Raw genomic sequence first — 72,089 nt, 5'->3', positions numbered from 1 at the left:
CATCAGCTTCAGGGCAGGATTTGGCAAAAAGTTCTGGGACTACCCAACTCATTCCCAAATTCTATTTTGAGGCATGAACTTGGATTAAGTTTCCTTTCATCTAAATATCAATGGAGAATGATGACTAATTATTCGAAAATGATAATCCACCTCGCAATTCATTGTATGTAGATTTATCCCAGATGCTTACCAATGCCCATCCTGCATCACTTGCACGGTTTGATGTGAATATGAAAACACTTCTGAACCAAATAGACGTAAACATCCAAGACCTTTGTACAGGGCCAGCATGTGTTAAGAACAAATTTATGAATACGATTGAGCGTGCACGATTAAGGTCATTAGTAGTTATAGCTCATACAAGGAATACACATGTTTTATGAAAATAGAGAAAGCCTTGTTCTTTGTATTTACTTCGCTTTTCTTGTGAGAAACCGCGAGCTATGTTTATTAGATTCAAACGCAACCAATTTCCTACTAACGAGCTAATTCAACACTTGCATTCTAAAAATGGTATCAAGTCTTCTAGTACGTGTCGCTTTTCTTTCTGTTGTAACTAACCCGAAACCTTAAAGCATCTTGTGATTTACTGTTCGCACTTTGAAAGTTCTAGAATGTTAGCATTTGGTAAACCAAACATTGGGGAAACCGTCTTTTCGAGGGATTTTTTGTGGATAAGATGCATGTGAGGTGAGAACGCTTCTTTGGTTCTATCACTTACTCATCTCTTGAGTACAATTAACAATCGATTGACCACTTTGTTGAGTGTGTAGCGCTTGAAATAGTGTCTGGATTTTAAATTGATTGTTCTTTTTCCTCTTTCTTTGTTTTTTGGGAACTTTTTACTTTTATGGAAGTTATGTTTTTCTTTCTTTTTCTTTTCTAAATTGTTATTATGTTGTACCTTTTTTCTTGTTCTTTCGTTTCTTTTTGTACTTATGTTGTGTAAGGTTTCTTGTAAACTGAAAATGCAACAAGAAAAAAAAGGAAAAAAAAGTGGCTTCAATAATTTTGCTTGTATGAGTACAGAGCTTTTGAATTGAACGTATAGTCATGTCAGTCGGCAGGGTTTTAACTCCTTTCAACATTGTGATTACAAATGTTATTTTCGGAGGGATGTGTGTCCATCAAAATCCATTTTTTAACATGTTTTATATCTGTCTATACTGAATGTACACATTATTTGCTATTTTGCACAAACGGATTGGAGCAATAGTAATCTGACTTACTTGTTTGTTTTTAGTAGTTTTAAATTTTATTATCAATTGTATGAAGATTATGTAATGAAGAATTGTGTAAATACAATGTTTGTAAAGGTTTGCATACAAACCGTATACAAATAAAAAAAAATAAAAAAAGAAGGGACTCTATAGACAAATCTACAGTGAAGAGTGGAGAGCAGCACGGTTGAGGGGTTCACCCATATCCTATATATATCATTCTCAAATTATGTTTCTGCCTTCCAGACTGGGCATGTGCACAGCCCCACGATCTTACATGTACTTTGATATTAGGGGCAGTGCTGGGTAAAAAATAAAATGAGCACAAACCCAAGTGTGCATTTTTGTACATAGTGATTCAAGCACACAATCCTGGTATTACTGACATATTTGTCAAATAGAAAGATCTGAGCTGATTCTTATGTTCACAAAATGCTCTTGGACTTTATTCAGTGCATCCAGAAACCCTCGTTGATGCCATTTACACCCATCCCTTTTCTCATAGGGCCTTTTGAAAGAGCAAAATAGGAGCATATAAGCCTATCCATGGAATGGTACTCAGCAGCCAGGGGTGGATAGCTAGATAAGGACAGCATTTATCAGCATTCCATCCATGGAATGGTAGCCAGTAGCCAGTGGTGGATGGCAAGATAAGGACAGCATTGATCAGCCTATCCATGGAATGGTAGTCTGTAACCAATGGTGGATAGCTAGATAATGACAGCATTTATAAGCCTTTCCATGGAATGGTAGTCAGTAGCCAGTGGTGGATGGCTAGATAAGGGCAGCATTTATCAGCCTATCCATGGAATGGTAGTCAGTAGCCTATTGGTGGATAGCTAGATAAGGACAGCATTTATAAGCCTTTCCATGGAATGGTAGTCAGTAGCCAGTGGTGGATAGCTAGATAATGACAGCATTTATAAGTCTATCCATGGAATGGTAGTCAGTAGCCAGTGGTGGATAGCTCGATAAGGACAGCATTTATAAGCCTATCCATGAAATGGTAGTCAGTAGCCAGTGGTGGATAGCTAGATAATGACAGCATTTATAAGCCTTTCCATGGAATGGTAGTCAGTAGCCAGTGGTGGATGGCTAGATAAGGGCAGCATTTATCAGCCTATCCATGGAATGGTAGTCAGTAGCCTATTGGTGGATAGCTAGATAAGGACAGCATTTATAAGCCTTTCCAGGGAATGGTAGTCAGTAGCCAGTGGTGGATAGCTAGATAATGACAGCATTTATAAGCCTATCCATGGAATGGTAGTCAGTAGCCAGTGGTGGATGGCTAGATACGGGCAGCATTTATCAGCCTATCGATGTAATGGTAGCCAGTAGCCAGTGGTGGATGGCAAGATAAGGACAGCACTGATCAGCCTATCCATGGAATGGTAGTCTGTAACCAATGGTGGATAGCTAGATAATGACAGCATTTATAAGCCTTTCCATGGAATGGTAGTCTGTAACCAATGGTGGATGGCTAGATAAGGGCAGCATTTATCAGCCTATCCATGGAATGGTAGTCAGAAGCCAGTGGTGGATAGCTAGATAAGGACAGCATTTATAAGCCTATCCATGAAATGGTAGTCAGTAGCCAGTGGTGGATATCTAGATAAGGATAGCATTAATAAGCCTTTCCATGGAATGGTAGTCAGTAGCCAGTGGTGGATAGCTAGATAAGGACAGCATTTATCAGCCTATCCATGGAATGGTAGTCTGTAACCAATGGTGGATAGCTAGATAATGACAGCATTTATAAGCCTTTCCATGGAATGGTAGTCAGTAGCCAGTGGTGGATAGCTAGATAAGGACAGCATTTACCAGCCTATCCGTGGAATGGTAGTCAGCAGCCAGTGGTGGATAGCTAGATAAGGGCAGCATTTATCAGCCTATCCATGGAATGGTCGTCAGTAGCCAGTGGTGGATAGCTAGATAATGACAGCATTTATAAGCCTATCCGTGGAATGGTAGTCAGTAGCCAGTGGTGGATATCTAGATAAGGACAGCATTCATAAGCCTATCCGTGGAATGGTAGTCAGCAGCCAGTGGTGGATAGCTAGATAGGGGCAGCATTTAAAAGCCTACCCATGGAATGGTAGTCAGTAGCCTATTGGTGGATAGCTAGATAAGCGCAGCATTTATAAGCCTATCCATGGAATGGTACTCAGCAGCCAGTGGTGGATAGCTAGATAAGGACAGCATTTATAAGCCTGTCCATGGAATGGTAGTCAGCAGGCAGTGGTGGATAGCTAAATAAGGGCAGCATTTATAAGCCTTTCCATGGAATGGTACTCAGCAGCCAGTGGTGGATAGCTAGATAAGGACAGCATTTATAAGCCTATCCGTGGAATGGTAGTCAGCAGCCAGTGGTGGATAGCTAGATAAGGACAGCATTTATAAGCCTATCCATGGAATGGTAGTCAGCAGCCAGTGGTGGATAGCTAGATAAGGACAGCATTTATAAGCCTATCCATGGAATGGTAGTCAGTAGCCAGTGGTGGATAGCTAGATAATGACAGAATTTATAAGCCTCTCCGTGGAATGGTAGTCAGTAGCCAGTGGTGGATAGCTAGATAAGGACAGCATTTATAAGCCTATCCGTGGAATGGTAGTCAGTAGCCAGTGGTGGACGGCTAGATAAGCGCAGCATTTATAAGCCTATCCATGGAATGGTACTCAGCAGCCAGTGGTGGACAGCTAAATAAGGGCAGCATTTATCAGCCTATCCATGGAATGGTAGTCAGTAGCCAGTGGTGGATAGCTAGATAAGGGCAGCATTTATAAGCCTATCCATGGAATGGTAGTCTGTAACCAGTGGTGGATAGCTAGATAGCTAGATAAGGACAGCATTTATAAGCCTATCTGTGGAATGGTAGTCAGTAGCCAGTGGTGGATAGCTAGATAAGGACAGCATTTATAAGCCTATCCATGGAATGGTAGTCTGTAACCAGTGGTGGATAGCTAGATAAGGACAGCATTTATCAGCCTATCCATGGAATGGTAGTCTGTAGCCAGTGGTGGATAGCTAGATAATGACAGCATTTATAAGCCTTTCCATGGAATGGTAGTCAGTAGCCATTGGTGGATAGCTAGATAAGGGCAGCATTCATAAGCCTATCCATGGAATGGTAGTCAGCAGCCTGTGGTGGATAGCTAGATAAGGGCAGCATTCATAAGCCTATCCATGGAATGGTAGTCAGCAGCCTGTGGTGGATAGCTAGATAAGGACAGCATTCATAAGCCTATCCATGGAATGGTACTCAGTAGCCAGTGGTGGATAGCTAGATAAGGACAGCATTCATAAGCAGTAGCCAGTGGTGGATAGCTAGGAAAGGACAGCATTGGCTTTGATATGCACTTCAGAAGTTTGTATCCTGTGGCTTGGCAGACTTAACCTTTCATTCTTCTAAGGTTCATAAATCAAGCACCATTAACAAATGGGGCCATCATAACACCTGCTGTTACAGCGCTGAGAAGCTAGTGGAATCTGGCATGAGGCTGTACACAAGAACAAAATATGATAACTGATCAGGAAATGTATATGTCGATGGTTGTAATCAGGTGCTTTGCACATTAAGCCACGCGTAACCTTCTTATTATCCCTACTGTGCCCAGTGCATGTGATCTTTAGAAATGGGCATTGTATCATTTTAAAAAGGGCTAGCGTATACTAATATTAAAAATAAATGATGTATTTTTTTCCACTAGCTTCTTTTGCCAGTAATACCCACCTTTTGGCCTCTTAAAATGCCCTTTCTTATTGGATAGGGTCGCATTCAGATGAAAGCCAATGATCTGTTTCTTAAGTGCACACCAAGACGATGTTTAATGTGTGCATGCTGACCACTGACCGTGCTGGGTGCTGATGCTGACCACTGACCGTGCTGGGTCCTGCTGCTGACCACTGACCGTGCTGGGTCCTGCTGCTGACCACTGACCGTGCTGGGTCCTGCTGCTGACCACTGACCGTGCTGGGTCTTGCTGCTGACCACTGACCGTGCTGGGTGCTGATGCTGACCACTGACCGTGCTGGGTCCTGCTGCTGACCACTGACCGTGCTGGATCCTGCTGCTGACCACTGACCGTGCTGGGTCGTGCTGCTGACCACTGACCGTGCTGGGTCGTGCTGCTGACCACTGACCGTGCTGGGTGGTGATGCTGACCACTGACCATGCTGGGTGGTGATGCTGACCACTGACCGTGCTGGGTCGTGCTGCTGACCACTGACCGTGCTGGGTCCTGCTGCTGACCACTGACTGTGCTGGGTCCTGCTGCTGACCACTGACCGTGCTGGGCGCTGATGCTGACCACTGACCGTGCTGGGTGCTGATGCTGACCACTGACCGTGCTGGGTCCCGCTGCTGACCACTGACCGTGCTGGGTCCTGCTGCTGACCACTGACCATGCTGGGTGCTGATGCTGACCACTGACCGTGCTGGGTCCTGCTGCTGACCACTGACTGTGATGGGTCCTGCTGCTGACCACTGACCGTGCTGGGTCCTGCTGCTGACCACTGACCGTGCTGGGTGGTGATGCTGACCACTGACCGTGCTGGGTGGTGATGCTGACCACTGACCGTTCTGGGTCGTGCTGCTGACCACTGACCGTGCTGGGTCCTGCTGCTGGCCACTGACCATGCTGGGTCCTGCTGCTGACCACTGACCGTGCTGGGTGGTGATGCTGACCACTGACCGTGCTGGGTCCTGCTGCTGACCACTGACTGTGCTGGGTGGTGATGCTGACCACTGACCGTGCTGGGTCCTGCTGCTGACCACTGACCGTGCTGGGTGGTGATGCTGACCACTGACCGTGCTGGGTGGTGATGCTGACCACTGACCGTGCTGGGTCCTGCTGCTGACCACTGACCGTGCTGGGTCCTGCTGCTGACTACTGACCGTGCTGGGTGGTGATGCTGGCCACTGACCGTGCTGGGTCCTGCTGCTGACCACTGACCGTGCTGGGTCGTGCTGCTGACCACTGACCGTGCTGGGTCCTGCTGCTGACCACTGACTGTGCTGGGTGGTGATGCTGACCACTGACCATGCTGGGTCGTGCTGCTGACCACTGACCGTGCTGGGTCGTGCTGCTGACCTCTAACCGTGCTGGGTCGTGCTGCTGACCACTGACCATGCTGGGTCGTGCTGCTGAACCCACACATTTCTTTCAATATGTACAAACACCTATAATTAACACATCATAAAATAAGGCACAGCTGTAGACCCTGTAGCCTGATCCTATTGTCCTCTAGAAGGTCTGTCAGAACCCCAGCACCCTCCCAAAGAGCCTATGCACGTCCTGCTCACCTCCCCATACGGACAATGTGTCCTCAGTGAGGTGGTGAGATTCTGGCAGGACTAATAATAATAATAATAATAATGTATTTCTTATATAGCGCTACACACCCATAGGTCTCAGAGTGCTCAAATAACAGAAGACAAGGTATGTCTTAAAATACCAGGCCGGTCCCCACCTTAGGGGATGCCTCTGTCACTGTTGCTGTCATTCTAGTTTTTAACCGTAAACACACAGCACCTCCCATTTAGAAGATCTGGGTTTCTTCTCTGGTCACACTGCTGTCCAACGTGGCTGATGTGGCCCTAGAAAAAATGCACTGGACAACAGAACCAACACAATAGTTAATTTTTCACGATGGCCACTGACTGATTGGTAGTGCTGCTGAATTCACACATTTTTTACAGTATTGTCAAAGACTAATAATTAACAAAACCTACAAAATAAAAACAACTGTCGAAACAAATACTGTTTGCTGTGTTTGCCGTGATTCTCTATCGGAACTCTGCAGCTCTATTCAAGCTTCCTTTCAACACTTCAAGGCTGTGTGAATGTTCGCCGTCCAGAGGACGTCTTAAGCTGTAACACCGTCATTTGCCTGGCCTCACAGGAAGAAGGTGACTTTTGCTTGTAAATTCTCGCACAGCCACTGTGTGCGCCTAAACCCCGAACTGATAGGGGTGGACTTTATTGTGAGTGTGCCCAATATGCATAGTGTGCCTATTACCCTCAGTGTGCCCAACATCTCGATGATAGAGGTGATAGAGGAAGACTCCAATTAGTGGAGATTTGTATTGTTGTTACGTGACTACTGTCACACTGAAAAGTTAAACACACTTTCTTGTGTTTTGTTTAGGGCACTTAACAGGCTCCGCCTTGTGTTTTGGTTACGCCTCTTCCTGGGTCTTCATATTCCCAACTACCAGCGCACCGCGCGCGCACCGTCAAGTACGAAACAAGTACTGTTTGCTGTTCACGGTGCGCGGTAAGTGGTGGGCCACTGACCTACGGGGATTTGGCGCTTGCGTGTCCAATGCTTCTTTTGGGACATACTGTCACGATTGTCGGTTATGTCTTCTTCTTCTGATGAGATGACAAGTTCTCCCCCTTCCCCCAACTCCTCACCTTCCTCTTTCTGCTTAATCCTTCCGTCCTTATGTCGTGGAGGCTTCTCTTTTTTCTTGTGAAGATAAGGACGCCCTCGATAGGATGCCACCGTGCCACTAAGATAGGGGCAACGGGGGTTATCCTACCGAGAACGCCTCACAGGGGGAAAAAAGCCGGAAGGCACAAAAAACCCCTAGACGTAGTAGTGCAGGTGGAGGATCCCAGAAGATGAGTTAGCTGAAGAGAGTGCAATCCGATGAGCAGGCACCGAATCTGGAATAAGGTAGATCCAACGGACTCAGGGGATAATCACAGGCAGTCCAGTAGGCAGGCAAAAGGTCTGGCAACAGGTAAGTTCAATGAGATACTAAGGATAATCACAGGCAGTCCAGTAGGCAGGCAAAAGGTCTGGCAACAGGTAAGTTCAATGAGATACTAACGATAATCACAGGCAGTCCAGTAGGCAGGCAAAAGGTCTGGCAACAGGTAGAATCAAGTAGATACCGGGGAAAATCACAGGCAGTCCGGTAGGCAGGCAGGGGTCTGGCAACCGGTAGATTCAATTTGAAAAAAGGGGAAAAAATTAGCAAGGATAAAAGGAAGGAAAAGGAAAATAAGGAGAAAAAGGCTAGACAAGGACGAGACCAAGCACTGGGCAGGGTGGAAAACAGCTGAGTGGAAAACAGCGAAACTAAATGCAGAAAGTCAAGAATATCACCGGGAGATGGAGCGGCAGCAACACAGGAGGAAACCCGGAAACGTTGCAACGCGTATGCGACCCGGAAGTGAGGATTTTTATACTTCCGGGTCACGGACGCGTACAACGACTAGAGCGGTAAACGGAAGACGAGGAGCGGAATGCTACGGCGGACAGAACCGCCAGCGATTCCACTTCCGCCAACCCTGCCGCGGCATGACAGTATGCCCCCTCCTATGGAGACCTCCCCCCGGTTTCCCCGGATGAGAGCGAAAAAACTTGCGGACCAACAGTGGGGCATGTACCTGAGAGGCTGGTTCCCAAGAGTTTTCCGACCAGTGATACCCCTTCCACCGTATAAGGAATTCCAATCTTCCCCGGCGATACCGGGAGTCACAGATTTGGGCTACCTCAAATTCCTCCTGGGTCGAAGTAGCAGGCAAGGGGGTTTTCTTCTTTTTGCGAGACCAGATGTCTGCAAGAAAAGGTTTGAGTTGTGAGGCATGAAACACCGGGTGGACTCTTTGAAGGCTTTTGGGTAATTTTAGACGAAAGGCCACCGGGTTGATGACTTGTGTGACTTCGTATGGGCCCAGAAATTTAGGGGAGAGTTTGGAAGGGTGTGCCCATCGTGGTAGATACTTTGTGGACAACATGACCTGAGATCCTACCCCCCAGTCAGGCACCGCTTTTCAATGTTTGTCGGCCTGGTCCTTATATCTCATTTGAGCCTTGCTAAGATTGTGTTTAGCCTGTAGGTGGACGTCTTTCAACAAGGCGAGAGTGGAGTCAACTGTGGGTAAAGAGGTGGAGACATTAGAGACGGGTAGTATAGCCCGGGGATGGTAGCCATAGTTACAGAAAAAAGGGGTGAAACCGAGAGTAGATTGGAAAGAGTTATTGTAGGAGAACTCTGCCAGGGGTAATAGAGAAAACCAGTTGTCCTGTTGAAGGTTCACATAACATCGTAGGTACTGTTCTAGGGTGGCATTTAAACGTTCCGTCTGTCCGTTTGACTGAGGGTGTAAACCTGATGTTAGAGCTCTCTCTATACTCAAACGGTTGCAGAGATGTTTCCAGAAACGAGAAGTGTACTGGCTACCTCGATCTGAGATGATCTTCTTTGGTATTCCATGGAGACGAAAGACATCTTTGATGAATGTCTCGGTCATGGCTGCTGCTGTTGGTACCCCTGGTAATGGGGAGAAGTGAGCCATTTTTGTGAAGTAATCGATCACCACCATGATGCATGTGCTTCCTTCAGAAGGAGGTAAGTCCACGATGAAATCAGTAGATACAACTTCCCAAGGACCGTCGGGAACAGGATTAGGCCTCAAAAGGCCCAAAGGTCTTAGACGAGAACTCTTGCTGCGAAGACAGGTCACACAGGATTGTACGTAACTGGCCACCTCTTGGCGCATCACTGGCCAATAATAGTGCCTCTGTAGAAATTCCAATGTGCCCTTAATACCTCGATGACCTGCCCACTTGGAGTCGTGACACCATTTTAATGCCAATCTCCGAAATTCTGAAGTGGGTAAATATAATTTTCCTTTCACAAAGTAGAGTCCTTCCTTGACTTCATAGACGAGGTCTTGTGGGTGACTCTCCGACTCAAAACCCCCCTTTGAAGCTTCTTTCACTTGTCTCAAGAAAGTGGACAGAACACCTATTCTCCTCGTCAAGGGGAACATAAGATCCGGCGTCCTGTCGGATTCGGTCACATAGTCTCCTCTGCGAGTCAAAGCATCCGCGACTATATTCTGTGGCCCTGGGATGTAGGTAATGTTGAAATCGAACTGGGCAAAGAAGTGAGCCCAGCGGGCCTGTCTTGTGTTGTAGCACTCGAACTGTCGCAGAACTTGTAGATTTCTGTGATCTGTTCTGATGGAGAATGGGTGTTTACCTCCTTGTAGGAGATGACGCCACTCTAAACAGGCTGACTTCATGGCCAATAATTCACGCTCTATGACTGAGTAGTTCCTTTGGCTGTCATTTGGTGTCTTGGAGAAATAGGAGACTGGATGTTCCTCACCTTGATGTTCCTGCAAAAGAACTGCCCCCAAAGCTGATGAAGATGCATCTGTCTCGACGATGAAAGGCCGGTCTTGATCTGGCTGCTGAAGGATGGGGGCGGTACAGAAGGCTTCCTTGAGATTGTGAAAGCTATCCTCAGCTTCGCTGGACCAAAAGAATGGTTTGGAGCTCTTCTTAAGTAGCGTGGTAATAGGTACAATCCGGTGGGAAAAGTTGGATATAAATTTCCGGTAAAAGTTTGCCAGACCTAAAAATCTTTGTACCTCCTTGATGGATTTAGGTGAAGGCCATTCCAAAATGGCAGAAACCTTGCGGGGATCCATGGCGACACCCTGACTTGATAATATGAAACCCAAATATGGGATAGATGTTGCAGAAAAAACACACTTGTCTATTTTGACTGAGAGGTGATTTTCTCTTAGTCTCTGGAAGACCTCTTTGACATGGACAACATGTTCCTCCGGAGTTCTTGAATAAACCAGTATGTCATCGAGATAGACAATCGTGGTCTGACACAGCAGGTCCGAAAAAAGCCGGTCCATAAAGCGCTGGAACACAGATGGGGCATTCACAAGCCCAAAGGGCATCACTTGGTATTCGTACAACCCATAAGGGGTCCTAAACGCGGTCTTCCATTCATCCCCTTGGTGGATCCGGAGGAGATGGTATGCATTCCGAAGATCCAATTTTGTGAAGATTGTGGCGCCTTGAACAGCTTGAATAATTTCGGTGATAAGAGGCATGGGATATCTGTCCTTTATGGTCACCTTGTTTAGACCCCTGTAGTCAATACATGGTCTCAGTTCTTGTGTGTCCTTCTTCGGGATGAAAAACAGTGAAGCTCCAGCTGGTGACTTTGAAGGTCTTATAAGTCCGTTGGCCAGGTTGTTATCCAAATATTCCCGGAGGAAGTGTTTTTCTCTGAGGGATAAAGGGAACATCCTACCAAACGGTACCAGTGCATCAGGAACAAGATCCAGACAACAGTCTTCTGGTCTGTGTGGAGGAAGATCACTAGGCGTCTTTTCTGTTACTACCTCTGTATATTCTTGTAGATGGCGTGGAAGACAATGGATGAGTCTGGAGTCGTAAACATTGGTAGTTTGTACTGTCTCAAACTTTGGTTCAGGCAGACATTCGGATCTACAAAAGGTGGACTGAAAACAGAGTACGTTCTTTGCCCAATCAATGTGAGGGTTGTGCTTTCGTAGCCAGCTTATCCCTAGTATGATAGGAAAATGGGCTGCTCGGATTATGTCAAACGAGATCCTTTCGGTATGTTGCTGGATACATAGTTGTAATTCCTCAGTGGTATGCGTGATCATGCCGGAAATCAAAGGTTCCCCATCCACTCCTTCGACTTTCTGATCCTCCTGTTTGGCCAGACGAGTTATACCTTTTTGCTTAGCCCACAAGGTATCTATGAAGTTGCCGGCTGCACCACAGTCTAGTAAAGCCTGAGTTGGGACTTCGGTCCTGCCTACAGTAAGAGTGACTGATAGAACCATCAACCTAGAATCCTCTAGTAAACCAGAAGAGGCTATTGACAAAGTTGCATAAGGACTAGGAATGGCCCCTCGGGAGTGCGTCCCCATACTCACCGAGGGCGCTCGTTTCCCGAACGCCTCGGAGGAACGTTAGGACAGTTCCGTAACAGATGGTCAGAGGCTCCACAATACATGCACATGTTGCCATCCCGTCGTCTCTTCCGTTCTTCCGGGGTGAGTGGTGCACGAGCAGTACCGATCTGCATCGGTTCTTCTTTGCCTTGGCGTGAAGGTGGTTGAGAAGATGGTATCTGGGCTTCTAAGGGAGGGAGACTGTAGAGTTTGTTCTTCTTTCTTTCTGACCGTCGTTCCGAGAGTCGGAAATCGATCCGAAGAGTGGCCGTGATGAGATCTGAAAAGGAGGATGGACGGTCGATACGAGCTAGTTCGTCCTTGAGTTCCTCTCTCAACCCTCGACGGAAGATGGCATATTGGGCTTGTTCCTGCCAGCCAGCTTCGGCAGCTATCTGTTTGAACGTAGTGATATAGGAGAGAAGATCTGTGTTTCCCTGGCGGATATCTAAGAGGTCCTCCGAGGCCATAAAAGTACTTTCTGTGCGTAGAAATGTTTGCTGCAGCAGGGTCTTGAAATCATTGTAGTTCTGCAGCACAGGATCTGGCTGATTAACCAAAGGGGTGGCCCACGCCAGGGCATTACCCGTCATATGGGTAATCATGAATCCTACTTTGGCATGATCTGATGTGAAGGTCTGCGGACGGAAGGAAAAGTGAAGATTGCAGGCATCTAAGAACTCCTTGACTCGTTTTGGTGATCCATCAAACTTGCCTGAAACCAAAGGGTATGAAGGTAGGTCTGCAGAGGGTCGCTCCCGTTCATTCATTCTTAGTTGCAATGCTGCGTTGGTTGTCTTAAGATTCTGGACCTCCAAATTAAGGTTTTGGACTGCGGCTACTAGTTCCTGAACTTGTTGGGGGGTAGCCATCTCAGTTTCTTGTTGGCGTTGCAAACTGTCACGATTGTCGGTTATGTCTTCTTCTTCTGATGAGATGACAAGTTCTCCCCCTTCCCCCAACTCCTCACCTTCCTCTTTCTGCTTAATCCTTCCATCCTTATGTCGTGGAGGCTTCTCTTTTTTCTTGTGAAGATAAGGACGCCCTCGATAGGATGCCACCGTGCCACTAAGATAGGGGCAACGGGGGTTATCCTACCGAGAACGCCTCACAGGGGGAAAAAAGCCGGAAGGCACAAAAAACCCCTAGACGTAGTAGTGCAGGTGGAGGATCCCAGAAGATGAGTTACCTGAAGAGAGTGCAATCCGATGAGCAGGCACCGAATCTGGAATAAGGTAGATCCAACGGACTCAGGGGATAATCACAGGCAGTCCAGTAGGCAGGCAAAAGGTCTGGCAACAGGTAAGTTCAATGAGATACTAAGGATAATCACAGGCAGTCCAGTAGGCAGGCAAAAGGTCTGGCAACAGGTAAGTTCAATGAGATACTAAGGATAATCACAGGCAGTCCAGTAGGCAGGCAAAAGGTCTGGCAACAGGTAGAATCAAGTAGATACCGGGGAAAATCACAGGCAGTCCGGTAGGCAGGCAGGGGTCTGGCAACCGGTAGATTCAATTTGAAAGAAGGGGAAAAAATTAGCAAGGATAAAAGGAAGGAAAAGGAAAATAAGGAGAAAAAGGCTAGACAAGGACGAGACCAAGCACTGGGCAGGGTGGAAAACAGCTGAGTGGAAAACAGCGAAACTAAATGCAGAAAGTCAAGAATATCACCGGGAGATGGAGCGGCAGCAACACAGGAGGAAACCCGGAAACGTTGCAACGCGTATGCGACCCGGAAGTGAGGATTTTTATACTTCCGGGTCACGGACGCGTACAACGACTAGAGCGGTAAACGGAAGACGAGGAGCGGAATGCTACGGCGGACAGAACCGCCAGCGATTCCACTTCCGCCAACCCTGCCGCGGCATGACACATACTTTGGTGAAGACACTGAGTTGGATGAAATAAGCTTCTGATAAATGAATTTATTAATAGAAGTGCTACAAGGAATGGCTCGGTGGTGGGTAAACAGGTTATGCGAGATTACTTTGCTAAGACTTTGCTTGTCAAGGTGTGATATTTAGCAATAATTTTGATCTAACAAGCATTGCTTGCTAACAGTCGGACTGGTTGCTTAATACCTGGATAATACATGAGTCAAGCTTTTGTGACCGTATTTCTGAACACTCAAAACTTAAAGTTTTGTATTTTGGATTAAATAACATGTCCTCAAGGCTACGCAGTGGCCTTAAGGAGACAATAATGATTCCAAAAAAACACAATATTGACGCTACAATGGGCAAACTAAATTCAATGTATGGACCTTCTAAAGGTATGGCCAACGAGCATGTAAATACACCGAGCTTGACTGAAATTGTCCATCACAAGCAGGCTATACATTCTAATATGAGGAGAAGCTTCCTAAGTGTACCAGATCCTGAGATTAATCATGACCTAGGTAGTATTGAAGACATCTTATACAGGTCCACCCTCGGATATCTCGATCTTGGCACCAGCAGTACTAATGGAGCTAGAAAAACGTATAATCCTCTCTGATGGTCCATCAACCCCAGTCACAGTGCGTCCATTTGGCAAACACAAAGTACATATTCATTGTGATGTTCCACGTATTCCAACACTAGAAACTATCGCACCTTATGTTGACCCAGAAACCTTACCCAACAAACATGTGATAGTTGACTCTTACAATGAAGATTCTGCCCAAATCAAAGAGGGGGTAGTATGTTCATCTCCTGAATCTCAACATTTTATTTTACCTAATTCAATGAATGTTGAGACCAATTCGAACTTTCAACCAAAGCCAACCTCTGAGGTTGAGGATCTCCAAATCTTTGAATCATCATATCCTGTAATGTCGAGGATTCTTAATCTTCTTGACAAGGGGCATGATTACACACACTATGAACTTCGTGACATAAAAACAGCACTTCTTGATATTTCCTCAAAACTCAATAAATTGGAGGGTTATATATTTGCTGATAATTACAAAAAGCAAAAAGGCTGTCACTCTCCAAATATTCCTCTCACGATCACTTTGACAACTGCTTCACAAACAGAGAGTGAACCAATTGAGATTCAGGATATCCCAAAAAGAATGTGAATGGTTCAATTTATGGATTTCCCTCCACTTTCGCTCAGACTGTCAATGCACCAAGAAACGTAGAATGTATCCAAATCTATACGCATGCACAGTTATGCCAAATGGTATCCGATCCTGCAGAGAAAATAGATCAGATACTTTTTTTAATCAGTTAAATGATCTGGAAACCTCAACGAAAGATTTGAACAAAGAGCTCCATCAGAACAAACATTGTGGTGCAACTCCTGACAGTCCATCTGAATTAATTGAAATAATAAACAAAGAGAGTACAAGTGCAGGCGTAAAATTGGTCCCCTTGCAATTAAAGGAATCCTCTGATCTTGGAGGACAAAAACAACTAAAGGAATCCTCTGATCTTGGAGGACAAAAAACAATTTTTATCACGAAAACAAAAAAGATTGCACACCCGTGCAATGAACAGACTAAACTTACGCAATGTGAAATCAATGGAAATACAAGAAAAAAATCAAAAACAAAAAAAATAAATCAAAAACAAAATACCAATGCTGAGCAAAAAGTTAATAGTAAAATACTACCAAATGAGGCAAAAACTAACATCTCCCCCGCTGAGACAAACAGCGACCTAGGGATTAATGTGGAGGAGCTTTCACTTGAAAGTCGTTTAGCCTTGCAGCTTCAATCGAAATTGGCCAGTGCCAATGAAAAAAAGCAAATGGCAGCGATTGAAAAATCCATTATGGATAAACAAAAAGAATTTTCAGCTTCATTATCCTCTTCACAACAATCTCTGCTTTCAGCATTTTACAAACCAATTCCCAATAAAAAAAACACTGAACGAGCACATTTAGACAACAAAGTTCCATTGGAGCCCGGGAATCGGGCTGTGAAACTCCAAGAGAAATCTCACTCAATTCAATTAGTCGTAGAGTCAGAGTCCAAAGCAAACACACTGGACTCGACTGATCAGCGACATGACTCACTACAAAAATTGCCTCGTGTGCAGCCTGAAAACAACGAGATTTCAGAGAGCATGGAGTTTCAAGCTCTTCCCTCAAATGACATGAAACATCAGAGAAATTAGTCCATCAAAAATTTTCAAGATGAACCCATGAACAAAAACTCTCATATAAAGGTTGAATCTATGGATCAATCTATGCACGATATACCTACATCGAGTATTCTGGGTTGGATTAGTTCAACGGAAATAAATGGAGATCAAGATCTAAATAGATCATTCATGTTGCAGACCTTTAAAAAGATTCCATCTCTGGTATCTAGTGATATTGTTTGGATTACGCTTCCATCTATAAAAAATCACAGGGTGGTATTTGAACTGCAATCCCCAATGGTTGTGGAACTAATATGGAACCATAGAAGAGAGCTAAAAACGTTAGGACTGTCTATTATCCAAATCCAGACGATTGAAGAAGCAAAAATCTTCAACGAAACTGCTCCGCTCATCGCAGTCAATCCGAATATAATCAATTAGTACCACCCACTATTCCACAGCCTTCCGGAAGCTGCAGTCCTGACACAGTTGGTTGCAATTTCTGCTGTTTCCAAAGATTGGACCTGGTTATCAGCACTACTGGGGTCCCAAAAGGATTCAATAAAAAACAAGCACTCATAGTAGCAAAGAGCTCCTACGAGTAATGTCATGGAAGTCATGCGGAGTAAAAAATCTAAAAATGTGGGCATCTATGTATGCCCCGCAGGAAATTGTGGCCATAGTGCTATGTCAAGAAACAATGGCTGTTAAGCAACTTGAAATTAACGGATTTGTTGCGTATTCCACTCATGCTACGCGACTGTCGGAAGGCAGACCATCGGGTGGAATTACCATCTTGGTAAACGCTGTGCTTGCTTTTACCGTGGTACTGACACGTACAACGTATTCTTTCATTGCAATTTTAATTGAATTAGGAATGTGTAAAACAAATTATGTACTAATAGTTTCATTGTATTACAATCCTCTGGTTACCGCAATAACTATTTTGTTTAATGAACTTGATGTTCTGTTTGATGAGATCTTTTGTCAATGGCCTAATACAAAAGTAATTCTAGGGGGCGACTTTAATTCTAACTGTCTCCAAGCTCCCCTTACTGAATTAAAAACTTTGCTCCAAAATCAAACATTGAAACAGAAAAAGAGGTATACTCTTTCAGCTCTTTTTTGAGCGTTGGAATGTGGTCTTGCTTCCCTTTCTCTCAAAAGATAATGTATATACATGGTCTCGCAGTAACAGAAAATCATGCATATATTGCGGTATCTGGGGAATTAGCTTCAAGCTGTACGGGAGTAGAAACTGCTAAGATTGAATTGAGTGATCATTGTATTTTATACTCAGAAATGCAATTAACTATCCCAACCTTGGTACAAGATCCATTTAGCACATATATCTTGGAAGACCGACCAGGTGCATCATTAAGATGGAATGAGAAAACGTGCAGAAAGCTAAATGCTATTATTAAAATGCTAACACTGAATTGTATGAACTGTAGTGACCCAACCACTGAAGGGTCGACAAAAACACTACAAAATTCAATCATCACTACAACAGCACTTATTTACCTGGTCTGGCTTAAATCCAAGGAACAAGTTTAGCCCCCAGTTGTTGATTTACTTGCTGTGAGAATTAAAATTCTAATAAAACAAAAAAAACTGATTATTTTGCATTTAACCAAAATGGGATTATCTAATTCTGAATACCAAATTACAAAAAGAAAAGTAATTAACAAATATTACAATAACATAAAAAATTACAGAATCTATCTCCATCACTCAACAAATCAAAAAATGATAGCATCATTTTGCTCCAATGATGGGCGATCCACATGGGCGCTTCTAAGAGGTAACAAATACTCAAGAAACATCCAGCAATCCTCTAATATCAGTGCAGAAACATGGACTCACTTCTACAAGGATATATTTGCACTACCCGAAAGATTCTTGGAATCTTTGGTCAAATTTAACCACTATTCAGCAAAGGAATTTAAGGGATGGTCTCTAGAGGATATCACATGGGCCCTTGGTAAGCTAAATAAATCAAGTGCTCCTGGCCCGGACTGTATTCCTCCATGTGTTCTTAAAGAAAATGTGCAATTATGGGCCCCGGTGCTGAAACTTCAATTTGATTATATCATCCGATCATCCCGTATTCCACCATCATGGTTAGAATCTGTCATAGTTCCCATTCATAAGAAAGGTGTTAGAACAAACCCCGCCAATTTTCGTCCTTCGCTGTTTTACTATTACATCAATTAAAAGAGACTGTAAATCGCCTTGCTATTCTCTCACCATTTCAGATCGGCTTTCGTTCGTTCCAGAATGGGAACTGCACTGAATGCAACCGTTTTAGCACACTTAATTGCCCAAATGAAAATTCCAACTGCGGGTGCCCTATACATGGCATCCGTTGATTTATCCGCAGCCTTTGACTGCGTGATTAGGAATTTACTTTGGGAAAAACTTGATGCAAAGGGGATACCCCATGCCCTAATTGCGATGTTGGCCAAATTACATCAAGGCACTTCATATTTGGTGCGTATCAATAAATCGGGTTCAACAACAACTCCTATTACAACTGAGGTTGGGGTTAAACAGGGTTACAACTTGGGGACCACTTTGTTTAATCTCTACCTCTCTGATATCGAGCAAATATGGAAAACTGAGATCACCGATCCTGCAAGATTGTGCCACTTGCGGATTCAAAGGATTGCATTTGCGGATGATGTGCTAATCTTTGATCGTACACCATATGGCCTACAAAAAAAGCTTGCAATATTTGCAGAATATTTGTACAAACACAATTTAACATGCAATGTGGAGAAATCAAGTATGTTCATTTTAAAAAGCATGAAAAAGAGAATCTCTATAATGAAATGGTCCATAAATTCTATTCCAATGTCTATCAATTTGAATATGAGATATTTGGGATATGATGTGATAGATTCTCCCTCAATAAAAAACTGGCTGCTAAACTTAAATGCGAAAAAAGCTGTTCTGATGACACAGATGCGGATTGTATTCATGAAATATTGTAAATATTCAATAGTACCACTCTTGCAATTTTACATCCAAAAAGTGGAAGCCATTTTATTATATGGGCTTGGTTTATGTTTGTGTAATATTGATGCAATCCTTGACCAAATCCAGGGCCAGTTATGGAAATCTACACTGAGACTATCAAGCTCCCTACCAAATTGTATATTGCGACAGGAGCTAGGTATCTCAGCTCTATCAGCCAGATTCCATTGGCGACAGCTAACGAATTATGGAAAAATGTTATTTCCCCCTCACCAATCGCTCTACGAGGGATTCTTAATTTTGATCAAGAATCAAGTGCCTATTTCGTTGGTCACCTTGTCAAATCTCATGATCAATAAACTCGATGAATGTGGCTTAAAACCAATGGATCTTGAATATCGATCGTCTTATGTGAAAAAACGATTATATGAGCATGATTGGCTAGTCACACTGAATGGGATGCATTCAAAAAAATTGTATTCTGAAGCAGCAAAATTTGCCACTCTTAGAATGCCTCGTAGAGCTTATTTGTTAAAATTCCCAGCTAAATCCTATCGCAATTTATATTTGAGATTTAAGCTTAACCAACTACATACCCTTGAAAAAACAATTACTTGGAACAAGCAATATCCAATGAGTCAGATCGCATGGTGTAGATTTTGTGAGGGAAATATCTGTGTGGAAAATTTAAAACATCTTACCATGTATTGCGCTCATTTTGAAGCTCTGAGATATTCTCTCATTGGTCCTAATGTCTTAGGTATGACACAAGAAGCCAGAGAATGGTGCTGGATGAAATTTATGTGGGGATATTTATTCAAAATAATTGTTTCACTGTGCATGTTTCTTGAGAGATTGGCTGTGGTATTGGCTAAGAAGGAAGTAGGCATTTTCCTATAACTATGAATGAAGTATCTAACAAACATAGTATGAACAAATGCATTTCTTCTTCAAATAATATTTTAACTTTTATATGAATTCAAATTATGAATGTAACTAATTTTTTATTTTTATGCTATGTATAATGAATTGTTTAATGATTGCGAATTTTCTTATGATGTTGTAAAAAGTTTGTTAATCAAACTAATAAAACAACTTTTTAATTAAAAAAATTAAAAAAAACAACTGTTGACCCTGTAGCCTGGTCCTATGGTCCCTTACAAGGTTGGTAAGCACCTCAGAGCCCCAAAAAGAGCCTATCTGCATATCCCACTCCCCTCCCCCATACGTAGAGACAATAGACCCTTAGTGTGATGGTGATATTCCTGCAGGACACGTGATGAGAATGCACATCTCCATTTAACCATAGAAATCACAGCACCCCACCCTATGCCACCATTAAAGAGATCCGTGTTTTTTCTCAGGTCCGGCTGCTGTCAGAGACAGCTGAGGTGGCCCTAGAAAACACGCACCGAACAAGCCACCGAACAAGGCTACTCTTGATCCAGGAAGAGAGAGCTTGAGGCACAGACAGGCATAGATGGTGAGAGCAAGAGAGGGAATCGAAGAGAGAGAGAGAGAACGTTGGAGATGGATATAGAGAGACAGAGTGAGAGAGACAGAGCGAGAGAGAGGGAGCCCTAGATCGGCATAGGATACACCCGGTACAGCTAGTAGTCATTCTTACCCATAAACATCAACGTTCCAAGTCTTCCCCTTCATGAGGATTGGTTGTGCCTTTCCCTGCATTGATAAGGATAGGCTGTGAGCTGCTCTGGCTGTTGGTTTTCATTGTTATAATTCTCCCTCTTTTCTTCTTTGGCAGATCCCACGCAGTCTCACCTGGATCCCATTGGTCCTCCTCAAAGGGATGCTTCCCTGGTGGATTGTCTACACTGTTCCACAGATAGAGGACAGCGTTTCCTGAGATCAGCTCATCTGGATAAGCCACCATTGGTTGCTGGGCGTGGTCTGTCTCGTGGCTTTGAACCTCAATGAGCAGTTGCTGCCGCTCCCTCAACCTGGACAGACTCATTCTCCGCACGGATTGGTGGATTTTAATCATGGATTGATTTCATAGGCGTTAATAGATTAATGGCCATGGTTGAGAGGACCAAGGTGGCTTTGCAGATGACCTGGAAGAGGTGCCTGAAAGCCAACAGGAACTTCATATAAGGAACCTCCTTCTGCTTCTTCCTCTCAGTTGGTCCATGGTCACGACAGGTACCCTCTACCCTACGTCTTCTTAGCCATGGGTTGTGCAATATGTGCTCCCCTAGTGGAAGCCTGCACTGCTGCACCAAAGCGTCCTCAGACTGTTTACATGGAGCTCACAGTGCTACGCCATCACCGCCGGCATAACATCAACTCTACACCCTCCGGCACCGATACCGAGGAGAACTGTTCTGAGGATGGTGAGGTTGGGGCCCACGTGCACCTGTCCCCACCCGACCGTGTAGTGCTGGTGCATGGGAACGGGCAGGTCTAGAACACTCTCAACCCTCTATGTCCCAGAAGGCGATTTGCAGTGTGGCTTAGGAATCCCCTTCAGAGCCGTCTCATATCATGGGTTTGAGAACACATGACCACTCAGTCCAGGAAAGTGACAAGGACGCTCTGTGGGTCGGCAGAGAAATGACATGTTTGCCTTTCTGATCAGTTACTTGTGTAGACGCGTGTGGATCTGAGCCCCCACGCGTAGAGACGCGTGTGGATCCCAGCTCCCACGCATAGAGACGCATGTGGTTCCAAGCCCCCACGCGTAGAGACTGTCCAAATCTGTAGGGCAGATTTGTCCACAGGAAATGCAGGTTTCTTACGAGCACAAACTTTAAAAATTCTCCACAGACTTTAGAAATCTCCTGCAGATTTTTAAATGTTTGGACAGTTCAAGCAATTTTCCTCTCTGCAACTATGGAATTTCTGTTTCCGCAGAAGTGTGAAACATAATTCTGAAGATTTTCACAGTTTTCCACAGATTTGGACTGCTTCTACTCTTAAAGTGTTTGCATTCTGCAAAGTCTACAGGCGATGGCGCCCTCAGAGGCAGGCTGGTCTGTGGGCAGTGCCTGTGGAATTTCGAGGCACGTAAGGGCCAACCTTTGCAGAACCATGGGTCGACATTTAGCAAAACATGCACAAATATAACGACACTCTGACAGCGGGTCGGCGCCATTGCAGTAGCTTAACTGTGAACGTTTGTGTTGCTTCATGTATTTCGGTGTCGGCTTCACCCATTGCCTCACACACACGTGCAGCCAGAGGTGTTGCTGCTCCCCTTACAATAAATGAAATATCTGGCGGGCTCTGTAAATGTAGAGTGTGTAAGGGTTTATAGTGATAATTTCTAATTACATTATGTCGAAAGTCATAATGTCGAAAAAAAGGTCGAAATTATTTTTTCTCGAATGTCTATTTTTGTTTGTTTTGTGTTCGAAATGGCAGTCCCCCCAACCCGCCTTTTTTGTAACTTTTTTTTGTTGTACCCCTTTTTTTTTACTTGCGGAACCCCAAAAAAACTGTAAATAAAAAATAAAACATTCGAAAAAAAAAACCATTCGACATTTTTTTTTTTTTTAGACATTATGACTTTCGACATAATGTTTTCGACTTTTTCACTGCAGACCGTGTGTAAGTCCGCTTTTTATGACGTCTCCCGGTTCAGTTGCTCCCGGCCTATGCCTGCATTTCCACTGCTCTCTGTCCTGGCTTCAGTTTCTCTGGTGTGCTGTTGGCAGTCTGAACAGTGTTCAACAGTGGAGGACTCTTATGAAAGTAATGAACTAAAGTCCATCTGTGATTATGTTTGGCACGCGGACAGCACTGAGCTAGGAACACAAAGCAAAGCTGTTTAGCCGTATGTTATGACCCACACTCCAGCAGATGTGGAAACCCTCTCTGCTATTTTTTTCAATGGGAAAATCACAGCTCCCATTGAATCCTATGTGAGGAGAGTGGAGGCAGGGCACTAGCTGGGGAGATGGATGTAGCTATGTGCCCTGGACATGCATGCAGAATTAAGCAATGAGCACGGGGGTGGGGTAGGGGGGTGGTAGCGTTTGCACACTATTATATTAAGCAGGCATAGTAAATAGACTTCTGTTCATCGCAATAAACTGAAGTCTTTCTACTATGTCCATACTTAAAGTAATCGTGTGCAAATCCTAACCTGTGAACGTTTCGAAGCATTCAAAGTATTTGATAGGCATATGAGCATTATTTAACCACTCTTTCTCAAATTACAATGCGTTTTGAGATGCTGATATCACATCTCAGAAAGCACCACAACCAGCCTAATCTTTGTCTCGAAGAGAGGCTAAGGTAATGTAAGGCACTTCTATTGTGCAAATCTAGTGAGGTAGCAGTGGAGCGCTTTACAATGATGGTTATGGGGGGAGGGGAGTCAAGCACGGCTTACTGCCACATGGGCGAGAGATGATAGGTCTGACTGGTTCCCGTGGTTGTTATATCCGCCCTACGTCCCACAGCGTGGTGACGTAGGGCAGCTCAATAAAAGCCCCGCCCCCTGGAGTGGGAGGCAGTTCCGGGCGAATGCAGACCAGCGTGTGCGTGTGTTTTGTTCAGCGCTCCTGCGCACGCCACGCACAAGGCCGCGCGGCCTCCTGGACCGGAGCCAGCCCCTCGCGCTAGGCCTCCGGGGGAACAGCATTTAACAATGGCGACGAGGAAGTGAGCGAGCATCCACGCGCTCCACCACCACTTCACACGCGGATGCCACACGGACTCTCCGTGTAAATTTTTGGACACCCGGTGGGGGCCCCCACGATCACGTGACCCCCACCCCAAAAAAAAAAAAAAAAAAAATTTTTTTTTCGTCACTCCCCTCCCACACCTCATCCTCAGGGGGTGAAATTTTTTTTTCTCTTCTCGCTTGCCCCGGTCATCACCTGCACAACATCCCCTGCATGGCACAAGCGCCAATCAATCGGAGCACAGGTGCCGGTAGGAACTGTTACCACGCGGGACACGGCCTCACCACAGGGTGCGCACGAACCCGGAGGGCGGAGAATCGGTGACCAAGCGCACGCAACACCATGGCGACTGGGTCATCTACCCCTGGACCCTCAACACCGTCCAGGATGGCGGCAAACCTGTCAATGGCGTCACCACCGCCTCGCACGCAGGGGAACTCGTCGACGTTGATCCAGCCATCCAACCCCTTCACAGACCCATCATCCAGTGGGCCCAGATGGCAGCTATGGCTACAAAAGTTCGAGATGGCCATGGAATGTAAAGACATCACGTCATCCAGAAAGATGAAGGCTCATCTACTCCTCAGCGTGGGCGACGAGGTGCTGCGCATCTTCAACTCCCTGGATGTGGATGACGGCCAGGACGCATACCGGAGTGCAAAGGACGCTCTAACAGCACATTTTCTCCCGCAACTCAATCCAGACTATGAAACTTTTATCTTTTGCACGACCATCCAGGCCACCGATGAGACTCTCGACGCCTACCACACAAGGCTGAGGAAGCTGGCCATGTCGTGTGAGTTTACGAACACTGAAAGGGAGATTAGGAGGCAAATCATAAATGGAATTCACTCGGAGAAGCTGAGGCGCCTCGTGCTCAGTGAAAAGGGCATCCCTCTACAACGCATCCTGGAACTGGGTCGGCAGAGGGAGCTTGCCCACTCTAGGGCCGCCAACATGGAAGCGACCCTACAAAAACTCCAGCTGTCACCCTCCACAGCGATGGTCGCCCAAATCTCGGACAGACAATCAACAAGAAGCGAAAGTGGCAGCGGCTACACCCAGAACAGGTGGCAGCCTCGAGCACCAGGACCGACAGAATGTGGATGGTGTGGGGGTCAAAGGCACGGAAGGCGAAACTGCCCGGCGCAAGGCACCACGTGCGGAGCATGTGGCAGGAAGGATCACTACGCGAGGGTGTGTAGATCAGTGAACACGCCACTACAGCCTCCGCAGGAAAAAGGGCCATCGAAAAAAAAGAAACAAGCCAGCGCGAGGAGGGTTGCGGTAGTCAACTCCTCGACGGAAGAGGAAGGGGATGACCTCTCAGCCCTACGACAAACAGCAGGCACGGAGAACGAAGGAAAGGGCCGAAAGATATTCCTAGTATCGACACTGAACCAAGGGCCAGCATCGGTGAAAAGAACCGCCAGGCGACGAAAATGCGTGGTCAACATACAAGGCCAGGACATACAGATGACCATTGACACGGGGGCCTCGGTAAACGTCATGCCAACCACCGTTTTCCAAACCCTCGTGCCACCACCCGAGCTAAAAGCCACAGACACTCGGCTATTTGCCTACGGCAGTCGGAGACCCTTACCAGTCATCGGGAGGTTCCGCACCACTCTTGAGCATGGCAAACAGAAGGTGTGGTCGAAGATCTACGTTGTCAAGGCGGGAATTGAAAGCCTGCTGAGCGGAGATGCGGCTGAAGACCTGGGCATGGTCAAATTCATATGCCACATTGATGACACGTCCGAGGTCGAGAACTTCCTCAGGCAACACCCCAAGTTACAGAAGGGGATAGGCTGTCTCAAGGGAAAGACCATCAAACTACATATTGATCAGTCAGTGCAACCACGTGCGGTAAGACACCGACGGACACCGTTCCACATGAGGGAACAGGTTGAGAAGGAGCTAAGGTCACTCGAAGCTGCTGGCATTATCGAAGAAGCCACGGGACCAACACCGTGGGTCTCCCCGATGGTGGTCACCAGGAAGCCAAAACAGCCTGGAAAAGTTTGGATCTGCATTGACATGCGCTTGCCCAATGCAGCCATAAAAAGAGAACGACACATAACACCCACAATTGATGAGATCATCACCGCCTCACTGGATCGTGTGTGTTCTCGAAGGTAGACCTAAAGGCGGGGTACCACCAGCTTAAGCTCCACAAAGAGTCGCGCTATATCACCACCTTCTCAACCCACCTAGGTCTGAGGAGATACAAGCGCCTGAGCTTCGGCATATCATCGGCCGCGGAGGTTTTTCAACAGACCATCCAGGAGGTCATCAGAGGCATACCAGGGGTATTGAACGTGAGCGATGACATCCTAATACATGCACCGGACACCAAGGAACACATCACGAGGCTCAAGACACTACTGGGCAGGTTGGAAAACGCCGGACTCACAATCCATCGAGAGAAGTACAAGTTCCTAAAACCAGAAATAACCTTTTTTGGATACAGGTTCGACCGCACCGGCATATCACCAGACCCCCAGAAAGTGGCAGACATCCAAGCTGCCAGTCCCCCAAAGACTCCCACTGAGGTGCGCAGTTTTCTGGGAATGGCCACCTACTGTGGCAGATTCATTCGGAACCTAGCGACCCTATCTGAACCGCTGCGGGAGCTAACAAAGGCCAGCACCAAGTGGGACTGGGGCCCCGAATGCCAGAAAGCATTTGAGAGCATAAAAGACTCTCTATCAACTGACACCAAGATGGCCTACTATGACACGGACCTCCCGACAGAACTCTTTGTGGATGCCAGCCCAGTGGGACTTGGAGCGATCCTGATGCAGGTCACGAAAGACGGCACGAAAAGGTCGATTGCATATGCATCCAGGGCGCTCACAGCAACGGAACAAAGGTACTCCCACATAGAAAAGGAGGCAATCGCCGTTCTATGGGGGTGTCGACACTTCCACATGTACCTATATGGGCGTAAGTTCACGGCGATCACCGACCACAAGCCCCTACTACCAATCTTCATTGGGTCCTCGGCGCACCCACCAGCCAGAATCACCAAGTGGCTGCTACATCTCCAGCAATATGACTTCGAACTTGTATACCAACCGGGCAGTGGCAACCCCGCGGACTTCCTGTCGAGACACCCACGACCAGCCACCCAGCAGGAAGTGTTAGTCGCTGAGGAAACGGAGGAACACATTTGTCAAGTAATCCACACCATGAGGCCCAAAGCGATAAACATTGAGGACATTGCAACAGAAACCCAAAATGACCCCTGTTGCGATCTGGTAAAAGATGCCATCCTGTCAGGCAACTGGAAAGAATTCATGTCGCACACACGCAACAGAACCGAGGGGGCCAAGGAGTTCCTAGCAGGCATGTTCACGGTTCGACAAGACCTCTCAATCACTGAAGGAGGGCTCCTGCTAAGGGGTGACCGCATCATCATACCCCCAGGACTGCAAGACAGAATAGTTGCCCTAGCGCATGAAGGACACCAAGGGCTCGCAAGAACAAAGGCCCGGGTCAGACACAGGGTATGGTTCCCTCACATCGATGATCGTGTCGAGGACCTAGTGAACACATGTCTACCCTGCCAAATAACGAGTGGGCCGCCAGACCCAGAACCAATCCTGTTGGCCGAGCGTGGCCGGGCACGATGGGAAGCCATCAGCATCGACTTTTGCAAAATCAGAGAGGGTCTACATCTACTGGTGGCAATCGATGATCACTCACGCTATCCAGAGGTCGAGATACTGGAGTCCACCGCCGCGGACGTGGTTATCCCGGTGATAGAAAAGATGTCTGCCCACGACCATTAAGAGTGACAATGGACCCCCGTTCACAGGGGAGGAATTCAGGTCATACCTACAGGAACTGGGCATTAAATACCACCACATCATGCCAAGGTGGCCACAAGCTAATGGGGACGTCGAGCGATTCATGAGGACCATCAACAAGGTACTCAGAGTATCAAAGGCAAACGCCAGCCCGTGGAGGATCGACCTATTCCGGTTCCTAAGGAACTATCGGGTCACCCCCCACAGCACCACGGGCATACCACCGGCCGACCTTATGTTTGGAACTATCATAAACTCATCGATCCCCCATCATCCAAGCAGGACCCCTGACGACGTCGACAATGCACGCGTGGAAGCGAGGAGAACACGTGCCAACGCTCACATGAGCGTCAAGAGAAGAGCAAGGCCCTCAAACCACAGAGTGGGTGACCAGGTCATCATGTTGCGAAATCCCACGAAATCCAAGCTAGACACCATGTACGAGGAGCTGCCATGGACCATCAGCAACCGGCGCGGGACCATGATAACTGTCACCCGGGGAGGTCGGAAAGTAACAAGGAACGCCTCCTGGTTCAAGCCCGTGCCTCAGCATCTCTGGACGGACTGTGAGGGGCCTCACTACGACAACGAGCAACAAAGCAGCGACGTGCCGGCGCCAGACCCCGAGGAAGAATCCGCAGGGGATCGCAGCTGGCACTCACCGAGACTGCCCAGCAGTGAGGACACATGCAGCGAAGGTGAGCAGATTTACGAACCGAGCGGGGACAGCCCCCAAGCGAAGTGGTACAGTCTGAGAAAGACCACGAGACCGCCTGCGAGGCTGAATGACTATGTATGCTAAGCCAAGAACAGTGGCTGGAGTTTATAGTTGATAATGTTTGTTCATGGTGTTTGTTAGGTTGATTTGAAATAAAGGAGGAATGTTATATCCGCCCTACGTCCCGCAGCGCGGTGACGTAGGGCAGCTCAATAAAAGCCCCGCCCCCTGGAGTGGGAGGCAGTTCCGGGCGAATGCAGACCAGCGTGTGCGTGTGTTTTGTTCAGCGCTCATGCGCACGCCGCGCTCAAGGCCGCGCGGCCTCCTGGACCGGAGCCAGCCCCTCGCGCTAGGCCTCCGGGGGAACAGCATTTAACAGTGGTGCACAGAGCTATTAGGGAAACTCCTTGAACAGTGGGTGGAACCGAGGTTGAGCCCGCAGCAGAGACAGCACCTCCTTCTTCAAGATGGGCACCCTCTCCCCTTTTTCCACTCCATAAGCATAACAATGCTATGAAGGATTTACAGGTGTGTTTGTATATATGTATATGTCTGAGATTTATGAAGCACAAACATAGCTGGGAAGCCACAGAGTGTTGTACAAAGGGGACGCGCCCAGGAAGTTCCAAGTAGGGTGCAAGGTATTAGAGGAGCTTGGGTTCAGGTCCCCCCTGAAGTGTGGGCTGGGGGTGGGGCACATGCTGTACTTTGTCACCTGCAGTGATTCAAGGACAGGATAATCCCAGTGCCTAAGGATTCAGGAAAGAGGCTAGGACTGGAATTTGAGATGTCTTTCCATATTCAGGAGAAGGCCATGGCAGGGGTCTCTCCCCACGAATGAGGCAGGAGAGTTCATTTCATAACATACCTGCTTCCCACGACCTCAAGAGAACCTCACCTGATAATAGCCCTGAAGGGGGTGAACACATACAGCCACCCCTCCCGTCAAGGCGGAGACCTGTCTGGGAGATGGGGTTCCCTCCTCATTAAGGACTGTGACAAGGAAGACTTGGACTTGGTGTAATGAAGAGTACTAATAAGTAAGGCAGGCAGTACCATTTCACTACTTTGCATGGTTGGGTGGGGAGCTCTGGATATGAACAGTGCCCCTGGTGAGGCACTGTGCCCTATATCTGCCACTGGTTTCTACTGGACGAAAAGTGCTTGTTGCCATCAGTACCTACACCCCAATGCCCAGAAGGTTTCCTTCAAAATGATGGGGGTGCGGGGGACCGTGCAGTGGAGGAGATGCAAATGGAATAAGGATATTTTTCAACCGTTGAAACTACCAGAGATATTTCGTCCTGACCTTTTCCTCTTATCAATTAGTTATTTCTTCCCTAAAAATGCAAGGGTTTCCCTAATTCCCTGCAGAATGGGATTGGGAGTTAAGGATCAGGATTCTTCCATTCTTTATAGTCCTTTCTCTGCATGAGACACTTGGTTCTACTTTTCCTGGATTTGCCAGTAATCTATCCGCCAGTGGATGGTGGGGTTTGGTTTTGACATCAAGCTTGCGCACAGAGGGGAAGTCAGCATTGAGGTGCCCGGGTCGCTGGTTGGGAACTCTCCTGGAAGAACATAGGATTCGTGGAAGCACAAAAGGTTCACGAGAAGTTAAAGGAGAGGCCTTCTTCAGATCCCAGCAGTTGCATTTTCCTACAGTCTGTTCAGAACCCATGAAATTCAGGACGCAATGGCCAGACCCAGAAGCTGCTGCCATTACTTTAGTTGCTGACTTCTTTGTGCGCAAGCAGCCAGTTGTGGCATGCTTGCTTGCACCATGCTGTGTTTGTGGATGCTGATGGCTTGGGCTATTCTCTTACCTTCCACTCTCCAGGAGAACCCTTTAATGTAAGGTAGATTTGTTCCGGAGAGAAGCTTGACCAGTAAGCTTCTCTACACAACTCCGTCTATTCGCTGAAGTGTCTTGATTGCTGGAACCTATATCCTAATGTGATTACCCAACTCTTTTATATATTTATTTATTTTTTTACATTTGTTAAGCGCACTAAACCCACAGGCATGAAGGCGCTGCCTTCGTAGGGCACATAGGCTTTCAATAAGGCTTAAGACAGCATAAGGCTGCTGGTTACAGGTGGTCCTATCGGAGGAATACATACACAAAGGTACAGCATATATACAGATAGAACATGGGGCAGAGGGCTGCCTGAAGACAGCAAGTCTGAGGCGAAGAGTAGAGTCTTGAGATGTTTTCTGAATGCCCAGTAAGATTGTTCAGATCTTAATGACGAAGGTAAGGCATTCCAGTTCTTGGAGGTGAAGAGCGGAAAGCTAGCCCACCTGTTCGCATCCGCCTGAATCTAGGGATGGTGAGTTGGTGAGAGTAGGAGGAGCCGGTGGGTCTGGTGAACCGAGGTTTGGAGAATTTTTGCAAGAGATATCTCGGTGCCGAGTTAGAGAGGCATTTATGCGTGATTGCTAAGATTTTAAAAGCGAGGCGCTCCCAGGTGGGGAGCCAGTGAGCACTTCTTCGAGCGTCTGAGATGTGCTCCCACTTTGGAATGTTCAGTGTTGCTCTGAGTGCATTATTTTGAATAACTTGAAGTTTATTAATGTTTCAGACAGAGGTCCCTGCAAATAAGGCATTACAGTAGTCCAGTCGTGAGCCTATGAGGGCTCTAGCAATGGTGAGACAGCTTTCGGGGGTTATGAAGGGTCTGCACGTGTTAATTAGTTTGGAGGTGTGGGCTGCAGACGAGGCAATCACATTGACCTGCCTTGAGAGATGGCATCCTGGTAGACGCCCGAGGTCTTGACATTGCTGAAGACATGGACGGTGATGCCATCAATGATAAAAGCTTTGTATGCTTGGTCCATGCAGACCCACCAATAAGATTTCTGACTTTCCGTCGTTGAGTCAGAGAAGGTGGGAGGCCATCAAGCCTTGGAACGTATGGCAGACTAAGTGTAAGTTGTTAGTGTCAGTTACGAAGTTTCCAGTTAGTGAGAGACGTATCTGCGTGTCATCTGCATAGTTCGTGTAAGATATTCCTTTGATATCGAGCAAGTCGAATAGAGGTTTTGTGAATATGTTGTATAGGATTGGGGAGACACAAGATCCTTGGGGTATCCCACAGGTGACCGGGTCTGGGGTGGCTGCAGCCCTGGAGGAGAACACTATCATAGTTCTTTCTGATAGGAAGGAGGAGACCTGGGAAATGGCGTCTGAGGAGAAGCGGGCTGCTGAGGTCAGGCGCATGCACAGGATTTGGTGGTCCACAAGGTCAAAGGCTGTCGACAGATCTAGGAGCCAGAGAAGGGCTGAGTTGCAGGCATTTTATGAAGGTTTTCTATGCGTGGGGGAGTTAAATGTTGGTTAAGGGGAAATCTAAAAAACAGTATTCTGCCAACTTACTATGTTTCTCTCTTCATGGCCAGTCATGCCATCTCCATGTTGCTACATCAGTGCCCTATAGGTGAGAAAGTGCAGTGAGCGTGGAAGTGAGTAGGGGGAATTAAGCGAACAGTGGGGTTATCCCTCATGCAAGCAGAGCCCCCTAAAAAATCCACAGAAAGGCAAAGAGAGGAGAAGGAGTGACGGCTGTGAAATAACGCCAAGGATTTTGAGGCAAAGACAAAAGGACAGCTGTTTTGTGAACTCAATGCAGTGAGGTAAATATTGTCCACAGGGAACCTATCTGCGTTAAGATGATCATAATCCCAGAAAACCCTTGAGAAGTGGACCTCTTGACGAGCGCGCATCACACATCACAGTCAGACTATGTATGTAAGTCCATGATTACTGGGGCTGTATGGGTGGAGGACAACAACTTTCTCCAAGAAATCTAAAAATGTGGACGGTAGTTCACATTCTGGGTACAACTATATTGCTTCAAGATAGAAGCGTAAGAAAACTGACCCTTCCCCTCCCCCCTAAGCTCTTTGAGCAAGCGCATGCTGCACAGCACACTACCTGGCTCTCCACGGATGCACACACGGAACGTGCTGCTACAGGGGCATGCCATGCTAGGAAAAGATGTACGTTTTCTTAATCAAAGCATACATCTTTCATCTAGCACAGCAAAAAGCGAGTGTCATCTGGCCCTTTGTACTCCCACAGACCAGCATGCAGCGTTTACTTTTAATTGTGATTGCCGCTTGCCATGCTTGCATGGGAAGCAGTGTTAACAATTACAGGCAGCGTGTACAATGGATCCCTGTGGCGTCCGCATGCTTTATGCTGGTGTATAAAACAGACCCCATAGGGATCTCCAGCATTTGCACCGGCATGTACATCCATGCCGGTGCAAATGCTGGAGCATTTGCATGACAGAGAGGAAGGAGGTGGCGGAAACGCAAGTTGTGTTTTGGCCCTCCTCTCTGCCATACAAATGAATGAAAATGTGGCGTGGTGTGAATGAAAGGCGTTAAAGCCTGACTCAAGGGGTTTATGCCTTTCAATCACGTTACGCCACTGACGAACATGAGCCCCTATCTGCCAGCATTATGCCTGTGTAAAAAACACATTTTAACGGTGGCTGTGCACATGCATGTCCCTGCTCTCTGCACCAACACATGCCAGCATTTCCACATAATGACATACTCATGTTTGCTTTGCACATATTTTTTTTGTTGTTTTTTTTGTTTTATTGGTTAAATACAAATTTCAACCTTTCACAACTCAGTCAGTGACCTTTCCCATTCCCCACCCTTCTTACAGGACATCTCCCCGCTCCCCGATTTCGTTGTTGCCCTCTTTTAGTCCCTTTAGAATCGATTCTATGAATCTTAAGGCTTCCAGGGTGGATCCAATTTTTTGAACCGTCAAAATTCTTTCCCAGTATTCCTCGTCCGTTGACGTATTTATATTCACCACCCACTCTCCTAGATATAGGTTCCTTTGGGTGTTTAATGCAGGACAAGAAAGCATCCAATGTTTTATTGATTAGAGCATCTCTGGGTCATTGCAGAATCAACAGCTATCCTCTTCCACTGGGATTTGTTTCCTTACGTATTGAACCACCCTGGTTGGCAAGATGTTTAGCCTACATCTCATCAGGAGGTCCCTGTATTTCCAGATGATGTTATGACAGTTTGTATTTTGCCTCTTTAGAGTGTCTGTTAGTTCCCAGTCTTTTTACCGTAGTTTATTCTTTGCTTTGTCCGGGTTTTCTTTGAGCGTATCAGTTTTGATATTGTAGTGCTCTAGAATTTCAAAGCAATTCTGTTTCCAAGTGTTGAAGTTGGGATCTGCATTTCTTACCTCCTTATTCGCCAACAATTCAAATGAAATAGGGGGTTTGTCTAGGATACACTTCAGAAATAACGTGAGTGTCTTCCACCACACTATTGACTCCATCGACTGCAGCCTCAGTTCATGCCTTATTGTAGATATGGAGAGACAGTTTGGAAGCCTAAGTACCTTTCTCCAGAAAAATGCCTCAAGTACCCCCACGTCTTCCAATGGAGATTTAGCAAGGATTCAGCTCCGTAGGTCAAAATCGCCACAACCTTTTGTTTATAAAATTAGTGGCATCATTGAAAAGGATCTGTAGCGTCAATGAAGGGCGCGGGCTTGGTTTGATAGTTTAGTGAGTTTTCCTTTGATACAATTCAGTTGTGCCTGCTCATTGATATTTTTGTTGATTTGGACTCCGAGGTAAACTGTTGAGTCGACTATTTCGAGTCGACTATTTCCAATGACCAAGTAAATCCTTTTTTTTAAATGGTTTTGGATCCTCGAGCCGACTGCATTATTAGGACCATAGATTTTTTCACGTTGACCTTCAAGTGATTTTTACTTAAATAGGTCTTGAATTCCACCATTCTCTTTGTAGACCTAATGGGGTTTGGTCTATAAATACGACATCATCCGCATATAAGATCCATGAGAGGTCCATGAGAGGTCCTCATCCTGGAATACTGGGGGAAATGCTCGAATTTGTTCCTGGGATTCCTTCATGTCTGCTAAATACAGAACAAACAGAAAATGTGCTTTATGCCTTTGGACGTCAAGATCTTTTCTGTCAGTTCACCACCTTTAGAGACCAGTATTTGAACTGAGGTGTTTGTATAGAGTTCTTGGATGGCCTCAAGCAAATCCTCCAGACATTTCCATTTTCTTAGTTTAGCCCAGAGCAGTTCTCTACAGATCCCATCAAAGGCCTGTTCGAAGTCAATGAAGCCCAGGTATATGTCCTTTTTTTGCTTTAGTGCCCGTAAGTTTAGCATATTCAGGATGAATAAATTCAAAGATGTTCTGACACCACTCATGAATGCTGTTTGTCATTTGTCTAGGATTCCCGTCCTTATTGCCCAGCTCTTTAGATCTCTCAACAAGATGGAACAGAACAGTTTTCCTCTGGAATCTAGGAGGGCAATTGACCTGTAATTCCTCGGGTTATTACGGTCCCCTTTGTTATATATCGGCACGATTAGAGCCTCTTTCCAGGACTGAGGGATTGTTCATGCTTTTAGTATCTGATGAAATAATACTAAAATAAATTCTGCCCACTCTTCCTTGTTTTCCTTCAACATACAGTTCGAGATGCCGTCCGGGCTGGCCGCTCTTGATGAGCTTGGCTTTTGTTTCCTTAATAATATGTCTTCCTTGTCAATGTCAATATGCCACTCTTTTCCAGGTCTTTGTTTTGTCTTTGTTGCCTCCTTCTCCTGGAAGAGGTCCGTGTAGAATTTTACCCATTGCACCGACACATTACTAGATGTTAGGGCTGTCTGGAAGTCGTCACCTTTGTTAATTATCTCCCATAAGGACCTTGAATTAGATGTACTTATTTCTTCCATCATTTTTTCTGCATCTGCTTGCGTTCTCCACACCCTAGAGGATTTTAACCAGTTTTTGTAAGACTGCTTACAGTGTCTTATGTATTCTTCTTTATTAGGGTGGGTACTTTTCTGAAGGCGTCTCAGTGCTAAACGATATTCCCTTCGCTTTTCCACCAGGGCTTTACTATATGCTTGTTTCCTTACAGTGACATTGTTTTTGTTTGTTCCTCTCTTGATTTCGAACTCCTTCAGTAACCAGCCATATTCTACTGTTTCATGGTTCTCTTTAAAGTTGTGAGTCAGTCGCTCTGCCAGTTCGGGAATTGCCTGTGCTTTTATTTTTAGCCTATTTCTTCCCCATGATACTTCCATTTCGGGGATATTGCGATACGTCAGCTCATCTGTCTTCCAAAGGAGTTCTATTTCTAGTAGAGCATGCTCGCTAGCTTTCTGAGGAATTACTTTAAGGGAATCGATCCATGGCAGAGTATTTCTAGCAATAAAACAGTAATCCAGGCAGGCACTTCTTAAGTTCGCAGACCAAGTGTCACAATTGATGCCGCCCCCAATTCATATCCCTTTGAATTAGAGGCGATGATTGACCATCATGACAAATATGACACTTCAGACCACCATATTTAGTAACAGGTTGCAATCTCCATTTTTACAGACACCATTCTTTGTTTGCAAGAACACATCGTTTCTGTTTTTCATAGGCAAGCTGCATGTAGGAGACTGGCACATACCAGGCCTCTCTATCTCTAAGTTTCGTTTCTCGCTCTAGAAGTCAGCCCGCTCTCCGGGGCCTCACTGGGCTCAGAAAGGGGGGCTGTAAAGAAGATCATAATTCAACTCTTTAAATGCTAGTTTCGTACATTGCTATTCTTTCTTTCAGGAGACTCGCTGGCATTCGTGTATTGATTATATGCCTTTCTCCCTGTCTTCAAGGATACGTGAGGGAGGGAATCGGGCATTCCTGTCTGGCTCTCTAGTGTAATGTTTCAACATGTTTCTTAGCCTTGGACCATTGAAGCGAAATAATATCTACAGCAAAGCAGTTTTACATGAGGCAAAGTGGCAACGTTAGAGAGAGCAGAGAGAGAAAACAAAATGGCGATTCTGGTCATCTTAAAATGGCTTCACTCTAGTTAAACTAATAGCTACGTAATAACTAATGACTAATGAATATATATTCTTACACTGTAAATGAGGCGGTTGGTCTTCGGCCAACCAATTATCATTCATTTCCGGACCCTCAGGGGGTGCTTAGTTTTTCTGGACTGACAAACCCTCCTCTTGGCCGTAAGCCAAACGTCTCATCCATACATTGCACCCTCCTCCGACCAAGTATTTGGATTATATTCGGAATCTGATTCAACTTCGGACTCATGTACACTTGTTGTCTTCTCGTTATTATTAATAATATCAATTGCCATGAATTCTTTAATGGTTTCAGATTCGTTACTATGGCGAGTGCTTAGTTTTGTAATATTCTTTTGTTTCATCATTTGTACACACTCTTCGCTAATTTCAGTACATATCATGGGGAGACAATGTATGCAACAACAACATGTCACAATTATTCCTAGGATTGCTACTAGGATTGCAAATAGTTTCCATCCCCAGAATCGCAACACTTCCCAGAACCAGGAGCTTATGTTCAATTGCCAACCGCCTTCAGGGGGATGAAGATCGGAACTTAACACATGCAATTTTCATATCGCCTCAAAAATTGTGGGGGAGGAGTCACTTACAAATACGCAGCACGCTGATCCCACGATTTTGCAAACACCGCCGCGATCAACTAAGATTATATCAAGGGCCATTCTATTTTGTAGTGTCATTAATCTAATTCCTTTTTCTTCAAGAGTCATATTATATAATATATCAGTGGTTGCATTTATTGTTTCTTCCAATATCCTAGACAGTCGTTTTATGTTATAAGAGTTTATCGTCTGGCCCCAAAACGGTATGAATTATTTTGCTATGTCCTCTACAATCAACCCGTCTTCAATATTTCGGCAAGGTCGTGACCTAGTCAATTTGGTTATGTCTGATGTTTTTAAAAGAAACACCCCAGGGAACAGAAATCCCAAATAACACGTACCTCCCCAGTTCCTAGGTAACCAAGTATATGCTTTTTCTCCACATATGAAATACACAGGATCTCCCACATATATTGGTTCCACTTCTTTATCAAGGAATGCTATGTTCCTGCATCTGGTAAATGTTCCTACCTGGAAAGAACCCTTTTTCTTTAGACAGAATGGGACAGAATGAGGGTTATGATTCACTCTATATGAAGGGGGTTCCGCATCCTTATTCCCATGTGGGTTCATGTGGAACGTGATCACAGATGTTTTATAAGGTACAGACAATCTATCCTGTGGCATTATTGCTGGTGCAATTAATCATCTTTTTTGGGAACACAGAGCAACCCACCGGTTTCATAATTGCTTCCTCAAATTCATTCATATTTGTTTTATCTAGTTGACCAGTTTCACTTTCGTTCCATCTCCCATAATATACGGCACTCAGAGAAGCATAACATGCAGAAGTTAAGGGCAGGGGCTGTACATACCATCCTATTTCCTGACCACCATGCTGCGGCAGGTGGGCACAAACCCACCAATTATTTTTTCTTAGGATTGAGTGTGTCATATTCATTATTAACAGCAATGTGTTGTTCCCATATCCTTCCCTATGTTTCTCTTCCATTGGGGACAAGGTATAGGAAATCACATGGACTGGGCTTTCCGTTGTGGAAATGTTCATCATGGACAGAAGTACTTCAAGAGGGTGCATTTCCTCTAGGTACCATAACACTGTTATGGTCAATACTGGGGCTAATATACTCATTATGCACATTAGTATGGTTAGACCCAACATACAATTCTTTCGACCATGTCCTTTTTTTGTACTACGTTTAACTCGCTATCAGCATTGGTGCAAGAGGAGGCATTTGCAGGTTCCAACGTTCTTCTCTCGTCCTTCTTCTTTCGCTGTGCTCGTCGTGAATATTGTTTGCTCTTGTGCTTCTCCGGATGTTGAACTAGTTCAATCAATGTCTACAATCTTTTTATGCCAGTTTTCGGTCTGCCTGGATTGCCTATTTGTCTGGCAAGGCCTCCGTGCATTTTGCACATTGCTCTAGAATTTCAGAGCAGCTTCCTTTGTACCACGTGCGCCCTGCTTGTTCACTTGGGTTTCTGACACATGGATTTAGTACCAAGGAGTTGCGTTTCGTGAGCTGTCTAATTTGCACAACTCTTACGCCACCCTCCTCTAGGCCTCCGGTTCCCACTTCTTCCGAAAATAGAAAACAGGCAAGAAATTCACCAAGAGAAGAAAAATGTGATCACTCCTTCTTTCTGCTCCGCGGGTTGTACCGATTTGCTCCTGGTACTGTGTGATCAACAAATAGTGCGGGTGCACTTCCGGTCTCGAGCTTGGAGTTAGCCTGGGGCACAATGGCAGATGATGATGGGTGCCCAGGCGACAATGCAGGCTGTGGCGCAACAGAAGATGGTGGGCGCCACAGAGGTATGCGTTTGAAGTCGGCCAGCAGTGATGCAGAATCTGCTGGACAACGTTGAGGCACTCTTTTCTCTTCCGTTTTTATGGCAATCTCATCAGGCTCTGTTCCAGGAGCAGGTAACTTCCGTGGCAAAGGACTGGTAATGGCATTTTCCATTTCTGGAACCGTTGTTGTCTCTTTCTGGTCTTTGTCCCGATCAGTTGACGTGTCGAATGGCGATGAGACTTTCTTTGCATGCGTGGCATGAATCCACGCCTTGCGTCCATCCACGCATAGTGCTGTCTGCGTGGCTAATAGTACCTGAAACGGCCCACGCCACCTAGGTGCTAGCAATGTTTTCCGTTCGAAGTTCCTTATCAGCACCCAGGTGCCTGGCTCCAATGCATGTCCTGGGCCAGTATACCGCACCGGTAATGCCTCCGGCACCTGCTGATGAATCAAACGCAGTTTTTTTACTAACAAATTACAGTAAATACTGAGTACGGGGTATTCGAGCTCACTCATTTTCCTCGGCTGAGGTGCACACCACACATTCGCTAGTCTCCACCTTTATGATCTCATAAGGGGAGAGCCCCGTTCTGGCCTGCACTGACGTTCGCATGCATAGTAACGCTATTGCCAATGCATCTGCCCACTCAATTTGCTGCCCGCACAGATCTTACTGATCTTGGACTTTAGAATTCCGTTATGGCGTTCAATAAGACTGGCAGAACTCGGATGTCTTGAACTGTGGAATCTCTTATCGATCTGTAATCCTGCACAAATCTGTAATATCACTGCATCCACAAAGTGCAGACCATTGTCCGACCATATGACACGGGGAAGACCAAAGCAAGAGAAATACTCTTTTAGCATTACTTTCGCCGTGCTCATTGCTGTGCAATCTTTCAAAGGATACGCTTCCACCCATTTGCTAAACGCACATATGATCACTAGAACGTACTTCAGATTTTGGCACCTTTCCATTTCCATAAAGTCAAAGTGAATTACTTCGAATGGCATAGAGGAAGGTCCAAAACTTCCCGCTGGAGTCACTGTTCCTTTTCCCACATTGTGCTGTAAGCACGTAATGCAGTTTTGGACCAACCTCTCGGCATTCTTTTTTATAAGGGGATTTTCCCAAACTGTGGCTAAATGTTGGACTATTTTGTTCGCACAGATGTGTGTGGGACTGTGAGCCATTGTAACCATTGCATTTACGTAAGCATTTGGTAACATCCAATTCCCGCTTTTCTTGTCCACCCAACATCCCTCCAAATCCAATTCTGCAGAGCCCTTGGCCCATCCCTGTATTTCGTCGGCGGTAGCTTCCGCCTGCATTTCTCTAAAAGTTACAATTCCATTTTTGATCATGCAGGGCACTTCCTCCGATTGTACTGTCAACATTTTTGTATTCAAGTCAGTCGCAGTCTGTTTTGCAATTTTGTCTGCAAATGCGTTTCCTTTTCCCACGTTACATGTCACTTTTTAATACGCCTCGCATTTCATTATTGCCAGGTGCTTTGGACACGTAAGTGCAGACAGTAATCGCACAATCAGAGGGCCATCTTGTATTCTAGCCCCATGGGATGTTAGGAAACCTCTCTCGGCCCATAATCGGCCAAAGTTATGGACTACGCCAAAGGCGTACTGGCTATCAGTATAGATATTTACACTCAAGTTCTCTGAAATTTCACAAGCTCTTGTTAAGGCAAATTTCTCTGCTGCTTGGGCGGAGTTGTAAGGAATTCTATTACTCTCCACAACGCTTTTTAATGTGGTGACAGCATATGCGGCAGTTGATGTGCCGTCAGGTAATTTAAAACAAGAGCCGTCACAAAACAGTTCCCCTTCTGGTTCTTTTAGGGGTGTATCACTCAAATCAATTCTCCCTTTTGTTTCTTCCTCAGTAACCATTAAACAATCATGAGGAGGTGATTCAGTCCCACCACTGTTTTTCCCCGGGCATTGGCATTAATTCTGCTGGATTCAAAGCGCTACACCTCATAATTTGGATGTGGGGCGCGAACAATACAATTTTATATCTAGTCAATCTAGCAGAGGTGAGGTGTTGCGTCTGTGTTCTATTGAGTAGAACCTATATGGCATGTGGCACCATCAAAATTAAGGTGTGCCCCAAAACCATCCCTTCTGTTTGTTTCACCGACGCAGCACCCGCTGCAACAGCTTGCAAACATCGTGGTAGTGCGCGCGCTACAGGGTCCAGCACAGAAGAAAAAGAGCCGCACGGCCTATTTCTTCCACCTTGTTCCTGTGTTAAGACAGACAACGCTCATCCTTCGTTCTCATGCACAAATAGCCTAAAAACCTTTTCATAATTCGGTGTGCCCAAAACTGGAGCAGAACTCAAAATGGTTTTTAGCGAATCAAATGCTTTCTGACACTCTTCATTCCACTGCAAAGGTACCACAGCATTTTTCTTTGTTAGCTCCACCATTGGCTTCACAATCAATCCAAAGTTCACAATCCACTGACGACAATATGAAGCCATGCCTATTATAGCTCTCACACCTTTCTGTGTCGTTGGGATAGGCATACCAGAAATGCTCTTTATTCTTTCAGGCGTTAATCTTCGCCCTTCTTTGGAAAATAAGTAACCCAAGTAAGCTACTTCTTTCTGACAGTATTGGAATTTCTTTAGGCTTGCTTTATGGCCATGCGCAGCTAGATGGGTCAATAGTAAAATCGTACCTTTTTTACACATCTCGTCCGTGTCAGCAGCGATTAATAAATCATTAATGTATTGTAGCAATACACAGTTTGCTGGTAATTCTAACATGTCCAACTGTTCTTTCAATGCTCTATGCTCTATCGTATATGCTTGGACTTTCAGTATAGCCCTGTAGTATGCGTGTATGCGTGTAAGTGTGAATGATCGAATAAATACCTGCTTTCTTTGTGTACTGGAATGCTGAAGAAGGCATTTTTTAAATCAACAACACTAACATATTCTGCTGATGCAGGGATCATTGTCAAGATCGTAGTGACGTCTGGCACTAACTGGCACTAACTGGAATCGGGGGTCTACCACTTTGTTCAGTGCACGGAGATCAATAATAAAACGATACGGTACCTCATTACCCCCTTTCGTGTACACCGGAAGAATGGGGCTGTTACACACGCTACCTGTAATTTCTTCAATCACTCCCAGTTTCACCAAATCAAAAAAAATACCTTTCAATCCTTTTTCTCCTTCTGCTGAAATGTTATATTGCGGAATACGCGGTAGCGTTATTCCTTCTTTCAATGTGATATTTACTGGCTCTATTTTCAAACATCCCACATCATTGTCATTCACGGCCCAAATACAAGTTGGCACTGTACTTAATTCTCCTGTTAAAGGTTCCATCATAAATTCAGAAGTCGGCATAATCTGGGGAGAAATAGTCAATAATACCCCATCTGGTGTACAATGGATAACTGCACTCAGTTTTTTCAATAGATTTCATCCTAAAATATTCTCTCCACAATGCTCTGTTAAAAGAAATGGACAATGTTCAGTAAAAGGCCCCATTGTCACTGCTACTGATTTTGACTCGGGGTTCATTACTGGGGTACCTGCGAACCCTACTGAGATATTCTGTCGCCCTGACAGAGGTATGTCTGGAACCAAATGATCTATCGAGCACTTTTGTGCCCCTTTATCTACGAGGAATCTATGCTCTTCAATCCCGATCTTCATTTCTACGTAAGGTCCTTTCTGATTCACGGGAATAGACACTGGTTCCGACCCCTGTCCTGGGCTGTTTTATTGGGGTAACAACACGTCATCTGATGTGTAATCACCACTGTTATTATAGTATGCACCTGTCTGAGTATCAAAAATGTTCCCCCCTCTTCCTCTATTTCCCATTTGTGCACCTTGCTGATTTTGATTCTGTATATTTTGATTCGGAGCCTGGCCTTGATTTTGTGCACTATTCCCTTGACCATTCTGATGCTGCTGCATATGATGTCTGTTATGGCCATTTGTTCCTGCGTGCCCTCCCTGAGGCCTTCTCTGACCATTTCCGCCTCTATTTTGCAAGTGCGGACATTGTGCCCGCCAGTGTCCTTCCTCCCTGCAATATGCACATTGGTTTAATCCCAAAGGCCCTCCATGCATACTCGAATTTCCCCTGTTCTGTGCATTTCCCCTTCCCCTGTTGTGTCCTGCTAGCTGCTGGAGCAACACCCCTACTATCGTCGCAGAGCTTCTATTCTTATTCGCAAAGGATACTCATTACATATCTCATTTATCTCTTCTACTGAAGTCCTAGGACTTGACATCCATCTCATCGCTTCCCGCACACACACCTGCAATCTTCGTCTATCACCTATCTGTCCCGGTGGCGGCAAGGATCTCTGCGTATACAATCCTGACGCTTTCTTCCTGCCTCTCTCAATATTTTTTCTCTTATTCCCCAGTGTGGCGAATACTTCAGAATATTCTTCATCAAGTTCATTCTTCAATTCAAACAGTCTATCTACATGCTCTTTTATCTCCTCATCTCTCCCTCTACAACGGGCTAATGCATTCAAATCCAACAATCATTGCGGTGGTAACTTTCGAATTAACTTTTTCCATTGTCCCGCCAAATATTCCCCCATGCATTCCAACAATACCTGCATTTCATTGTTCCTTCTGAAGTCACACAGTGACGCTAGCGTGGATCCCTCATCATGATCGTATATATATATATCTCCGCTTGTTCTTGCAGCTCACACTTTCTTTCCTTGCTGATCGCGCTACGAGTTACTCTCATACATTCATTCTGCTCAATTCCACTCATGGGAGGGGCAGTCGGAACAGTGGCACCCTCTTGATTGGATGGTGCGGAGGAGGCAGTGAGAGGGGGGCTCGTCTGCTGGGGCTGTGGTAATTGCAGAACACTTCGGGCTGGCTGGCTAGTGGGCAGTACAGTGTCTGATGCAGCCTGTGGTTGTGCTGGTGTTGGGAGGAGCTGAACAGCGGGAGGGAGTTGAGTGACAGCTACTGTCGTAGTCTGTTTTGTTTCACTCCTTGGGCCCTGTTTTGTTTCAGTTAAAATTCTGTTTATCAATTCGTCTGATGTGCGTAGCTCTCTTTGTGGATATATTTTTTCTATGTTTAATTCATTGTGCCTCCTTGCCTTTCTCAAGCTGTTACTCCACTCCTCCACCTTCTCCTCAGCTTTCTCCATCTTTGACTTATGCCTACGCGCATGTTTCTCTCTACTTCTGTATCTGAGCATTGCTTCCCTTCTCCAGTCCCTAAGGGTGTCAAGTGCCCCAGGGCGTGCTCTTTTACTTATCAACACCTTTTCCAGGTTATCTATACGTCCCATCTCAAAACTCCCATCAATCGGCCACTGAAGATTTTCCTGTTTTCTGGTTTGCTTATGCCAAGTCTCACACACCATTATCGCTCCCATACCATACTTTATGTACATCTCATAATTCGGCGTTCCTCCCGGTGGTGCTTTCTGGCCAGTTTCCAAAGATTGTTCACCACAGCGGAAAAATCCCGCTAACGTGGACAATACCCCATGCATGTTTTAACCTTACAAAAATACAAAAAAGGTAGCAGGCGCCCCTCTCTCGAAAGAACACGGCATGATAACCTGTTCAGTGGTTATTAACCACATTGAGAGTTCGCAGCCATTGCTTTTTGCTCACTGTACCTTCACAGATGGGAAATATCCATTTGCATATCAGTCTTTGTCCCGCCCACAAGGGCAGTCCAGCACCGAAATGCTATGGCAATTACTCTCTGAACAAGAGTACCATCAGCAACCCCATACACGTGTTTCAGCCTTGTTGGGCCTCTTCAGTGGGGTGAAGCTGTGCCTCTCTAAGCAGTCGCTGCGAACTCTCAAGTGGTTAATAACCACTGAACAGGTTGTCAGGCCTTGTTCTGTCGAGAGAGGGGCGCCCGCTACCTTTGCAAACTAAATTTCAAGGAACCTGGGATTGGTAACCCTAGGTCTCCTGGGGGCAACCAGAGGTGGTCTCCCTCTCACTGTGCTTAGAGAGGCATCAGCTTCACCTCACTGATGATCCCCAACAAGGGTGAAACACGTGTATGGGGTTGCTGGTGGTACTCTCATTCAGGTTGGAATTGCCATTGCATTTCGGTGCTGGACTGCCCCTGGGCAGGACAAAGACTGATATGCAAATGGATATTTCCCATCTGTGAAAGGCACAGTGAGTAAAAGCAGTGGCTGCGAACTCTCAAGTGGTTAATAACCACTGAACAGGTTATCAGGCCTTGTTCTGTCGAGAGAGGGGCGCCCGCTACCTTTGCAAACTAAATTTCAAGGAACCTGGGATTGGTAACCCTAGGTCTCCTGGGGGCAACCAGACGTGGTCTCCCTCTCACTGTGCTTAGAGAGGCATCAGCTTCACCTCACTGATGATCCCCAACAAGGGTGAAACACGTGTATGGGGTTGCTGGTGGTACTCTCGTTCAGGTTGGAATTGCCATTGCATTTCGGTGCTGGACTGCCCCTGGGCAGGACAAAGACTGATATGCAAATGGATATTTCCCATCTGTGAAAGGCACAGTGAGTAAAAGCAGTGGCTGCGAACTCTCAAGTGGTTAATAACCACTGAACAGGTTATCAGGCCTTGTTCTGTCGAGAGAGGGGCGCCCGCTACCTTTGCAAACTAAATTTCAAGGAACCTGGGATTGGTAACCCTAGGTCTCCTGGGGGCAACCAGACGTGGTCTCCCTCTCACTGTGCTTAGAGAGGCATCAGCTTCACCTCACTGATGATCCCCAACAAGGGTGAAACACGTGTATGGGGTTGCTGGTGGTACTCTCGTTCAGGTTGGAATTGCCATTGCATTTCGGTGCTGGACTGCCCCTGGGCAGGACAAAGACTGATATGCAAATGGATATTTCCCATCTGTGAAAGGCACAGTGAGTAAAAGCAGTGGCTGCGAACTCTCAAGTGGTTAATAACCACTGAACAGGTTATCAGGCCTTGTTCTGTCGAGAGAGGGGCGCCCGCTACCTTTGCAAATTAAATTTCAAGGAACCTGGGATTGGTAACCCTAGGTCTCCTGGGGGCAACCAGACGTGGTCTCCCTCTCACTGTGCTTAGAGAGGCATCAGCTTCACCTCACTGATGATCCCCAACAAGGGTGAAACACGTGTATGGGGTTGCTGGTGGTACTCTCGTTCAGGTTGGAATTGCCATTGCATTTTGGTGCTGGACTACCCCTGGGCAGGACAAAGACTGATATGCAAATGGATATTTCCCATCTGTGAAAGGCACAGTGAGTAAAAGCAGTGGCTGCGAACTCTCAAGTGGTTAATAACCACTGAACAGGTTATCAGGCCTTGTTCTATCGAGAGAGGGGCGCCCGCTACCTTTGCAAACTAAATTTCAAGGAACCTGGGATTGGTAACCCTAGGTCTCCTGGGGGCAACCAGACGTGGTCTCCCTCTCACTGTGCTTAGAGAGGCATCAGCTTCACCTCACTGATGATCCCCAACAAGGGTGAAACACGTGTATGGGGTTGCTGGTGGTACTCTCGTTCAGGTTGGAATTGCCATTGCATTTCGGTGCTGGACTGCCCCTGGGCAGGACAAAGACTGATATGCAAATGCATATTTCCCATCTGTGAAAGGCACAGTGAGTAAAAGCAGTGGCTGCGAACTCTCAAGTGGTTAATAACCACTGAACAGGTTATCAGGCCTTGTTCTGTCGAGAGAGGGGCGCCCGCTACCTTTGCAAACTAAATTTCAAGGAACCTGGGATTGGTAACCCTAGGTCTCCTGGGGGCAACCAGACGTGGTCTCCCTCTCACTGTGCTTAGAGAGGCATCAGCTTCACCTCACTGATGATCCCCAACAAGGGTGAAACACGTGTATGGGGTTGCTGGTGGTACTCTCGTTCAGGTTGGAATTGCCATTGCATTTCGGTGCTGGACTGCCCCTGGGCAGGACAAAGACTGATATGCAAATGGATATTTCCCATCTGTGAAAGGCACAGTGAGTAAAAGCAGTGGCTGCGAACTCTCAAGTGGTTAATAACCACTGAACAGGTTATCAGGCCTTGTTCTGTCGAGAGAGGGGCGCCCGCTACCTTTGCAAACTAAATTTCAAGGAACCTGGGATTGGTAACCCTAGGTCTCCTGGGGGCAACCAGACGTGGTCTCCCTCTCACTGTGCTTAGAGAGGCATCAGCTTCACCTCACTGATGATCCCCAACAAGGGTGAAACACGTGTATGGGGTTGCTGGTGGTACTCTCGTTCAGGTTGGAATTGCCATTGCATTTCGGTGCTGGACTGCCCCTGGGCAGGACAAAGACTGATATGCAAATGGATATTTCCCATCTGTGAAAGGCACAGTGAGTAAAAGCAGTGGCTGCGAACTCTCAAGTGGTTAATAACCACTGAACAGGTTATCAGGCCTTGTTCTGTCGAGAGAGGGGCGCCCGCTACCTTTGCAAACTAAATTTCAAGGAACCTGGGATTGGTAACCCTAGGTCTCCCGGGGGCAACCAGACGTGGTCTCCCTCTCACTGTGCTTAGAGAGGCATCAGCTTCACCTCACTGATGATCCCCAACAAGGGTGAAACACGTGTATGGGGTTGCTGGTGGTACTCTCGTTCAGGTTGGAATTGCCATTGCATTTCGGTGCTGGACTGCCCCTGGGCAGGACAAAGACTGATATGCAAATGGATATTTCCCATCTGTGAAAGGCACAGTGAGTAAAAGCAGTGGCTGCGAACTCTCAAGTGGTTAATAACCACTGAACAGGTTATCAGGCCTTGTTCTGTCGAGAGAGGGGCGCCCGCTACCTTTGCAAACTATGTTTTAACCTTACCCTTGGCTAATCAAACTTACCCTGGGTCTTTGATTTTGCAAAATCAACTCTCAACCAATATTAGGATTACTTACAAATCGGGGTACGACTCACCTGATCAACCAATTTGTCTTTCCAAGACATAATTCGTCCGTATACTGACACAACCAATGACGTTGTGTCTGTGTATCTCGGCTCTGCCTCGTTTCGGGACCCTCGCCTCCTTGTTCGCTGGCCGGGGACGTCGATCAGGGATCAGCGGTGTGCAGATCTACAGAAGGGAGTCTCATCACTTACGCAGGGCACCCCGAACACCTCTCGATCCCCGTTCGATCGCTCCCGTCCTCGCCGTTCTTGTCGCCTTCCTTATTTTGCAACGTACACGATGGAACAAGTGGGGGAGGGTCCCTATTCGGGTGCCATCTTGAAGGGGCCCCTGAGGGACCCTCGAATGTGGAAACAAGGCACAGTCACCACACACGAATAGATAAGCCAAACACGAGGTTCTGTTCCCAAAATCTAGGGTTTATTGGAATACAAATAGTTCCAATTGGCCAAGTTGTCCCATGCCCCACAACGTGTGTCTAACAGACCTCGGGGGACGCGAGCAAACAAGAGTCATACATCAGTTACATATGTACAAAAGGAGCACCTTTCCAATCAGCCATGACACAATTGATGCCGCCCCAATTCATTTCCCTTTGAATTAGAGGCGATGATTGACCATCATGACAAATATGACACTTCAGACCACCATATTTAGTAACAGGTTGCAATCTCCATTTTTACAGACACCATTCTTTGTTTGCGAGAACACCGCGTTTCTGTTTTTCATAGGCAAGCTGCATGTAGGAGACTGGCACATACCAGGCCTCTCTATCTCTAAGTTTCGTTTCTCGCTCTAGAAGTCAGCCCGCTCTCCGGGGCCTCACTGGGCTCAGAAAGGGGGGCCATAAAGAAGATCATAATTCAACTCTTTAAATGCTAGTTTCGTACATTGCTATTCTTTCTTTCAGGAGACTCGCTGGCATTCGTGTACTGATTATATGCCTTGCTCCCTGTCTTCAAGGATACGTGAGGGAGGGAATCGGGCATTCCTGTCTGGCTCTCCAGTGTAATGTTTCAACATGTTTCTTAGCCTTGGACCATTGAAGCGAAATAATATTTACAGCAAAGCAGTTTTACATGAGGCAAAGTGGCAACGTTAGAGAGAGCAGAGAGAGAAAACAAAATGGCGATTCTGGTCATCTTAAAATGGCTTCACTCTAGTTAAACTAATAGCTACGTAATAACTAATGACTAATGAATATATATTCTTACACTGTAAATGAGGCGGTTGGTCTTCGGCCAACCAATTATCATTCATTTCCGGACCCTCAGGGGGTGCTTAGTTTTTCTGGACTGACAAACCCTCCTCTTGGCCGTAAGCCAAACGTCTCATCCATACATTGCACCCTCCTCCGACCAAGTATTTGGATTATATTCGGAATCTGATTCAACTTCGGACTCATGTACACTTGTTGTCTTCTCGTTATTATTAATAATATCAATTGCCATGAATTCTTTAATGGTTTCAGATTCGTTACTATGGCGAGTGCTTAGTTTTGTAATATTCTTTTGTTTCATCATTTGTACACACTCTTCGCTAATTTCAGTACATATCATGGGGAGACAATGTATGCAACAACAACATGTCACAATTATTCCTAGGATTGCTACTAGGATTGCAAATAGTTTCCATCCCCAGAATCGCAACACTTCCCAGAACCAGGAGCTTATGTTCAATTGCCAACCGCCTTCAGGGGGATGAAGATCGGAACTTAACACATGCAATTTTCATATCGCCTCAAAAATTGTGGGGGAGGAGTCACTTACAAATACGCAGCACGCTGATCCCACGATTTTGCAAACACCGCCGCGATCAACTAAGATTATATCAAGGGCCATTCTATTTTGTAGTGTCATTAATCTAATTCCTTTTTCTTCAAGAGTCATATTATATAATATATCAGTGGTTGCATTTATTGTTTCTTCCAATATCCTAGACAGTCGTCTTATGTTATAAGAGTTTATCGTCTGGCCCCAAAACGGTATGAATGATTTTGCTATGTCCTCTACAATCAACCCGTCTTCAATATTTCGGCAAGGTCGTGACCTAGTCAATTTGGTTATGTCTGATGTTTTTAAAAGAAACACCCCAGGGAACAGAAATCCCAAATAACACGTACCTCCCCAGTTCCTAGGTAACCAAGTATATGCTTTTTCTCCAGATATGAAATACACAGGATCTCCCACATATATTGGTTCCACTTCTTTATCAAGGAATGCTATATTCCTGCATCTGGTAAATGTTCCTACCTGGAAAGAACCCTTTTTCTTTAGACAGAATGGGACAGAATGAGGGTTATAATTCACTCTATATGAAGGGGGTTCTGCATCCTTATTCCCAGGTGGGTTCATGTGGAACGTGATTACAGAAGTTTTATAAGGTACAGACAATCTATCCTGTGGCATTATTGCTGGTGTAATTAATCATCTTTTTTGGAACACAGAGCAACCCACCGGTTTCATAATTGCTTCCTCGAATTCATTCATATTTGTTTTATCTAGTTGACCAGTTTCACTTTCGTTCCATCTCCCATAATATAGGGCACTCAGAGAAGCATAACATGCAGAAGTTAAGGGCAGGGGCTGTACATACCATCCTATTTCCTGACCACCATGCTGCGGCAGGTGGGCACAAACCCACCAATTATTTTTTCTTAGGATTGAGTGTGTCATATTCATTATTAACAGCAATGTGTTGTTTCCATATCCTTCCCTATGTTTCTCTTCCATTGGGGACAAGGTATAGGAAATCACATGGACTGGGCTTTCCGTTGTGGAAATGTTCATCATGGACAGAAGTACTTCAAGAGGGTGCATTTCCTCTAGGTACCATAACACTGTTATGGTCAATACTGGGGCTAATATACTCATTATGCACATTAGTATGGTTAGACCCAACATACAATTCTTTCGACCATGTCCTTTTTTTGTACTACGTTTAACTCGCTATCAGCATTGGTGCAAGAGGAGGCATTTGCAGGTTCCAACGTTCTTCTCTCATCCTTCTTCTTTCGCTGTGCTCCTCGTGAATATTGTTTGCTCTTGTGCTTCTCCGGATGTTGAACTAGTTCAATCAATGTCTACAATCTTTTTATGCCAGTTTTCTGTCTGCCTGGATTGCCTATTTGTCGGGCAAGGCCTCCATGCATTTTGCACATTGCTCTAGAATTTCAGAGCAGCTTCCTTTGTACCACGTGCGCCCTGCTTGTTCACTTGGGTTTCTGACACATGGATTTAGCACCGAGGAGTTGCGTTTCGTGAGCTGTCTAATTTGCACAACTCTTACGCCACCCTCCTCTAGGCCTCCGGTTCCCACTTCTTCCGAAAATAGAAAACAGGCAAGAAATTCACCAAGAGAAGAAAAATGTGATCACTCCTTCTTTCTGCTCCGCGGGTTGTACCGATTTGCTCCTGGTACTGTGTGATCAACAAATAGTGCGGGTGCACTACCGGTCTCGAGCTTGGAGTTAGCCTGGGGCACAATGGCAGATGATGATGGGTGCCCAGGCGACAATGCAGGCTGTGGCGCAACAGAAGATGGTGGGCGCCACAGAGGTATGCGTTTGAAGTCGGCCAGCAGTGATGCAGAATCTGCTGGACAACGTTGAGGCACTCTTTTCTCTTCTGTTTTTATGGCAATCTCATCAGGCTCTGTTCCAGGAGCAGGTAACTTCCGTGGCAAAGGACTGGTAATGGCATTTTCCATTTCTGGAACCGTTGTTGTCTCTTTCTGGTCTTTGTCCCGATCAGTTGACGTGTCGAATGGCGATGAGACTTTCTTTGCATGCGTGCCATGAATCCACGCCTTGCGTCCATCCACGCATAGTGCTGTCTGCGTGGCTAATCGTACCTGAAACGGCCCACGCCACCTAGGTGCTAGCAATGTTTTCCGTTCGAAGTTCCTTATCAGCACCCAGGTGCCTGGCTCCAATGCATGTCCTGGGCCAGTATACCGCACCGGTAATGCCTCCGGCACCTGCTGATGAATGAAACGCAGTTTTTTTAATAACAAATTACAGTAAATACTGAGTACTGGGTATTCGAGCTCACTCATTTTCCTCGGCTGAGGTGCACACCACACATTCGCTTGTCTCCACCTTTATGATCTCATAAGGGGAGAGCCCCGTTCTGGCCTGCACTGACGTTCAGGCCTGCACTGACGTTCGCATGCATAGTAACGCTATTGGCAATGCATCTACCCACTCAATTTGCTGCCCGCACAGATCTTACTGATCTTGGACTTTAGAATTCCGTTATGGCGTTCAATAAGACTGGCAGAACTCGGATGTCTTGAACTGTGGAATCTCTTATCGATCTGTAATCCTGCACAAATCTGTAATATCACTGCATCCACAAAGTGCAGACCATTGTCCGACCATATGACACGGGGAAGACCAAAGCAAGAGAAATACTCTTTTAGCATTACTTTCGCCGTGCTCATTGCTGTGCAATCTTTCAAAGGATACGCTTCCACCCATTTGCTAAATGCACATATGATCACTAGAACGTACTTCAGATTTTGGCACCTTTCCATTTCCATAAAGTCAAAGTGAATTACTTCGAATGGCATAGAGGAAGGTCCAAAACTTCCCGCTGGAGTCACTGTTCCTTTTCCCACATTGTGCTGTAAGCACGTAATGCAGTTTTGGACCAACCTCTCAGCATTCTTTTTTATAAGTGGATTTTCCCAAACTGTGGCTAAATGTTGGACTATTTTCTTCGCACAGATGTGTGTGGGACTGTGAGCCATTGTAACCATTGCATTTACGTAAGCATTTGGTAACATCCAATTCCCGCTTTTCTTGTCCACCCAACATCCCTCCAAATCCAATTCTGCAGAGCCCTTGGCCCATCCCTGTATTTCGTCGGCGGTAGCTTCCGCCTGCATTTCTCTAAAAATTACAATACCATTTTCGATCATGCAGGGCACTTCCTCCGATTGTACTGTCAACATTTTTGTATTCAAGTCAGTCGCAGTCTGTTTTGCAATTTTGTCTGCAAATGCATTTCCTTTTCCCACGTTACATGTCACTTTTTAATGCGCCTCGCATTTCATTATTGCCAGGTGCTTTGGACACGTAAGTGCAGACAGTAATCGCACAATCAGAGGGCCATCTTGTATTTGGGATGTTAGGAAACCTCTCTCGGCCCATAATCGGCCAAAGTTATGGACTACGCCAAAGGCGTACTGGCTATCAGTATAGATATTTACACTCAAGTTCTCTGAAATTTCACAAGCTCTTGTTAAGGCAAATTTCTCTGCTGCTTGGGCGGAGTTGTAAGGAATTCTATTACTCTCCACAACGCTTTTTAATGTGGTGACAGCATATGCGGCAGTTGATGTGCCGTCAGGTAATTTAAAACAAGAGCCGTCACAAAACAGTTCCCCTTCTGGTTCTTTTAGGGGTGTATCACTCAAATCAATTCTCCCTTTTGTTTCTTCCTCAGTAACCATTAAACAATCATGAGGAGGTGATTCAGTCCCACCACTGTTTTTCCCCGGGCATTGGCATTAATTCTGCTGGATTCAAAGCGCTACACCTCATAATTTGGATGTGGGGCGCGAACAATACAATTTTATATCTAGTCAATTTAGCAGAGGTGAGGTGTTGTGTCTGTGTTCTATTGAGTAGAACATCTATGGAATGTGGCACCATCAAAATTAAGGTGTGCCCCAAAACCATCCCTTCTGTTTGTTTCACCGACGCAGCACCCGCTGCAACAGCTTGCAAACATCGTGGTAGTGCGCGCGCTACAGGGTCCAGCACAGAAGAAAAATAGCCGCACGGCCTATTTCTTCCACCTTGTTCCTGTGTTAAGACAGACAATGCTCATCCTTCGTTCTCATGCACAAATAGCCTAAAAACCTTTTCATAATTCAGTGTGCCCAAAACTGGAGCAGAACTCAAAATGGATTTTAGCGAATCAAATGCTTTCTGACACTCTTCATTCCACTGCAAAGGTACCACAGCATTTTTCTTTGTTAGCTCCACCATTGGCTTCACAATCAAACCAAAGTTCACAATCCACTGACGACAATATGAAGCCATGCCTATTATAGCTCTCACACCTTTCTGTGTCGTTGGGATAGGCATACCAGAAATGCTCTTTATTCTTTCAGGCGTTAATCTTTGCCCTTCCTTGGAAAGTAAGTAACCCAAGTAAGCTACTTCTTTCTGACAGTATTGGAATTTCTTTAGGCTTGCTTTATGGCCATGCGCAGCTAGATGGGTCAATAGTAAAATAGTACCTTTTTTACACATCTCGTCCGTGTCAGCAGCGATTAATAAATCGTCAATGTATTGTAGCAATACACAGTTTGCTGGTAATTCTAACATGTCCAACTGTTCTTTCAATGCTCTATGCTCTATTGTATATGCTTGGACTTTCAGTATAGCCCTGTAGTATGCGTGTATGCGTGTAAGTGTGAATGATCGAATAAATACCTGCTTTCTTTGTGTACTGGAATGCTGAAGAAGGCGTTTTTTAAATCAACAACACTAACATATTCTGCTGATGCAGGGATCATTGTCAAGATCGTAGTGACGTCTGGCACTAACTGGCACTAACTGGAATCGGGGGTCTACCACTTTGTTCAGTGCACGGAGATCAATAATAAAACGATACGGTACCTCATTACCCCCTTTCGTGTACACCGGAAGAATGGGGCTGTTACACACGCTACCTGTAATTTCTTCAATCACTCCCAGTTTCACCAAATCAAAAACAATACCTTTCAATCCTTTTTCTCCTTCTGCTGAAATGTTATATTGCGGAATAACGCGGTAGCGTTATTCCTTCTTTCAATGTGATATTTACTGGCTCTATTTTCAAACATCCCACATCATTGTCATTCACGGCCCAAATACAAGTTGGCACTGTACTTAATTCTCCTGTTAAAGGTTCCATCATAAATTCAGAAGTCGGCATAATCTGGGGAGAAATAGCCAATAATACCCCATCTGGTGTACAATGGATAACTGCACTCAGTTTTTTCAATAGATTTCATCCTAAAATATTCTCTCCACAATGCTCTGTTAAAAGAAATGGACAATGTTCAGTAAAAGGCCCCATTGCCACTGCTACTGATTTTGACTCGGGGTTCATTACTGGGGTACCTGCGAACCCTACTGAGATATTCTGTCGCCCTGACAGAGGTATGTCTGGAACCAAATGATCTATCGAGCACTTTTGTGCCCCTTTATCTACGAGAAATCTATGCTCTTCAATCCCGATCTTCATTTCTACGTAGGGTCCTTTCTGATTCACGGGAATAGACACTGGTTCCGACCCCTGTCCTGGGCTGTTTTATTGGGGTAACAACACGTCATCTGATGTGTAATCACCACTGTTATTATAGTATGCACCTGTCTGAGTATCAAAAATGTTCCCACCTCTTCCTCTATTTCCCATTTGTGCACCTTGCTGATTTTGATTCTGTATATTTTGATTCGGAGCCTGGCCTTGATTTTGTGCACTATTCCCTTGACCATTCTGATGCTGCTGCATATGATGTCTGTTATGACCATTTGTTCCTGCGTGCCCTCCATGAGGCCTTCTCTGACCATTTCCGCCTCTATTTTGCAAGTGCGGACATTGTGCCCGCCAGTGTCCTTCCTCCCTGCAATATGCACATTGGTTTAATCCCAAAGGCCCTCCATGCATACTCGAATTCCCCCTGTTCTGTGCATTTCCCCTTCCCCTGTTGTGTCCTGCTAGCTGCTGGAGCAACACCCCTACTATCGTCGCAGAGCTTCTATTCTTATTCGCAAAGGATACTCATTACATATCTCATTTATCTCTTCTACTGAAGTCCTAGGACTTGACATCCATCTCATCGCTTCCCGCACACACACCTGCAATCTTCGTCTATCACCTATCTGTCCCGGTGGTGGCAAGGATCTCTGCGTATACAATCCTGAGGCTTTCTTCCTGCCTCTCTCAATATTTTTTCTCTTATTCCCCAGTGTGGCGAATACTTCAGAATATTCTTCATCAAGTTCATTCTTCAATTCAAACAGTCTATCTACATGCTCTTTTATCTCCTCATCTCTCCCTCTACAACGGGCTAATGCATTCAAATCCAACAATCATTGCAGTGGTAACTTTCCAATTAACTTTTTCCATTGTCCCGCCAAATATTCCCCCATGCATTCCAACAATACCTGCATTTCATTGTTCCTTCTGAAGTCACACAGTGACGCTAGCGTGGATCCCTCATCATGCTCGTATATATATATATCTCCGCTTGTTCTTGCAGCTCACACTTTCTTTCCTTGCTGATCGCGCTACGAGTTACTCTCATACATTCATTCTGCTCAATTCCACTCATGGAAGGGGCAGTCGGAACAGTGGCACCCTCTTGATTGGATGGTGCGGAGGAGGCAGTGAGAGGGGGGCTCGTCTGCTGGGGCTGTGGTAATTGCAGAACACTTGGGGCTGGCTGGCTAGTGGGCAGTACAGTGTCTGATGCAGCCTGTGGTTGTGCTGGTGTTGGGAGGAGCTGAACAGCTGGAGGGAGTTGAGTGACAGCTACTGTCGTAGTCTGTTTCGTTTCACTCCTCGGGCCCTGTTTTGTTTCAGTTAAAATTCTGTTTATCAATTCGTCTGATGTGCGTAGCTCTCTTTGTGGATATATTTTTTCTATGTTTAATTCATTGTGCCTCCTTGCCTTTCTCAAGCTGTTACTCATCTCCTCCTCCTTCTCCTCAGCTTTCTCCATCTTTGACTTATGCCTACGCGCATGTTTCTCTCTACTTCTGTATCTGAGCATTGCTTCCCTTCTCCAGTCCCTAAGGGTGTCAAGTGCCCCAGGGCGTGCTCTTTTACTTATCAATACCTTTTCCAGGTTATCTATACGTCCCATCTCAAAACTCCCATCAATCGGCCACTGAAGATTTTCCTGTTTTCTGGTTTGCTTATGCCAAGTCTCACACACCATTATCGCTCCCATACCATACTTTATGTACATCTCATAATTCGGCGTTCCTCCCGGTGGTGCTTCCTGGCCAGTTTCCAAAGATTGTTCACCGCAGCGGAAAAATCCCGCTAACGTGGACAATACCCCAGGCATGTTTTAACCTTACCCTTGGCTAATCAAACTTACCCTGGGTGTTTGATTTTGCAAAATCAACTCTCAACCAATATTAGGATTACTTACAAATCGGGGTACGACTCACCTGATCAACCAATTTGTCTTTCCAAGACATAATTCGTCCGTATACTGATGCAACCAATGACGTTGTGTCTGTGTATCTCGGCTCTGCCTCGTTTCGGGACCCTCGCCTCCTTGTTCGCTGGCCGGGGACGTCGATCAGGGATCAGCAGTGTGCAGATCTGCAGAAAGGAGTCTCATCACTTACGCAGGGCACCCCGAACACCTCTCGATCCCCGTTCGATCGCTCCTGTCCTCGCCGTTCTTGTAGCCTTCCTTATTTTGCAACGTACACGATGGAACAAGTGGGGGAGGGTCCCTATTCGGGCGCCATCTTGAAGGGGCCCCTGAGGGACCCTCGAATGTGGAAACAAGGCACAGTCACCACACACGAATAGATAAGCCAAACACGAGGTTCTGTTCCCAAAATCTAGGGTTTATTGCAATACAAATAGTTCCAATTGGCCAAGTGGTCCCACTCCCCACAACGTGTGTCTAACAGACCTCGGGGGACGCGAGCAAACAAGAGTCGTACATCATTTACATATATACAAAAGGAGCACCTTTCCAATCAGCAATGACACAATTGATGCCGCCCCCAATTCATTTCCCTTTGAATTAGAGGCGATGATTGACCATCATGACAAATATGACACTTCAGACCACCATATTTAGTAACAGGTTGCAATCTCCATTTTTACAGACACCATTCTTTGTTTGCGAGAACACAGCGTTTCTGTTTTTCATGGGCAAGCTGCATGTAGGAGACTGGCACATACCAGGCCTCTCTATCACTAAGTTTCGTTTCTCGCTCTAGAAGTCAGCCCGCTCTCCGGGCCCTCACTGGGCACAGAAAGGGGGGCCGTAAAGAAGATCATAATTCAACTCTTTAAATGCTAGTTTCGTACATTGCTATTCTTTCTTTCAGGAGACTCGCTGGCATTCGTGTACTGATTATATGCCTTGCTCCCTGTCTTCAAGGATACGTGAGGGAGGGAATCGGGCATTCCTGTCTGGCTCTCCAGTGTAATGTTTCAACATGTTTCTTAGCCTTGGACCATTGAAGCGAAATAATATCTACAGCAAAGCAGTTTTACATGAGGCAAAGTGGCAACGTTAGAGAGAGCAGAGAGAGAAAACAAAATGGCGTTTCTGGTCATCTTAAAATGGCTTCACTCTAGTTAAACTAATAGCTACGTAATAACTAATGACTAATGAATATATATTCTTACACTGTAAATGAGGCGGTTGGTCTTCGGCCAACCAATTATCATTCATTTCCGGACCCTCAAGGGCTGCTTAGTTTTTCTGGACTGTCAGATGTTCTAGGACTTGGAATTGGCAGTCATCTTTCACTAGAGTTACGAGCCCCGCACAAGGTCTCCCTAGGGATCCTTTCTGTGCCGGATTTATGTAGACCTGATAGCCTTCGCACACTGGAGTTGTTCTGATCCATCTCTCTTGTAGGCAGATTAGTTCATATTTTCCTAAAAAGTTTCTTCCTCCCGAGTATAGGTGACCAAATCCCTGTGTATTCCGTGAGGGCAGGAGAGGTTTATTCCCCTCTCCTCTGTGTGTGACTTATTGTCTCTTTTTCTCCGATCTAATACTTTGGGTACGTGGTCGCATTTCACTTTTCTCCTGTGTCACATCAATGTCTCCTGCCCCTTTGGCCTTCTGACTCAAATTGTCGATCGTAAATCTCAGCTTGCTAGCAGGTTATCCATCGATTTTCAGTATCCATTTGTTTTGTTAGAATGGCCTAAACTGGAGTCTACTGTATCGTCCTACAGCTTTCTCCTTCAGTGCACTCAACAGGTTTATTTCTCTCCTAGGCTTTTTAGGTAAAGGTTCTACAACCTCCTCTGTAGGCAATTTAATGTTTCTTGGGAAGGCTCTAGAGCCGTTAGTTTTGCGCTTGGTTGCCTGTTTTTTGGTTTTCTTTTGGTTAAGTCCTTTAAATTCTTTTTGTGATGGGTCTTCTGAGCTAATGTTCTTTTTCTCATATTGCTGTGTAGGTTCCTTGAAAATCGCATAGCTCGATTTAATCTCCTCATCATCCAAAATCAACAGACAATCTGAGGTGATCGGCCTGGGTACTTTTAGACCCTTCCCTAGAACTAGTGGTCCACCTACTTTTTGCTTTGATTTGTCTGTTTCAGGATGTTTCCTCCTCGGATCTTCATGATCCTGATCTCTTGTAGGATTCTGTTTTGGATCTATGATCAGAGAGGATTGCTGATTGAGCTTTCTTATCCATTTATGATCATCTAGGATTGCTTCCATCAACAGTTGCTTGTCATTTGATTCCTGACGCGCCAGTTCACACAGCCGGTTTTGCCATTGGTGTGACAGGTCTGACTCTTTCTGCAGTCTCGCATCCAAATGCTTCGTAAAACTTACTATATTGCCCAACCCCTCATCAGTTTTCAAAGTTAAGGTGTGTAGTGACTGCAAGGTTTCATTAATAGATTCATATAGTTTCAGAAAAGGGGCAAGCGTGATATTCAATGCTGCCATCACCACATTCTGAGTGTTGGCAAGATCATCCATCCTCCCCTTGCAGCACAGATCACTTATTTTCCCCAGGGAGATATCATCGATCCCCACTGTCTTGGCCTCATTGGGCTCCCCCTGGGGGAGTTGGCCTCTATGGTCTATAATTCAAGGTGTGGTTTTCATCCGGCTTCTTCTGCTCCTCTTGGGGGCGCAGTTGTCCTGCCGGGGTGGTGGATTTATCTTGAGAAGCCGGTTTCAACTGGGGCGGATCTTTCACTGTGGTTGAAGTTTCTTTTACCAACCCCTTCTGGTTAGTGTTTACATCAAGATTATCCATCATTTCCTTTTCTTGTAGAGGAGGTTCTTCTTGCCTTAATGCATCGCTCAGTACTTCCGGGTCCATGCGTGAAGCTTGATCTTGTAATTCCCACCCTGGTGGCTTTCCTACCATGTCTTTGCCTGCTGGGGCCTCCTTACTTGGGTTCTCGATAGTCGGGTCCCCCAGGTGTAGCTCTAACATGGGACAAATCTCACTTACCTCGCCTACCAGATCTTCCCAGCCATGCGTCAGCAAATGAGTGGGGTCATCCGGGTCCAGGCACCCCTCCGTCAGCCTCGAGTGGTGTAGCCTGTCTCCTGTATCATTCTGTGGCGTGTGCTGGTTTATATCCCCCAAGGTCATAGAAGCCACTGGTATAATTTTTTCTGGGCCGGGTGTAACCTGTATGGTTGTTTTTACAGGCTCACCACCCCTGCCCACTGAGTCTGTAGATGAGCTTTCTTCCGTATCTGACATAGATGTAGAAGGCAAGCCCTTCTCCTGGGCTTTGGTTAGGAAGGCAAGGCGGCTTTGTTTCAAAGGCACTAAGCCTTTGTTGAGACCTCCCCTGGCCGGCGACAGGCCCCCGGCAAGAGCCGGGTAGGAGGCTACGCGCTGCCTTACCTGCTGTCTGGTTGTCACTCTTTCTTCCTCCCCTAGGTCCGAGGTGTCGCTTTTGAGGCGGCCCATCGTAGTGCAGCTCCTCTATGGGTAGTGAGTGCGAAGGGGCAAGTTTATCTCGGCTTGCACTTTTCGTTCGAATCCGCACCCGCCGCCCCGCTGCTCCACCAGCAACACCGACAACACCACTTTCGCAGGACCCTTTGGTTTTCCGGGTTGTTGGTGTATTTTGTCTTTTGATGGTTCAAATACTATCAGGTGTTTCTGGATTCGTTAAGATAGAATCTAGTAGTTTGTGGTGATTGCAAAGAGTACTGGGTGGATCAAAGGCCTGTGGCCCGCAGTCTCCACTTTATGGTAATCAGTGTAGGTACTTTCACTTAGGGGTGTGTCTGCTTTGCAACTGCTTTATATTCCTTGTCCTTGCACCAAAGCCGCCAACCAGGGCTTACGCCGCAAGGGTGACAGTGCGGTGCTTTTAAAAATGCCGGAAATGTCACGTGATATAGTCACGTGCTCCTCTTCAGCTCCGCCTCCCTCAATGCAGCAAGAGCCCGGCGCTCGCAATGCTGCTGGAGGGGGAAGCTAGCAGGCGGGTACAGGCACAATTCAATGAGGTAAGATGCTCCTGATGCTCCGTCTGAAATGACACCAAAGTTCTGCTTTCATATAATGGCAGTAATGGAAGTATAGGAAATCATGCCCATACTGCCATGCCAATGTAGGCAGGTATGCACATGTAAGAACACTCAAAGTGTTGTCTTTGCCCATAATGCTAGTAAAAACTGTCATGCCATTGTTAGAAAACATGTTCATACTCTGGGACAGGTCCCGCCACTCTGTCGCCGTCTGTCAGTCCAAGGGTGTTTATTAAAGTTATAACAAATAGCTTTTTTGAGGGCTGTGGGGTAGTTTTAGGGACACCCTGTGTCTTGGGGAAATGTAACACTGGGGACGTCCCTCTCTCTCTACTTCCCACTGGTTTACCCCCTTCCTAGCCCAGACATCCGTAACAGGATGTTAGCGGCTCCCAACCTATCTGTCTGATTCCTTCCTTAGGCTAAGCTTGTCTTCCCTAAGGCATTGACTGACTGCCGCCCTAGGGGTCTTCTAGATTTCCCTGGCTTAGCCCAGCTTACCATTCTAGGGATGTTATAGGGATGGTGCCGTCCTCTGCCCTTTACCACCGACTCGCCACACATGCACAGTTTCTCCTGACACTCTTCCCTACGCAGGGTTGCAACATGTCCTCCTCTCGCCATTCTACTATCCTTCTTATCTTACACTCCTCCTTCCTACCTCTCTCCTCTGATATTACTTCTCTTCTTACTGCTTGTCTCACTACCGATATTCCCTCCAACTACCTTTCTAGTACTGCCATCATTGTTATCTTCTCCTGCCTCCTGCGCTACCTCCTTGCCAGTACTGCTTCTCCGGTGTGACTTCACCTTTCTGCTCTTACCACTACTCCTATTCCACTAATGTCTCTCACTAATACCGCCTCTTACTGCCCCTACCACCTCTCACTATCACTACTCCCACTCTGCTGCTACTACCCCTTCTCTACCACTATTACTACTCTTGCTTCTAGCTCTATAGCCTCACTCTTTATGGCTACTTGCTGCTAGGACTAACCCTCCCTCCATCTATTACTACCTCCTCTCTGCTCCTACTACACTCACTCCTTACTCCCATGCACAAATATTCTATGGACCCTTCTCTCCAATAGCCTCCCCACTCCTTTCAAACGCTCCTTCTCTGCTCTCTCGGGCGTCCTCGTCCACCTCCTGTCCTCACCCATTAACCCACACTACACCCTTCCCAAGCTTTTCTTTAAATGTCCCACGCACTCCCAGGATTGGCCACCTTACACTGACCCATAACTTACCTGGCTCCAGAGCTGTGACAGGGGAGGGTCTGGGGAGGCTTTGGAAGGGCTTGTAAACCCCACTCCCATCTCTGCATAGTACAGCTGCATTTTAACATGGGTCATGTCGTGGCCCATAGGGAATTGCTGTTACATTTATTCAGGGCGCCTTGCCGGCCTTGCTGCACTACATTCCACCCTGGTGGGCTAGTGGGTATTTTCAATATATTTACTCCCTGGTGGGTTAGTGATGGTTTTAATATATTAATTCTTTGGTGGGTTTCAGCACCCAGCTGCCGTACATGACTACGTGTGCTTCCGTGTTCTTTTGCGAGTTGGTCTGGGCTAGTATGGCCCTTAGGCCTACAGGGATGACGTCCACAGTTATTTCTGTGTCCCACTGTGGGTTGAAGTACGCTAGCTGGCAGTTGATCGCTAGTTCTTGTTTAATCGTGGAGAAAGCTTGTTGGCACTGTTCCTCCCAGATGAATGGTTGGTCCTACTTTAGCAACTGTCGTAAGGCGCTGGTGTGTGTCGCGTAGTGGGGAAGGAATCGTGGGCAATACCCTATGCCTAGGAATGAACGCAGGTCAGACACATCTTTTGGGCTCGTAAGGTTGACAATGGCGTTGATCTTGTCAGGGTCTGCTCGGATGCCTTGGTCTGAGAAGATGTGGCCAAAAAAACACAGACTGTGCTTGTTGACTTCGCATTTGAGGCATTTGAGTGTGAGACCGGCTTCCTGGAGGATGTGGCATACCTCTTTCAGTGCCTCATCATGTTGATCCTGTGCTATTCCGAATACTAAGATGTTGTCGCTTTAGTTGAAAGCGTTAGTCACTGGGTTTATCAGTCTGTGAATGGTTTCTTGGTACATTTCTGCCGCTGACAAGATTCCAAAGTTCAGCCTCTTATAGCGGAATAGGCCTTCATGTGTTGTAAAGGTTGTTATGGGTCTTGACTCAGGGTCGATGACTACCTGGTGGTAGCCCTGGTTTAGGTCCAGCTTTGAGAACCGGGTGGCCTGGTTGAATCTCACCAGCATGTCCTCGATGTTTGGTCCTGGGTGTCTCTCCTGTTGGATGGCCGTTTTGGGTTTTCTCATGTCGACACAGAGGCGAAGGCATCCGTCTGCCTTGGGGATGACCACTAGTGGGGACACCCACGGGGTGGGCCCTCCTGCTCTCTCGATAATGTAATTGCCAAGTAGTAGCTATAACTCATGCGTTACCTTGGCTTGTAGGTGGAACCCAAACCTTCTGGGGTCTTGCGGTATGGGTTGTACCGAGGGGTCATTATAAAGTTTGATCACTGTGTCTTTTAACATACCAACGCCCCTGAACGAGTTTGGAAATGTGATTCTCAGTGTCTCTAGGTCAAGCGCCCTCTGGGATATGGCTTGTATGGATTGGGCGTTTGGTGGGTATCCTAGAATCGTCTCCGACTGGTCATAGTAGAGGTCTATTAGGTGTAGCGCGATGGCTGTCTTGTAGCTCAAGAGGCATCTCCCTGTTTCTGGGCTATGGATGACGTGGATCATTGTTGGCACTCTTCTTCCTCTGTGCATTAAATCACATAGGAACTGACCTTTGGATGTTAGGGGTAGGGTGGTGCCCCATTTAAAGATGTGAGCTTGAGATGGCCGTAGGGGAAATGTCTCGATGAGCGCTTCATAGGTTGTCTGGTTCATTACGTTGACCGTTGCACCTGTGTCAATGAGAAACGGTGTGTCGGTCCCTCCTAGATTGACTGTCACTCGGGGCGCTGCACTGTCATCAGATGAGTCACATATGAGCCGTACGTATTCTCTACTGTACCGGTCGTAGACCGGATACTGCTCCGTTCCTGGTGGTTGCTCTTCAACAGGAGGGTTCTGATATGAGTCTCGGGCATTGAATTCCCTTCTCGGGTCTTCCTCAGGAATGGGCTGCCTTTGGTAGATTTCTTCCGGGTTGTTGTAGGTTTCACTTGCTGGCTCCATTTGCAGGTTTTCCACTGCTCGGATGAATCCGGGATGCGTGGTGCTCCTGGTAATGTTGCTTCTGGCATTGTCCCTCTCGGGGTATGGTCGCGTGTTTGGTGGCCTTGGCCGTTCATATCGTCTGTTCGGTGTCATCTGGCTCAGAGGCCTGTAGGCTTGCAGTTGTGGTGCTCTTTCTCGACACATGCTCTGGAAATGGTTTCCCTGGCTGCGCCTCATACACATCTGGCCGATTGCCGGGCATTGTCCTTTGTGGGGAAACTCGAACTGCATTGGTAGCATTATCTCTCTGGTTGGGTTCGGCGTGCCTGGTTCTAGGAGTGTTGTCGGGATGGGGCGCCGAACTAGCCAGTCTGCCCTTGTGGGTTGTTGGTGATTGCCGCTATGGTATCCAGTTTCTTTGGGCTTTCGATGTTGGCAGCTTGTACATCGACGCGCTCATAAACCCTTGCCAGTTCCGCTATCTCTTGCAGGGGGAGGGGCTTCTTTAGTAGGTGTTACCGGAATTGGGAAGACAGACATCCTTCTATTACTCTTAGCCGGATGGCTTTGACGTCATTAAAATTTGCGAAGTCGCAGTATGTTATTTTCCGTTGAAGGTGTAGGATGAATTGTCCAATTGTTTCATGGGGTGCCAAGATGCACTGGTTAAATGTGCATCTTTCGTATTCTCTGTTTGGTAGCACCACTAGGCGGCTGTTGATTGCAGTGATGAGTAGCGGGTAGGTGGTTCTCTCCTGGGCAGGGATGGTTTTGATGACGCTCTTGATGTCCTTTTTCCGACGAGGTTGGTGAAGATGTCCAGCTTGTTGGGGGCTTCCTGATTGCCCACAGCTCTCATGAACTCTTCAAATTCATCCATGCATTTCGGCCATCTTTGACCTTGATTTTCCTGTGGCTCAATCGTAAACGGATTGGGGCGGCGCAGCAATGACACTGGGTTCGTGGGTGTAACTCCTGCGAGGGGCGATGCAGCTCCATCCACTGTGGTGCCTCCTGATTGTGACATTGTGGCGTGTCGGCGTCTGCTGGCATTGGTTTCCCTTCTGTGATGGTTTACGATAGTGGGTTTTGATGTGCACCACTCAGTGTTGCATGCCACTCGCTCTTTGTGAGGGTGATCCACGTTTTCTAGTGGGCTTGTGTGTCTGTGAATAGTCCTTTCCGTCTTTTGATTTTTTTGTTTTCCTAGGGCGAGTGCTGGTGTGCTGCTCGACTGTTTCACCCAGTGATCCTCGCTTTCTAGTGGTTTATTGGTGTGGGCTTGCCACGTTCTGTGACGCACGCTTTCTTCTTTGTATCTGCATGTGTGTGTCTTTCCTTTTCTTTTGTTATTTTTTTTGGATGGTCCTCGCTTTCTAGTGGTTTATTGATGTGGGGGTCGCCACATTCAGTCCGCTTGGAGCGTGCTGTGCCCTTATCCCCCACCTTCCGGGCCATCTCCATACCTCTCCCCTTCAAGGTTGCAGTTGCTCCGTGCGGTCCTCTCCTTCTTCCGGCACTGCTGCTGCTGGCCTCTTCCTGCGCTTCTTCGGGGCAGTCTCCACACCGTCTACTGCGCTCCGGGCGTCTCAGGCCTCCTCACCGGACATCGCGGGTCTCCTGCAGCTGGGCTCCTCTTCGCGCTTCTCACAGGCGGTCTCACCACCGGCCGTACTCCGGGCATCTCGGGCCTCCTCACGGGATGTCTCGGGGCTCCTGCTGCTGGGCTCTTCCGTGGTCTGGTGCTCCTCCTCCGCACCGGCACGTCGGTTCCTTCCGCCTCACCCGCAGCGTGACACTTCCTTTTGCCGTGCTTGGCTGGGTCCACTGTTGCGGTCCGCCTCCTTCGGATCGGCAGTGCACGTCCCCTCCTCCTGGTACTGCGGCGTGGGGTCTCTCGTTGCCAGTTGTTGTGTTGCAACTGGGCCCACTCATGCAATCAGGCGCGGACCCTGAATACGTCTTACTCTCACTTTATTCCACTACATACTGGTTTCCTTCCACCTCCCTTCCTACCGCCGCTCCCTTTCCCGTTTGTCCTTTTGCTTTCCCCCTAAAGGGGCAGATGTGCCTTTTCACGTAACAGTGGTGATTCCTAATTGCGCGTGGGCTCCAGCAGACGCTGCTCTCCAGGGTGCTGCTCTGCCTCGTGGCTCCTGCACAGTATCCCCTGGCCTGCTCGCTCCACCTTCTCTTCCTTGCTGCAGGGGTTTGACGGCGGTGCTACTGACTCCTGCGGGAAGGGGTCCCGTGAGCTGCCATTGTGGTGTCAGCCCAGCCCATCCCCCCCCTTGTTCTCCAGCTCCGCGGGTGTTGTCCCTAGCATCAGAGCAGCCACAGTGGGCTCCATTGCAGCTCTGCTGTTATGTCTACAGGAGGGGCTAGGAAGGGTCTGCCTACTCTGGTTCTGACACCCTTCGGGATGTTGGGGGTTTGCCACACCACTGTAAGAAAACATGTTCATACAGGTTACACCAGTGTAACCTCCCCAGAACCAGTAAGAACAAACATCATGTTGCCTTTGGCCATAATGATAGAAACAATGTATATCACTGTAGGAGTACATTTCCATGCTAGCTCTGCCCCAATGCAGCCCCCATTAATCCAATCAGGGGCTTTCTCTCTGGCATGCATGATTGCACATATATTCGTACATGCACCCATACAAGATACACTCTATATTATTTACACGTGCACTGGCCTCGCATTCACATGAGCACACAAACAACGTGCATGCTGCTACCTCATTCACACCCCCACCCATACACTAATACATACATGCTGACTGGACTTACATTCACACAATGACTTACACAGATCCTTGTGTGCACAAAGCATACATACATACATACATATACAGTAAGGTTTTCTTTCTTATCTGCTCCTGCTTCAAACTCCAGACATCGCCTTACACGCCGCCACAATGGCTCTCAGGGTCTTGCACACGCCCAAAAGGAACCAGGAAGCAGGGAGAGCTTACGAGGGCCTGATTTTGCAAGTGTTTAAGGAAGGTAATTACCATATTGTCCTTGCCAAATTCTATTACATCTTTTTTAAAGAGCAGTCTAGATGCATTCTATAAATGCAGTGCGCATTTGGCTCCTGGGCTGTATTACTGCGAGGCTCCAGCAGGCACAGAACCGGGCAACCAACACAGTTTTTAAACTTAAACCTTGATCACTCCCCCAGCACTAATATGATTGCAACGGCTGCCAGTAGAGAAAAGGACTCCGTTTAACATCTGGTTCGTCCCTAGTCCTGAGCAGCGAGCAGCAACCTTCTGAATGGTCTGCAATTAGAGTGCCACACTCAAGACTGCATAGCTTTCAACTCACAGGCCTTTTGGCTGGTGCCACCCACCTTGAAAACAGCCGATTCACCCGCCTCCTGCACGCCCATTCGCTTCAATGGACTCTCACCCGCCAAAAACTAAATCCGTGGCGGCACCAAAGGTTGAGAGCTGTGGGACTTATCTGCAGGCTGCTAATCCCTTGCTTAAAAAAGGCTAATTGGTTGGAAACCCCTTTGGGCTGTTTGGGCAAGTCATGTAACGTTTAGAAAACTCTTAAGACCAACCCTTTTCATTGGAGCCGACCTTTCTCCAGACTTTGGGGAAATGATGTGATGTCCATCTGTGTTTGGAGTGGTGTCATGGTGCTCTTCCTCGTCCCAGTACTTTAAAGTGTGTACCTGGAGACGTGGCATCATTTGGACCTGTGGGGGGTGGTTCTGACTTATCTGAATGACACCTAGTCTTTCAGGAAGTCCGGAATACTTCTGGTGACTTTTAGGGCAGGTGGGCGGGAAGAACACCTTGGTCGCCTTCATAGGAAGATGGATCTATTGAGCACGCTCCAGGGCTAGTATAGAGCTGGTGCCCGCTCCTGGCCAGAAAGCAGTCTCATGCAGCTGGAGGCACTGCACCTCCCTGGGCTCCGGGGAAGTCTGCTTATTGGATATTCGTAGGGCGGCCACATGCGTGGACCCAAATATGACCATAAAACAGCATAGGTTTAATGTTCGGGATCATCAGTCCTGCAAGAGTTTGCTGCAAGAGTTCTGAGCTCAGGCCTCCGCTAAGAATTCGATTGCTTGTCAGATACACAATAAAGGTGACAGGGTGAGCCCTGCAAACTGCAAGGTGCCTGCAACCTCCTTCACTCGCAGCACATCCCAGGAGCTTTGGTGTTCCTCAAAAGTAAGCATGAGTGCTGCTCAAAACTGGGACGAGCAAGAGTGGCGGGGAGGTGATGCTCTGATTACTTACGGTTAGACCTTCATTGCTACCCACAGCACTTGCTACTTGCCTCGCCCATCCAGTTAGGATGGGGGGCATGATCCGGGTGATTCCACGGGTGGTGGGCAATCAGAGCTATTATATACAATGGACAAGATGGAGTTGCAAGTTGAACAATGGCTCCTGTGATGGAGGTGGGCACCTCAAGTGTAAGTGTTGGGATGAGGAATAGGACTAATGGAGATTACCAATGAGTCACCAGAGCACGTGTGGCTATTTTCTACATGCATGCACTGAAGCATGCTGCGACATGATGGAATATTGCCGTGTAGGTAAAGTCATGCGCAATCCTCGTCGCTGTGCGCGTGGTCGCATGAGAGCAGGCACAGGAGTCTGTCGTGCATGTGTCAACTGCAGTCTTCATCTCATGAGCCGCCCACTAGCTCGCATGCTTGCACGTGCTCCTGACTCTGCCATGAGCATTACAGGGATCAGAGCAACCATCGATGGGCAACGAACTGGGTGGAATCTAGTTCAGCCATGTCAAAAAGACACAACGACACATACACACGGCAGGGAAATAAGAAATTGTACAAAATGGCTTGTTGGAGGTGACTGGCGCCCCCCGCGCGCATCGCCGCAAGCCCCAGCACCAAGAACGGAGACACACACATCTGTCTTGGTTCGGGCTTCCCGGTCGCACTGACGCGGCCGGGAAACGCCCCGTTTATTTGTACTGCACGCAACGGCGTGCAACGTCACGCCGTCGCGTGCGCGCCCGTCATTGGGCAGCGCCACACTCCACCTTTTTCGGGGAGAACCAATGATCACAATTCAACTATACACTGCAAACCAAACAACACTGCAAATAGAATGACTCACAAACCCCGATGCCATGAACACCCCTTTATTAGCATCCACCCGGGTCCCCCTAGTTAACAGTTGTCACTCTTCTGATCATCAGCCAAGTGTCCCAGCACGTAATCGGTGAGGCGAGCAGGTTTCCCTCGCCCAGCCCTCTGGGGGTACCTCCGGCTCGCCTCCGGCACGGGTGATCTGTCCGCCGACGGGCCCCGGGCTGGGGACTCCGGCATGCAGGGTTGGTCTCCCTCATCCTCCGGGGCTCCTCCAAGGTCCGGATCAGGAGGAGGGTCAGTTCTGGGATCCCTAAGCTTCTTGAAGAAGCTTACATTGCGAGTTACTTCCGACCGGCCATCTGACGCAGTTACCATGGAGCCCCTGACAGCCACCACGTCTAGTGGCTCAGGCTCGTACGGCAGGGAGAGCTTCCCATGCGGATGTCGATTGCGAATGAGGACCTCATCGCCCTGCTCCAGCTGTTGTGGGCAGAGCCCCCTCTGCACGTTCTCTCGCTCAATTCTCACTCGCCGGTCCATTTCGACTCGTTGGTCACCAATTACCGCAGGCTCTCGTTCTCCGACCTCTGGCAACAACCCTCGAGGACACCTCCTGAACATCGCCTCCGCCGGGGCCACCCCCGTGGACGCATGGGGCGTGGTGCGGTACACCCTCAAGAATTGGTAAAGGGCTCACTGTAGGGACTGCCCCTGTCCTTGGGCGATTCTAAAGGTCATGTTGAGAGTCCTCATCAAACGCTCTGCCTCCCCATTTGCTCGAGGCCAGAGAGGCGTGATCTTCCGGTGCACCACCCCACAGCTCACCATTAGTTCTGCAAACCGTTCACCCTGGAATGGCGCACCATTGTCCGAGCACAGCGTGTGTGGAAACCCATGAGCCGCAAACAACTTCTCCACAGCCACAACCACGTGTTCAAACGCCACGGACTCCACGAACTCCACCTCGGGGTACCTGGAGTATTCGTCAACTAAGACCAGGAAGTGGGTGCCCATGGTGGTGGACCCGAAGTCGGCATGAACCACCTCCCATGGATGGGTCCCCCTTGGCATTACCTCAATGACTGGCTCCTGCTGTACAGGCGATGCCGCCTGGCACCAGACACAAGCCGCCACAAAGTCATCCACCTTGCGTTCCAGCTCGGGGAACCACACCTTCATCCGGAGGCGGGCCTTGGTCTTGGCGGCCCCTTGGTGACCCCGGTGCACCAGTGCAATCACGTCGCCCACCTTTGACTGGGGAACTACAATCCGATCACCCCGAAGCAACAGGCCCGATGTGGAGGACAGTTCTTCTCAGACCTTCCATAGTTGCTCCAACCCAGTCCGGGCCTCCTGAGTGCGCCCAGACAGGGCCTCGAGTGCTGACTTCCAGGATCCTTGCTGCATGGACTGCCTCAGCACCTTGAAACACTCATCCTGTACCGCCGCAGCCTCCAGTTCTTGAAGAGGCATGGCATTTGGCGTGACTGCTTCCACCACGACTCGGACATGCTCCTCGGCTTCTTCTTCACAGGCATCTCGGTCCCCTCCTCCTGGCGCCCTGGGTGTCTGGAAAGGTAGTCAGCTGCGTTATTTGCCCCCGGTCGGTATACCAGAGTCACCCCATACTCCAAAAGAGCCAGCATCCACCTTTCAATGCATGCTGGCGGCTTGGATGACGACCCTGCTAGGTTGGGCAGCAGTGGCTTGTGGTCAGTTACCACTGTCACTTGTTGTCCGAGTACATAGAGCCGGAAGTGGCGGCATCCCCACAGCACGGCCAGCGCCTCGCGCTCAATCTGCGAGTATCGTTGTTCGGCGTCCGACAGTGCTTTGCTGGCATACGCAACTGGCCGGACACCGTCATCACGGTCAATCTGTGTCAATACAGCACCCAGGCCAAAAGGGCTGGCGTCCACGATGATCTCCGACGGTAATGCAGGATCGAAGAACGACATAGTGTCCTCGGCTGTGAGGGCACTTCTAATGTCTTCAAAAGCCGCCTGCTCCAGTGGGCCCCAATTCCAGATGGTGTCTTTTCTCATCAGGGCCCTGAGAGGCTCAGACCTGGATGCCAAGTTCTTGATGAACCGCCCACAGTAAGTGACCATGCCCAAGAAGCTTCGCACCTCCGATACTGACTCCGGTGGTTGTGCCTTCTGAATGTCCAGTACCTTCTTGGGGTCAGGAGACACCCCCCTTCCTTGAACACAAACCCAAAGAACTCCAGGGAGGGGCGCAGAAACTCGCACTTCTCCTTATGGAGGGTGAGTCCCAGCGACCGCAGCCTCTCGAATGTCCTCACCAAACGCCTCAGATGGTCCACCTCTGCCCTCGCAAACACCAGAATGTCATCGCTTATGATCAAGACGCCCTCGAGGTCAGCTAGGGCACCCCGAATGATGTTCTGAAATACTTCAGCCACCGAGGACACCCCAAAACTCAGCCTCTTATAGCGATACAATCCCCGGTGTGTAGTGAATGTGGTAATGTACCTTGACTCGGGGTGGAGGACGACCTGGTGATAGCCAGCCCGGAGGTCGAGTTTCGAGAAGAACCGAGCGCCCTGCACCTCCGCAATGATGTCATCCAGCGTCGGGGTGAGGTGCCGCTCCCTCTCGATGGCCTTGTTGGGGATCCTCATGTCTCCACAGATCCTGACTGCGCCCGGCTGTTTAAGTTTCCTTGCCACCACTATAGGGGACACCCAGGGAGTCGGGCCCTCCACCTTTTCTATGATGTCTAGATCGACGAGGCTGTCCAGTTCTTTGTCGACCTGCTCACGGAGGTGGAATGGTACCCTCCGATGTTTCAGGACCACCGGCTGTACCGACTCATCGATATGCAGCCGCACCGGCTCCCCAGCCATCCGCCCAATCCCCTTGAACAGAGCCTCATGCTTCTCCAGTAAGTCATTGATGTCTTCCAGGTAGACGGAGTACGCGAAGCTGACGATGACGAGGGTTTCTGCCGCTGCACAACTTAGCAAAGTATTCTTACTCACTGGGATCACGTAGAAGCGTGCTGTGATGTGAGAGCCATCGTGTTCTACTTTTGCTACGAATGCTCAGTCGAGAAGGATGGGCTCCACACCACCGAACGCAAAGATGCGGGCCCTGGGTGTGACCAGCTTGGGTGGCTGATCAATGGCATTGTAATGTTCACGGGCCATGACGTTTACCGACGCCCCTGTG

The sequence above is a fragment of the Ambystoma mexicanum genome, chromosome 8 (genome assembly GCF_040938575.1).
Source record: "Ambystoma mexicanum isolate Mex_15411 chromosome 8, UKY_AmexF1_1, whole genome shotgun sequence".
Lineage (NCBI taxonomy): Eukaryota > Metazoa > Chordata > Amphibia > Caudata > Ambystomatidae > Ambystoma > Ambystoma mexicanum.
Note: the sequence above shows the minus strand (reverse complement) of the source record.